General features: G+C 46.3%; 1 protein-coding gene and 1 non-coding gene across 2 annotated transcripts; both read left to right on the top strand.

Annotated features, from left to right (window-relative positions):
- The first annotated feature begins 35,111 nt into the window (after positions 1-35,111).
- LOC126012870 (U6 spliceosomal RNA) lies at positions 35,112-35,218 on the top strand. The gene has a single exon (XR_007497219.1). It is a non-coding gene; the product is annotated as a U6 spliceosomal RNA (small nuclear RNA).
- Positions 35,219-40,861: 5,643 nt separating this feature from the next.
- On the top strand, positions 40,862-56,364 carry LIN28A (lin-28 homolog A). The gene is made up of 4 exons (XM_049775070.1): positions 40,862-40,892; positions 41,368-41,552; positions 54,659-54,843; positions 56,148-56,364. The coding sequence occupies exons 1-4, from the start codon at positions 40,862-40,864 to the stop codon at positions 56,362-56,364; spliced, it is 618 nt and encodes a 205-aa protein (XP_049631027.1).
- Positions 56,365-56,611: the final 247 nt, after the last annotated feature.

Below are 56,611 nucleotides of genomic sequence, written 5' to 3'. Positions count from 1 at the left end.
TCTCAAGATAATACATCTGAAACCCTTAGAGAATTGCCTTTCTCAAGTGAGACACTTGATGAATATGCACTACTAGCCTTGTCCAGCTTTGCCCAGTTAGTCACGTGTCTGCTCTGTAAAAGTGTTAAATGATGGTGGATGTTCCTGGCTTATGTTGGGAGAGCAGGATTTGAACAGACCACTTAAAAAAAGTTTAAAAAGTTTGCTTTAGAGGCCGGAGAGATAGCACAGGGGTAGGGCATTTGCCTTGCAAGCAGCTGACCCAGGATCAATGGTGGTTTAAATTCCAGCATCCCATATGATCCCCCGTGCCTGCCAGGAGTGATTTTTGGGCAGAGAGCCAGGAGCGTCACCGGGTGTGGCCCAAAAAACAACAACAACAAAAATGTTTGCTTTATTTATTAAACCCTGTCATAGAGCACTGCTCCCTCCAATGCAGTTGGTCCTGACCCAACTCCATAGGCCACAATAGTGATATTTATGGCACTTGAAGTTCTCATGTGCCTGGAACTTGCAAAGCCCTTAAACAGGCTTCATTTCAATCCATCGCCACAAAGACCCTCCAAAATGGATTCTGTGGTTCCCATTTTACAAGTATGACAACTGAAACTCAGAGAGGTCTCTGGAAGTCAGTCAGACAGATTCAGATGGGAGCTGCAACTCTCTGGAAGAAAAGGAGAACTCGAGGAAATTGGAACAACCAGGAAGAGTTGTGAGGGCCACACAGAGGCTATAGCAGAAAATGTGCCCTTCTCAGAGGCCAAAAATTTCCTGTCTGTCCCCTGAAAAGTCAAATGAACAAATGGCCCAACTAAGGATTGGGAAATGAATCATGGAATTAACATCCAGCACTCCCAAAGCCCCTCATTCATCTACTTATTCACTCCTTCACATAGTGACAGATCACCAACTTCCTCAGACACTGGGCTACCTACTGCTGTAAATCAGATCTCTGATTTATATCCCAGTTACAAGAAGGTGTGCTGAATGTTGCTGAAATAGAAATGTGCACTACTGGGGTGAATTATTACCAGGGCCAGGGTTTGGAAAGTCAGGCTGGCTGGTATAGTCAGAGCAATGCAACAACAGGCAGAAGTTCTGCTTCCTCCTTGTATCCCTCAAATATGTCTGCAATCCCTGACATTGGCTACTTCCAACCTTCAGAACAGCCCACTTCTCAAAAGGTTCCAGGACTGCTGGGTACATGAGGGAGAGATGAGGTTCGGCAGGCCTCTGTGTTCTGGACCATCTTGGGCTCAGAAGGTTAAGCAGTCATGTGGGATGTGACTCAGGACAGGGTCAATGCACTATGCTGTTCCTCCTCTGCTCTGTGGTTGGCACCTTCCTCCCTCTGCCTGACACCCCCTTATCTCAACTTTCAGGACAGCCCAGCTGTGAGTCTGTCAGGCAATGAGTTGTCCTTTGGTTTCACACCTTAGGTGTGATCTGAGATAGGGAGCCCAGCTCTCACATTTGCAGAGGGGCCTCAAGGCTTTTACATCTTCCTTGCAGCCTGGGACCTTCCAATCTTCCTGTGGAACAAACAAAACTGTCATGAAGCTATAGCATCTGGGATTATCCCTTCTCTTCTCTTACCTCAAGCATTCTAAGAAGACAGTAGGCAAAAAGGTCACTCAAGTTATAATGACAATACAGTGGATAGGGTGCTTGCCTTGCATGCTGCCAACCCAGGTTCAATCCCTGGCACTCCATATGGGCCCTTGAGCACTTCTAGGAATGATCCCTGAATTCAGAGCCAGGAGTAAACTCTGAACACCACCAAATGTAGCCCTCCCCTCACAGGTCACTCAGAGGATTCAAGTTTACTGGATCTTTTTTTTTGGGGGGGGGGCGGTTGGTCCACACCCATGGGACTCAAGGGTTACTCCTAACTCTGTTCAGAAATCACTCCTGGCAGGTTTGGGTGACTGTATCAGATGCTGGGGATTGAATCCAGGTTGGCCGTGTGCAAAGCAAATGCACTACTCACTATGCTATAGCCCTGGCCTCTGGACCTAATAAATTCTTACTCATACTGTATTACAGCCTGCTACATACATGGATATCTCTTTCAGCTTTATGCAAACGGGGAAAAATTGAAATGCACTGCTATGTTCAAAGGGATGCTACTGAGCATGTACATCAAACAGCAAGGTATGCAGTCCAAAAAAAGCAATTGGTATGTTTGTTTTATCATCTACCATGCCTCTTTACAACATTCTCATTTCATTCTCCTTAAAATCTTCCAAGGTGGGCCTGGAGAGCCGATCCAGGACCAAAGGTGGTTGATTCGAATCCTGGTGTCCCATGTGGTCCCCCGTGCCTGCCAGGAGCTATTTCTGAGCAGACAGCCAGGAGTAACCCCTGAGCACTGCTGGGTATGGCCCAAAAACCAAAAAAAAAAGGGCCCGGAGAGATAGCACAGCCGCGTTTGCCTTGCAAATGGCCAATCCAGGACCAAAGGTGGTTGGTTCGAATCCTGGTGTCCCATATGGTCCCCCGTGCCTGCCAGGAGCTATTTCTGAGCAGACAGCCAGGAGTAATCCCTGAGCAATGCCGGGTGTGACCCAAAAACCAAAAAAAAAAAAAAAAAAGAAAAGAAATGTAGAAAATCTTCCAAGGTAAGAATTGTCAATAGGGGCCTGAGCAGTGGCACAAGGGGTAAGGTGTCTGCCTTGCCTGTGCTAGCCTAGAATGGACCACAGTTCGATTCCCGGCATCCCATATGGTCTCCCAAGCCAGGAGCGATTTCTGAGTGCATAGCCAGGAGTAACCCCTGAGCATCACTGGGTAGTTCCCCACCCCCCAAAAAAAGAAAGAAAAAGAATGGTCAATAGCTGGTCCAGAAACACAGGATAAGACTCCTACTTTGCATGTGGTCAACACAGGTTCAATCCCTGTCACAGTATATGTGCTTTAAGCACTGCCCTGAGTGGAGGGGACTTAATTGCTGCTCTGCACTCAGGATTCACTCCTGTCAGTGCTCAGGCAACCATGTTGAACTCTGTCAGCTGCATGCAAGGCCAGATCCTAACCAAACTGTACTATGCTCGGTGTTCCATTTTATAGATGAGCAAACAGAGACTCAGGAAAGATAAACAAGATAACATTGATGTAAGTGCTTTATGTGACCTAGCAGTTAGCATAAATAATGCTATCTCTCTGGCCCTTTTATTTTTATTTTTATTTATTTATTTTTTTTTTGGTTTTTGGGTCACACCCGGCAGTGCTCAGGGGTTACTCCTCGCTGTTTGCTCAGAAATAACTCCTGGCAGGTAGGGGGGACTATATGACACACCGGGATTCGAACCAACCACCTTTGGTCCTGGATCGGCTGCTTGCAAGGCAAACGCCGCTGTGCTATCTCTCCAGGCCCATCTCTGGCCCTTTTAAATTTTTTTTTTTTTCAAAATAAAAAAATTTGGGCTGGAGAAATAACATGGAGGTAAGACATTTGCCTTGCATGCAGAAGGTCGGTGGTTCGAATCCCAGCATCCCATATGGTCCCCAAGCCTGCCAGGAGCGATTTCTGAGCATAGATCCAGGAGTAACCCCTGAGCGCTGCCGGGTATGACCCAAACACCAAAAAAATAAAATAAAATAATTTAAAATAAAATCTTTATTTAAGCACAATGATTACCAGCATGATTGTAATTGGGTTTCAGTCATAAACAGAACATCCCCCCTTCATCAGAGCAACATTCCCACCACCAATGCCCCTCCCAACATCTGCCTGTATTTGAGTCAGGCATTCTACTTCTCTCACTCATTAAGATAGTCATGACAGTTGTTAGTGTAGTTATTTCCCTAACTGCACTCACCACTTCTTTGTGGTGAGTGTCAGTCCTTCTGGATCTCATCTCTATTGTCTCTGGGCATTATTACAATAATGTCCTTAATTTTTCTTAAAACCCATAGATGAGTGAGACTATTCTGTGTGTCTCTCTCCCTCTGACTTATTTCACTCAGCATGTCCATCCATGTATAGGAAAATTTCATGACTTCATCTCTCCTGACAACTGCATAATATCCCATTCTGTATATGTACCACAGTTTCTTTAGCCGTTCATCTGTTGAAGGGCATTTTGGTTGTTTCCAGAGTCTGGCTATTGTAAATAGCGCTGCAATGAATATAGGTGTGAGGAAGGGATTTTTGAATTGTATTTTTGTGTTCCTATGGTATATCCCTAGGACTGGTATTGTTGGATCATATGGGAGCTCAATTTCCAGTTTTCTGAGGAATCTTCATATTGTTTTCCATAAAGGCTGGACTAGACAACATTCCCACCAGCAGTGAATGGGAGTTCCTTTCTCTCCACATCCCTGCCAGCACTGATTGTTCTTGTTCTTTATGATGTGTGCCAGTCTCTGTGGTGTGAGATGGTACCTCATAATTGTTTTGATTTGCATCTCCCTGATGATTAGTGATGTAGAGCATTTGCCCATTTGTATTTCTTCTTTGAGGAAATGTCTACTCATTTCTTCTCTCCATTTTTTATGGGGTTAGATTTTTTTTCTTGGTAAGTTCTGTCAGTACCTTGTATATTTTTCATGTTAGCCCTTATCTAATGGGTAAATAGTTTCTCCCATTCTGTGGGTGGCTTTTGTATCATATGCACTATTTCCTTTGAGGTGCAGAAGCTTCTCAGCTTAATATATTTCCATCTCTGCTTTCACTTATTTGGATAGTGCTGTTTCCTTGAAGATGCTCCTTGAAGATGCCTTTAGTCTCAATGTCATGAAGTATTTTATCTACATGTTGTTCTATATACCTTATGGTTTCAGGCCTGATATCAAGGTCATTAATTCATTTGGATTGATCTTTGTGCATGGTGTTATATGGGGGTCTGAGTTTGCTTTTTTGCAAGTGGCTAACCAGTTGTGCCAACACCACAACTTGTTGAAGAGACTTTCCTTGCTCCATTTTGAATTTCTTGCTCCTTTTCAAAGATTAGTTGATTGACAGGGCAAGAACAATAGTATAGCAGAAGGGCGTTTGCCTTTCATGCAGCTGATCCAGTATGGACCTTGGTTCGATCCCCGGAATCCCATATGGTCCCCCAAGCCAGGAACACTTTCTCTCAGACGCATAGTCTGAGCATCGCTGGGTGTGGCCCTAACCCCCCCCCCAAAAAAAAGATCAGTTGATTGTATGTCTGGGGAACATTCTCTGAATACTCAAATTTATTCTACTGATCTGAGGATCTGTCTTTATTCCAGGTGAACAGCACTGAGCATCACCAAGTGTGGCCAAAAATAAAAAAAATAGATTAATTAAATAAAAAGAGACCAGAAAGCTAGTACAGGGTTAATTAAGGTGCTTGCCTTGCATGCATCTAACCCCATCCAATGTCCAGCTCCCCATACGGGCTAAATACCACCATCAGGAATGGCCCTTGAGTGCAGAACTAAGAGGAAGTTCTGAGCACCATTTGGTATAACCCAAAGGAGTCCCTATCTGAAAAAAGAAAAAGAAAAAAATAGCCCAGGGGGATGGTCAAAGGATTAATTTCTGTACTGTATACCCAAAATGCATCTCTGTGCACTATTTTGAGAAACCTCTAACAATGAGTCAGTGGTAGCACCTGACTATCACCAGGATGACTTAAATAACAAAAGCAAAAACAAAAAAACCACACACAAGAAAATGAAATTAGGGGATTGAAACAGAACAAATAGAACACAGGAGTCAAGACACTTGCTTTGCACATAGCTGATTTCTGTTTTTGTATCCCTGGTAGGACCTCAGAGCACTGAGCTGAGTAGCCTCCAAGTACCACCAGGATTGATTGCAAACCCCTCACACACACACACACACACACACACACACACACACACACACACACACAAGGAAAAATAAAAAAGGAGAATTACAAGTCTTGTTAAATCTGAAAAGCTGAAACACTCAAATATATCTGTTGCTAGTGCAAAATAGTTCAGCTGCTGTGGAAATAAATATGGTGCTTCTCTGCATTAAACAAAGAAACACCAGATAGCCAGCAATTTCACTCTTAGGGATGTATCCAAAAGCATTGAAAAATGTCGGGCCCGGAGAGATAGCACAGCGGCATTTACCTTGCAAGCAGCCGATCCAGGACCAAAGGTTGGTTCGAATCCCAGCGTCCCATATGGTCCCCCGTGCCTGCCAGGAGCAATTTCTGAGCATGGAGCCAGGAGTAATCCCTGAGCACTGCCAGGTGTGACCCAAAAGCCACAAAAAAAAAAAAAAAAGAAAAAAGAAAAAAAGAAAAGAAAAATGTCATTGAAACAAATACATGTACAGACCTGTTAATAGCAGCTCTAGTCACAGAAATCAAAAGATAAAAACAGAGGGGGCTGGAGAGATAACATGGAGGTAGGGCATTTGCCTTGCATGCAGAAGGACAGCAGTTCGAATCCCAACATCCCATATGGTCCCTCATGCTTGCCAGGAGCGATTTCCAAGCTTAGAGCCAGGAGTAAGCCCTGAGCGATGCCAGTATGACCCCCCCTCAAAAAAAAAAAAGGTAAAAATAGTCCAAAGGTCATCAAAAGATGAATAAATAAAGCTTTTTTTGAGAGGGAGGGGTGGCCCACACTGGTAGCACTAAGGCTTGGGGGACTATATAGGACACCTGGGATCAAACCTAGGTTGATCGCCTGCAAGGCAAACCCTCTACTTGCTGTGCTATCACTCCAGCCCCTCAGCATTTTTTTTTTTTACATTTTTTTTTTTTTGGATTTTGGGCCACACCCGTTTGATGCTCAGGGGTTACTCCTGGCTATGAGCTCAGAAATCGCCCATGGCTTGGGGGGACCATATGGGACGCCGGGGGATCGAACCGCGGTTGGGTCCGACCTACGCTAGCGCTTGCAAGGCAGACACCTTACCTCTAGCGCCACCTTCCCGGCCCCATCAGCATTTTTTTAATCTATGCTATGGAGCAGTGTTTATGTATTATAAAGAAATGAGTATCAACATAAATGAATCCCCAAAACACTACGCTAAAGTGGAAAAAATAAAACACAAAAGGTTTATGAATTTTTTTTATTGTTTATTTTGTTTTGTTTTGGTTTGGTTTTTGGTTTTTTGGGCCACACCCGTTTGATGCTCAGGGGTTACTCCTGGCTACACGCCCAGAAATCGCCCCTGGCTTGGGGGGACCATATGGGACACGGGGGGGGGGGGAGATCGAACCACAGTCCTTTCTTGGCTTGCGAGGCAGACACCTTACCTCTAGCGCCACCTCACCGGCCACGTTTATGAATGTTTTAATGAATGTTCAGGATGGATGAATCCATATACATAATAAGACTGATCACTGCCTGGGATAAGGGGTCTAGGGAATGGTATTTAGCATGGAGTCTGATCTGGGGTTGAGATTCATGACTCATTTGTTCAAAAAATAAATGAATTAAAGCTTTAGAACACAGGGTTCCTGATTCATTCTTTGAAGAGATTTTCTCAGTTCATGTGTCCACACATCTATGTATGTGAGAGTGTGATGGGGGGGGGCAGGGAACTTGTGGGAGTAGCTAAAGAAGCAGAGAGATAGCCAGGGGTTAAGTTGTTTGCCTTGCACGTTTTCTACCACAATTTGATCCTCAGCTTCATATATGGTTCCCTAAGCACTGCCAGGATTAGCCCCTGAGCATCCCTAGATGTGATGTAAAGCAGCCTTGGAAGGAAGGAAGGAAGGAAGGAAGGAAGGAAGGAAGGAAGGAAGGAAGGAAGGAAGGAAGGAAGGAAGGAAGGAGAGGGAGGGAGGGAGGGAGGGAGGGAGGGAGGGAGGGAGGGAGGGAGGGAGGGAGGGAGGGAGGGAGGGAGGGAGGGAGGGAGGGAGGGAGGGCTGGGGCAGATAGGCATTTGCCTTGCACACAGCTGACCTGAGTTTGATCCCTGGCATCCCATATGGTCCCCTGAGCTGCCAGGAGTGACTTCTGAGTACAGAGCCAGGAGTAACCCCTGAGCACTACCAGGTGTGGTTCAAAAACTAAACAGAAACAGAAATAAAGAAATTGAACCTAGATGCTCAAGAGGTAGAATAAGTTCAGGCTCAGATCCTAGCCTCATAACCCTCTGAGTATGCCCTGGTAGTTCCAAGTACTGCACAACTGACCCAAGTATGTGGATATCCCTTCTCCGCATTGCTAGGGATGGTCCAAGGAATAATAATAACTTTACTATAATAAATTTATAATAATAAATTTAGATGGGTGGACTTATGGAGCACAGGCCTCTTACAAAGGTGAGATCCCCAGGTTTCAATCCCTAACCCTGTAGAATAAGAAACTGATCCCAGAAAGGCTGAATAATTTGTCTAAGTTTAGTCAAATGTCTAAGTTTAAACACATTTCTAAATTTGTTTTCCACAATACCTAGAGATGGGGCTGGAGAGATAGCACAGTGGTAGGGCATTTGCCTTGCTTGTAGCTGACTCAAACAAATGGTGGTTTGAATCCCTGGCATCCTATATGGTCCCCATGCCTGCCAGGAGCAACTTCTGAGTGCAGAGTCAGGAGTAACCCCTAAGCAACGCCAGATGTGATCCAAAAACAAAACCACAATACCTAGAGATTGCTAAAGGATCATGCAGTGCCAGGGAGAACCTGGGGCCTCCTGCTTGTAACGTATGAGCTCCAGCCCCTTGAATTCTCTCCTTAGCTCTGGTCGCTCTTGGGAGTGGCCACACTTGGCAGTGCTCAGGGTTTGCTCTTTGCTCTGCTCTCAGGGATCATTCATTGTGGTGCTAGGAATCCCTAAAGAGATGCTGGAGATAAAACTAGGGACAAGTGGGGGCTGGAGAGATAGTATGGAGGTAGGGCATTTGCCTTGCATGCAGAAGGATGGTGGTTTGAATCCCGGCATTCCATATGGTCCCCCAAGCCTGCCAGGAGTGATTTCCAAGAGTAGAGCCAGGAGTAACCCCTGGGTGTGACCCTCCCCCCCCCAAAAAAAAAAAACCACACTAGGGACAACTGCATGAAAGGCAATTGCCTACCTATCGTACTACCTCTTTGGCATTCAACTCTGGTAAATCATTTTTTGTTGTTTTTTGCTTTTTATTTTTGGGACACACTCTGGCTCTGCGCTGAGAAATGCCAGAGATCGAAGGAGATCGAACCCCAATCATCCACATGCAAGGCAAATGCCCTCCCTGCTGTGCTAGTTCTCCAGCCCCATTATGGTAACTCTAATAGTTTTGATCAAAAGGAGAACAAAGGCCTCATTACATGGTGGTTTAAAAATCTGAGGGCTGAAGCTGGGAAGAGAGTATAGTGGGTAGGGTGTAATTCCTCAGTACAGAACCGTAACTCCTGAGCACCTCCAGGTGTGATCCAAAAAAAAAAAAAAAAAATCTGAGAGTTTACACTGGGCAGATGGGCAGCAAGGGCTTCTTGAGGTTTGTTCCCTTAACATAGGCTGCTCAGGGCTGGGCAGGAGCGGCTAGACACAGGAACAGCAGTGGGGCATAGGAGAGTGGGCATAAGAGTTGGCAGATTGTGACTAGACCTTACACCAAGAGAAGAGTTTGGATCTAGCCCGTTTATACATTCAAAAAGCAGGATTCTTATACATTTACTTTAGCAAGTCATTCTTAATTAGTAAGAAGTGGATGATCAATAGTTTACATAGCAGGAAAACATGCGGCTTCTGTGAGGTATAGATAATCATCAAAACATTCTATAGAATTCATTGACATCCTCTTTAATACAATGATTACAATACTTATTGATCTTTTACCAGAGACCGCACTTATTTATGGCCTAGGATTTAACAATACCCTAATTTCCCAAAGTCTCCTAAGTCTGCTGAATCAGCTTTGTGTCTTGAATGCCCAGTTCCTGTTTTCCAGGGGATCATTTGTGTGGCTGTTTACTGCATGCCTAAATTGAGTTTTGTTTTGATGCCAAGATTATCTTTAGGGGCCAGAGCAATAGCACAGTGGTAGGGCATTTCCCTTACACATGGCTGTCCAGGATGGACCTGAGTTCAATCCCAGTGTCCCATATGGTCTCATGAACCTGCCAGAAGTGATTTCTGAGCACATAGCCAGAAGTAACGCCTGAGCATCACCAGGCATGCCCCTGCCCCCCAAAAATAAAGATTAACTTTAAAACCAATGGCCATGGCTCAGGGCCAGATGCTCTGACTCTTCAGTAATTTTCACATTCTTATCTCCTAAAGCATTCCTATACTGATCAGGAAGGCCTGGGATAACCAGGCCTCATCACATTTGGTAAATAGGAAACAGTTTTGATTTATTTCTATAAATAAATGGTGGTCTATAAATAAATTGGTGGTCTTTAGAGGGACTCAGAGAGATGTCCTTAGGATGCTAGTAAAACTATGACTCAAATGGGAGGGGCAAATTTATGCTATGACCTCTATTAATATCCTCTTTACCCTAAGCATCTCATGGCAATTGTGTGTACAGGCAACTAAAACCTTTTTTGAGCCTAGTGCTTAGCCATGGGTTCTAGGCAGGGCTTCTTATACAGAGGTCGTGACATTCCCTAAGGATTGTGGCAACACCATGAAGGGTTGCCGTGAAGGGTGCTGTCTACTTGCTGTTGCCCACTGTTGCATCAGGAGCTGAGAAGACCCACCAAGTTCAAGAGAAATTTGGTCAACTCTTCTGAAACTCATTTCCCAAGGAGCACTTATAAAATAAGAACATATGAGCTGAACACTACTAGAAAATCTTCACTTTTAGATTTTTAGATTAAAGGACACAGTTCAGCCTCCCAACAAAACATGACATATCACTAATTAACTGAAACAAGAATTAATCAAAGATTGAACATCTTTCCCCCTCTTCTATTCATTGTCATTGTTCTCAAGATGATCAAGAGTCACACACTCCAATGCTCGCTCTCTCTCACACACACATACACACACACACACACACACACACCCCATTCTCAAATGGGGCATGGAGGTTATTCCTGGCTTTGTTTTCAGAATATTTCTCTTTCAGGAGATCATATGGGATGCCAAAGATCAAGCCTGGGTCAGACGTGTCAAGACAGGCATCCTACTCACTGTTCTATCAATCCAGACCTTTAAATAATCTTGAGATTGTTAATTTACAGCTGCAGAACTGCTACAACTCATGTTTCAAGATGCCACTGCCACCTATCTCTTTATTTATATATATAAATTAAGTATGGATATGATATATATGAATTTATATATATAAATTAAGTATGGATATGACTATATCTATATTCCCCCAAAATGCTACTTTAGACTCTGCATTGGATAAGTCCAGGTTTTTTTTTTTAAGTATGCATCTTTTTTTGTTTGTTTAATTTTTTGGGGTCACATCTGGCTGCACTCAGGGGCCACTCCTGGCTCTATGCTCAGAAATTGGTCCTGGCAGGCTTGGGGGACCATATGGGATGCTGGGATTTGAACCACCGGCCTTCTGCATGCAAGGCCTTATCTCCATGCTATCTCTCCGGCCCCATTAAGTGTGTATCTTAATCTACCTCTCTGCTTCCCTCCACTTACTTCCCAATAAATGTTGTGATACTTCAAAAAAGAAAAGGTGCTGAAGTGGTGGTGCATTGGTAGGGCATTTGCCTTACATGTGCTGACCTAGGATAGACCACAGTTAGATCCCCAGGCGTCCCATATGGTCCCCCAAGCCAGGGGCAATCTCTAACCACATAGCCAAGAGTAACTCTGAGCGTTACTGAGTGTGATCCAAAACCAAAAACAAAACAAAAAAGAAGAAGAAAAGAAACACAGAAAAGGAAATCCTGAAACCTGATTAATTGATCAATTGGACTGGTCATAAAAGGCTCGGGTAGGTGGCAGTGGCATCTTGAAACACGAGTTGTAGCAGTTCTGCAGCTATAAATTAACAATTTCAAGGTTATTTAAAGGTCTGGATTGATAGAACAATGAGTAGGACACCTGTCTTGACACGTCTGACCCAGGCTTGATCTTTGGCATCCCATATGATCTCCTAAAAGAAAAATATTCTGAAAGCAAAGCCAGGAATAATTTTTCCATGCCCCCCCATCCAAGAGTGAGAAAAAGAGAGAGAGAGAAGAAAAATTTTAAATGGAGTACAGTCCCCTGGAGAGAGGGAGCCATATATTCTGGTATTCTTCTAATAAGTGTAGAGGCAGTATAATTAGAAAATCATCAGTAAGGAGGCCAGCGTGATAGCAAAGTGGTAGGGCATTTGCCTTGCACGCAGTTGACCCGGGAAGGACCTGGGTTTAGTCCCCGGCATTCCATATGGTTCCCCATGCCTGCAGGAACAATTTCTGAGTGTCCCTGCCAGGGACAACTCCTGAGGGCTGCTGAGTGTGATCCAAAACAAAAGCAAAGAAACAAAAAAAAGAAAATCATCATTTAGTAACCATCGAAAACCATTGATTGAGGCTGGAGCAAAAGCACAAGAAATAGGGCATTTGCCTAGCAGGTGGCTGACCCAGTTTGATCCTGTATCGCATATAGACTCCTGAGCCTTCCAGGAGTAATTTCTAAGCACAGAGACACAAATAACACCTGAGCACCACCAGGTGTGGTCCCAAAACAACCCCCCCCCAAAAAAAAAAACCAAAAAACCACATTGATTTAGGCAAGGATAAGTCAGTGGTTAATGAAGGTCTAAAGTAATAGAAGAAAGTTGATGAAATATATATATAAAGGGGGAAGAGAGATAAATAGTATAGGAGTTAATATACTTCTTGCCTTACAGCCAACCCTGGTTTGATTCCTGGCACTGCATATGGCTCCCCAAATACAAGCAGGGGTTACTCCTAAGCACAGAGCCTGAAGTAGCCTCTGAGCACCTTTGAGTATGGACCATCCCCCCAAATTAATAAATAAATAAAATTTTGGTGAAGGGGCCTGGAGAGATAGCACAGCGGCATTTGCCTTGCAAGCAGCCGATCCAGGACCAAAGGTGGTTTGGTTCGAATCCCGGTGTCCCATATGGTCCCCCGTGCCTGCCAGGAGCTATTTCTGAGCAGACAGCCAGGAGTAACCCCTGAGCATTGCCAGTGTGGCCAAAAAAAAAAAAAAAAAGTTTGGTGAAACAGAATATTTAACCAATATATATTTCCATACTAATCACATAAAGAAAAACAATAGGGGCCAGAGAGATGTACAGTGAGTGGGTAAGGTCCTTGCCTTGCATGCAACTAACCTGGGTTTGATCCTTGGTATCCCATATAGTCCCCTGAGTACAGCCAAGATTGGTTCCTGAGTTTCGAGCCAGAAGTAAACCCCTGAGCACTACTGGATCTGAGTCAAAAGCTAAAACAAACCAAAGAGGGGCCTTTCATGCAGAAGGACGGTGGTTCGAATCCTGGCATCCCATATGGTCCCATGTGCCTGCCAGGGCCGATTTCTGAGCATAGAGCCAGGAGTAACCCCTGAGTGCTGCTGGGTGTGACCCAAAAAACGAAAACAAAAACAAAAAAAACCCAAAGGGGCCGGAGAGATAGCATGGAGGTATGGCGTTTGCCTTTCATGCAGAAGGACGGTGGTTCGAATCCCGGCATCCCATATGGTCCCCTGTGCCTGCCAGGGGCGATTTCTGACCATAGAGCCAGGAGTAACCCCTGAGCGCGGCCGGGTGTGACCCAAAAACAAAAACAAACAAACAAAAAACAAAGAAAAAGAAAAACAGTAATTTCACAGAGAAGAAAAGGAACACCTCAGACATGATTCAATCTATAATGGAACAAATTAACACCAAGTACCCCTGATATGATGTACTAGGAAAGAGATTTCTTTCAGGCTATCTATTACTTCTTTTATATGTGTGTGTGTTTATATCTCCAGTGTGAGTGTGTAGATAGATAGATAGATAGATAGATAGATAGATAGATAGATAGATAGACAGATAGATAGGAGCAGGAATATTCTGGAAGAAATCTCTTTTCTTTCTTCCTTTATCTCTTCCCTTCATATATATATATACACTTATATATGAATATATAAATATAGATTTAATCTAATTAGAGGAAACTTCAGAAGAAACCTAAAACTTCAGAAAAACCCAAACAAGAGCCTGTAGAATGACAATCTGTCATTTTATAAAATATCAGGGCATGTAAGATGAAAACCAAAGTAAAAAAACAAATAAACAAACAAAAAATAAAAACCAAAGAATTATCCTTGATTAAAGAAAGAGACACAACCTGGAGAGATAGCACAGAGGCGTTTGCCTTGCAAGCAGCCGATCCAGGACCAAAGGTGGTTGGTTCGAATCCTGGTGTCCCATATGGTCCCCCGTGCCTGCCAGGATCTATTTCTGAGCAGACAGCCAGGAGTAACCCCTGAGCACCGCTGGGTGTGGCCCAAAAACCAAAATAAAATAAAATAAAGAAAGAGAAACATGACTTCACCCAAGGAGATGGAAGCACATTATAGAACTTTAATAAAATTGAGAAGCTGGGGTACTAGCTCTGTGTGTCTCTGCAGAAAGAGCTAAACACTGACCAAAGCTGAATCCAGCCTCAAAAAGCTTCTTTGCTTTTTTCCCCACATTTCCCTGCCTCAGGGTCTGTGCATATTGTTTTCTCTGTCAAAACACAAGGCCCAGGGGCCAGAGAGAGAGCATGGAGGTATAGAAAGTTTGCTTTGCATGCAGAAGGACGGTGGTTTGAATCCTGGCATCCCATATGGTCCCCTGTGCCTGCCAGGAGGAACACCTGGGCACTGCCGGGTGTGACCCAAAACAAAAAAACAAAAAAACACAAGGCCCATATATTACATACATGTACTCTCTCTCCCTGGGCACTGCCGGGTGTGACACAAAACAAATAAAATTTACACTTCTGGGGGCCAGAGTAATACCACAGTGAGTAGGTTGGTTGCCTTCCATTTGGCTCAGCCTGGATTCTATCCCCAGCATCCCATCTGGTCCCTGGAGCCTGCCAGAAGTGATTCCTGAGTGCAGAGCCAGGAGGAACCCTTGAGTGCCACTGGGTGTGGCCAAATACAAAAACAAAAACACTCAGACACACAAAAAAACTAAGACATCTGTCGGCTCAATTTAAACAATGAGTTTTAGGTCAGAGAGATAGGGCAGGGGTAAGTGATTGCACCACAGGTCTAAGGCCTTATTTGTTTGTGTTCCTATCTCCTTTCTTGTCTGTTTTTCCAGTTCATGGCACTGTGCCTGGCACACAGTGGCACTCAACTTCCAAAACAATGAATGAACAAAGGAATTTGTTCTGGTGTGAGGAAAGAAAACATGATGGTAGCGCGCCCCCTGCTGGACATTGTGGACACCAGGGACACAAGCACCTTCTCTGGAAACTGATTATCATGGGGTTCCCCAACCCTCTTCCAAGATTTCTACCGATTTGTACCTTCTCACGTTTTTCAGCGTTGTCACAATTCTCCCCCCAACACAAGGTCATAGTATGTCCCCGTTATTCCCCACTGGCAGACCACCTTAACCAAGGTCTATAAACCACAGCCTGATTCTTTCCACAATTAATATCCCTCCCTCCAGGACCTTTAATTTTGAATAAGAATATGCTCAGATTCCTCTATCCTTCTACCTCTCCCTCTCCTAATCAATCAGCGGTGATTGGGGAGGGCTTGGAATGGGATGTGGGGGGGGGGGGGGAAATGAAGGTTTGGAGAGTAGAAGTGGGTAGGGTGAGAGAGTTTCTGAAACAGGGACTTACTAACATTATGGCCAGGAGAGTGAATTTGTTTTCAGCGAAACTGGGAAGAAACCTGGGAGGGAGGAGATATTTAGAAACCTGTCAATGAAGCATCCTGTCTGCTGCTTTGGTGCTGAAAAAAATCAGATGTGTCCTGGTAACAGTTGAAGGGTTTGGGAAGAAGAAGGTCATCAGAAGACACTTGACCTGAAGAAATATGGGGCTCCATTGAAAGAAGAATGGGGCGCAGAAACAGCAGAAGAATTCCTGAAACTGAAACATTAGAGGTTCCTGGAAGAGACTGTCAATCTCTGGGTGTGGGAGGAAAAGCAGAACTAGGTACAAGCGGGGGGGGGGGGGGGGGGGGCAAGTCGATAGAGCACCAGGTAGGACATTTTTCTTGCACATGGCCAAACCGGGTTCGATCTCCGCATCTGGTTTCCTGAGCCTGTCAGGATTTCTGAGTGCAGAGCCAATGTGGCCCAAAACCCAAAACCAAAACAAACAAACAAACCAAAAAAAGTAGATGTAAAAGAGAGAAGAAGGTGGGGAGGCAGGAATAGAAAAGCAAACCACACCTGTGTCTCTGTTAGGGGTTCCTTTTCTGCAACACCCCAAGTGTGGCTGGAGTGACAGTTACTTAATGACCCCGAGTCCTCATCTATGAGCAGCCTGTGGTCACTAGAGGACTAAAGGGAGCCTGAGGCCAAGGTCCAGGGTTTTGATCTCTAGCCTCAAAGATCAGCTTCAGGGGCAAAGGGAGTATATTGTCACATGGGGACCCTTGAGGGACCCCCCCCCCCCAACAGGAGAATTGTGTGGTATATCCTAGCTTTGATGTCTGTGTCCTTGGCTTCCCATAATTCTACACAAACACGCACACATATAAACACACACAAATGCACATTCAGTCCTACAATATGCCTGTGAGGTATCTCAGACTAAACTCCTGCCCAGATACTTGAATAGTTGCAGAGAGGAAAGGCAGAACAGAGATGGAATGACTTACCTCTACTCTTAGCACCTAGATAAGGTCCCTGAACTTCAATAGTGGACTCAGCAGAAAGGCACTTACCTGGCCAGTTTTCTGTGTGACCTTATGCTGGTTGCGTAAGTTCTATGGTTCACAACTTTTTTCGAGAAGGTTACACCTGACTGTACTCAGGACTTACTCCTGGTCCTGCACTCGGAGATCACTAACTGGTGGGCTCAGAGAACCATATGAGGTGCTAGAGTTTGAACCTGGGTCAACGATGTGCTAGGCTTATCCACTGTACTATCACTCTGGCATCTATTGGTATGGGTCTTAACTTTTTGAGGGACCACACCTGGCAGCACTAAGGGATTCCTCCTGGCTCTACACTTAGAAATTACTTCTGGCAGGCATGAGGAACCATATGGGACCTGGGGATCAAATTCAGGTTAGCAGTGTGCAAGGCAAACACTATTCACTGTGCTATCGCTCTGGCCCTGGGTCTCAGCTTTTTTCTGTGGAATAAAGAAGGGGAATCAAAGGAGTTCTCAGATAAAGAAACTTAATGGGAACAGATGCCAGTGGTAGGAACTAGGAGCAGAATTTAGTTGGGCATTGCCTTATATGTGACCAACCCGCATTTAATCTCTGACATCTCATATGATTTCCCGAGTCTGCTAGGAGTAACCCCTAAACACCAACGAGTGCAGTCCAAAAACAAACAAACAAACAAAAGATTTGGATTCTAAAATTTTGCTTAAGAACCACTCCTGGCTGGAGAGATAGCATAAAGGTAAGGCATTTGCCTTGCATGCACAAGGGCGGTGGTTCGAATTCCATCCCATGTGGTTCCCCATGCCTGCCAGAATTGATTTCTGAGCATAGAGCCAGGATTAACCCCTGAGCACTGCCGGGTGTGACCCAAAAAGCAAATAAATAAATAAATAAATAAATAAATAAATAAATAAATAAATAAATAAATAAATAAATAAATAAAAGAACTACTCCTGGCAGAACTCTGCCTCTAAAGTCAGGGGTGCTCTCTTGCTCCAAATGAAAGTACGTAGTGGCCACTAGAGCTGTTATACTTGACAGTACTCAGGGTTTGGGGGTGTGACCATGAGGTTCTGGGGCTCAGACTCAGGGTCTTACATATGTTATTCAATGTGCTCCACCACTTGAGCCATACTCCTGGCCCTTGGATTATAAATTGAGTCTGTTCCTAACAGGAATTTGGAGGTAATCATGTGTTCACTTCATAACATTTAACAAGCAATAACTTTAGGTTTTGTGCTGTGTATTAAGAAGACAATGAATAAGACATAGATTCTGTCTTGTGGGGAAGAGAGACAAAGAGACATATCAAAGAGAGGCCAGCACTCCCAGCTAACACCATGTACGAAGATAAAATCCAAATAGATTAAAGACCTTGATATCAGATCTGAAACCATAGGTATATAGAACAGCACGTAGGTAAAAACACTCCATGACATTGAGAATAAAGGCATCTTTAAGAAGGAAACAGCACTCTCCAAACAAGTGGAAGCAGATATAAACAGATGGGACTATATTAAGCTAAGAAGCTTCTGCACCTCAAAGGAAATAGTGTCCAGAACACAAGAGCCACCCACTGAATGGGAGAAACTATTCACCCAATATCCATCAGATAAGGGGCTAATATCCAAAATATACAAGGCACTGACGGAACTTTACAAGAAAAAAAACATCTAATCCCATCAAAAAATGGGAAGAGGAAATGAACAGACACTTTGTGAAAGAAGAATACAAATGGCCAAAAGGCCCATAAAAAAATGTTCCATATCCCTAATCATAAGGGAGATGCAAATCAAAACAACTATGAGGTACCATCTCAAGCCACAGAGATTGGCAAACATCATGAAGAATGAGAGCAGTGTTGGTGGGGATGTGAAGAGAAAGCAACTCTTTTTCACTGTTGGTGGGAATGCTGTCTAGTCCAACCTTTGTGGAAAGCCATATGAAGATTCCTACAAAACCTGGAAATTGAGCTCCCATACAATACAGCTATACCATTCCTAGGGATATACTCTAGAAACATAAAAATACAATTCAAAAATCCCTTCCTCACACCTATATTCATTGCTGCTCTGTTTACAATAGCCAGACTATGGAAACAACAAAGATGCCCTTCAACAGATGAATGGCTAAAGAAACTGTGGTACATATACACAATGGAATATTATGCAGCCATCAGGAGAAATTTTCCTATACATGGATGTATATAGATATACATATATATGTATATAGATATATATATGTATATAGATGAAATCTATTATGCTGAGTGAATAAGTCAGAGAGAGAGAGATAGACACATAATAGTCTCACTTATCTATGAGTTTTAAAAAAAATAAAAGACATTTTTGCAATAATCCTCAGAAACAAAGAGAGGAGGGCTGAAAGGTCCAGCTCACAACATGAATCTCACCACAAAGATGGTGAGTACAGTTAGAGAAATAACTACATTGAGAACTATCCTAACAATGTGAATGAATGAGGAAAGTAGAAAGCCTGTCTAGAGTACAGGTGGGGGTGGGGTAGGGAGGAGGGAGATTTGAGACATTGGTGATGGGAATTTGCACTGGTGAAGGGGGGTGTTCTTTACATGACTGAAATCCAACTACAATCATATTTGTAATCATGGTGTTTAAATAAAGAAATTGAAAAAAAAAAGGAGAGGCCAACAACCTGTCATAGAGGTGCAGAACACTAAGGGAGTACCGAAGGAGGGGGGAGGGGTGACAGGCGAGGGCACAGACAAGTCTGGGTGAAGTAATGTCTGTCTATGTTGAAACCTAAAGAATGAATTTTGATGGGTTGGAGAGATAGTGCAGCAAGTAAGGAGTTTGCAGCCAATCCAGGTTCACTTCTTAGCACCCCATATGGTCCTTCAAGCCCACCAAGAGTGATCCCTAAATGCAGAGCCAGGAATAATTCATGAACGTGACAGATTAAGGCTCCAAAACTAAAAAGTCAACAAAATTTTGAGGCTGGAGGAGAAATCTATCTTGTAAACATAGGCTACAATTCAAATTCCCAGTATAGCCTATAGATAGCAAGTGAGATGCAGCTACACTACAGTTTGAGATGCCCTACACTATTATTTTCACACCTGTCAGGTATATGTAAACACCATAAGTAAAGGGTATGCTCATGGGTAAACAAGGCAGCCAAAAAAGTTGTACAAGTGACCAGGGATCGGCTTAACCATAAAGTGCATGCCTTGTGGGTATGAGACCATGAGATCTATGTTCCAACTCTGGCACCAGGGGAAAAAAAAAGGATGAAAAGCACTATGGGGGCCGGAGAGATAGCATGGAGGTAAGGCGTTTGCCTTTCATGCAGGAGGTCATCGGTTCGAATCCCGGCGTCCCATATGGTCCCCGGTGCCTGCCAGGAACAATTTCTGAGCCTGGAGCCAGGAATAATCCCTGAGCACTGCCGGGTGTCACCCAAAAACCAAAAAAAAAAAAAAAAAAAAAAAAAAAAAAAAGCACTATGGCCAGGAATCAAGCCTCAGGGAGCACATATGTGAACATTGCATTGACCTCCAGCAATCACTAATCCAGAATGTGCGCAAAGACCACAGGTGAATGAATGAAACCTCTGTGAAGTGTGCAGGCAAGCACTGCAAGGTAGGTTCCACTTCATCAAATGTCACAACTAAATGTGTGCAACCTGGCATGAGCAACCCTGGTCATTGCAACAGCAACAGGGGAAAAGGAAGGAAGGGGGGAAAAATGTAAAAAAAAAAATTTAAATGGGGCCCGGAGAGATAGCACAGCGGTGTTTGCCTTGCAAGCAGCTGATCCAGGACCTAAGGTGGTTGGTTCAAATCCCGGTGTCCCATATGGTCCCCCGTGCCTGCCAGGAGCTATTTCTGAGCAGACAGCCAGGAGTAACCCCTGAGCACCGCTGGGTGTGGCCCAAAAACCCAAAAAAAAAAAAAAATTTAAATGTTACTTTTTAAAAAAGAATGCAAGTGCAAGAAGACCAGAGTGATAGTACAGAAGTAGGGTAGTTGCCTTGCATGTGGCTAACCCAGGTTTGAACCCTGGAACCCCAAATATTTCTTGGATCCCACCAGGAGTGATCCCTGAGTAAGCCCCTGAGCATTGCAGGTGTGCTCCACTTAAAAAAAATAATGTACTGTAATAAGCAAACCGAATTAAGAAAGTGCTGATGTTGGAACTGGGCCAGCTCCATAGACTCACTTTTTTCTTTCTTTTTTGGTTTTTTTTGGGCCACACTCAGGGGTTACTCCTGGCTATGCGCTCAGAAATCGCCCCTGGCTTGGGGGGACCATATGGGACGCCGGGGGATCGAACCACCGTCCTTCCTTGGCTAGAGCTTGCAAGGTAGACACCTTACCTCTAGCGCCAGCTTCCCAGCCCCTCACTTTTTTCTTTTCTTTTTTTTTTTTTTTTTGGTTTTTGGGCCACACCCGGCGGTGCTCAGGGGTTACTCCTGGCTGTCTGCTCAGAAATAGCTCCTGGCAGGCACGGGGGACCATATGGGACACCGGGATTCGAACCAACCACCTTTGGTCCTGGATCGGCTGCTTGCAAGGCAAACGCCGCTGCACTTTTTTCTTAAACCAAACCAAACCTTGAAAAACCATGGGTACACAGGCCCATGCAGCAGAAAACCGGCCATATCAGGAGGGAGGAAGGGCCAAGCCCCATCCTGCTGAAGCCACACCTGCTGCCTCTGCCACACAGAATCAGTTTTTTCCCCAATGGCCTTGCCTCATCCCCCTCTATGATTCCCTTCAGAAACATTAACCTGACCAAACTTCAGGTACTTCAGTCTTTGGATATTTGGAGTGAGGGCTTATCTTCCATTTTCCAGAAAGTCTGACAGCTCTATGCAAGCACCTGAAAATCACATTATCAGTAATAGTGCTTTGAATTTCTGGACAACTTCATTTTTGTTTGTTTATTTGTTTGTTTGGGTCACACCCAGCAGTGCTCAGGGGCTACTCCTAGTTCTATGCTCAGAAATCGCCCCTGGCAGGCACTGGGGACCAAATGGGATGCTGGGATTCGAACCACCATTCTTCTGCATACAAGGCAAATGCCCTACCTCCATGCTATCTCTCTGGCCCTGGACAACTTCATTTGTTTGATGCTGTCACCCTTATAGGAACACACCAATTTAACAGAATAAACAGCTAACAAGAGCACTGCCATTATATTAATGACTTCATTGGAGATACAATAATTTTTACAATGTTCTTGCTACTGTACATTTTTGGGGGGCCACACCTGGTGGCACTCAGGGGTTAATCCTGGCTCTGTGCTCAGAAATCACTCCAGGTGGGCTTGGGGGGGAAGATTTGGGATGCCCATGATCGAACCTGAGTCCGTCCCAGGTCAGCGGCATGCAAGGCAAATGCCCTACCACTGTGCTATCACTCCAGCCCGCTACTATATATTTTTTCTTTCTTTGTTAATATTTATTTCTTCTTCTTTTTTTGTTTTTGTTTAGCACATTTATTTTTTTTCAGGCCACACCCGTTTGATGTTCAGGGGTTACTCCTGGCTAAGCACTCAGAAATTGCCCCTGGCTTGGGGGGGACCATATGGGACACCGGGGGATTGAACCGCCGTCCTTCCTTGGCTAGCACTTGCAAGGCAGACACCTTACCTCTAGCACCACCTCGCTGGCCCCTTTATTTTTGTTTTTGTTTTTTTTGGGTCAAACCCAGCGGCACCCAGGGGTTACTCCTGCTCTGCGCTCAGAAATCGCTCCTGGCAGAGGCTGGAGAGATAGCATGGAGGTAAGGCATTTGCCTTGCATGCAAAAGAACGGTGGTTCGAATCCCAGCATCCCATATGGTCCCCCGAGCCTGCCAGGAGCAATTTCTGAGCATAGAGCCAGGAGTAACCCCTGAGTGCTGCTGGGTGTGACCAAAAATCAAAAACAAAAAAAAAAAAAGAAAAATAAAAAGAAAGAAAAAAAAGGAAAAGAAATTGCTCCTGGCAGGCTCGGGGGACCATATGGAATGCTGGGAATTGAACCACCATCCCCTGGGTTATTGCTCCAGTCCCCTACTTTATTTCTCTTTTTTGGGGGGGGAGGGGCCACACCCGGTGACGCTCAGGGGTTACTCCTGGCTATGCGCTCAGAAGTCGCTCCTGGCTTGGGGGACCATATGGGACGCCGGGGGATCGAACCGCGGTCCGTCCTAGGCTAGCGCAGGCAAGGCAGGCACCTTACCTCTAGCGCCACCGCCCAGCCCCTAATTTCTGCTTTAACTTTTTTTTTTTCTTTTCTATTTTACTTAATAACTTTTTCCACCTATCTGAAAACAAAAGTATTATGGTCAACTATATCAACCATATGATGCATTTTCTTTAAATAAAAAAACGTGCTTTAGGGAAAAGGTGCATAGTACAGTTAGGTAAAGTACTTGCATGAGGCTGACTTCATGCAAGTTGGTTGAGCCCCAGAACCCTATAAGGTCCTCTGAGCCCTGCCAAGAATGATCTCTAAGGGGCTGAGGTGGTAGGACAATAGGGTGTTTGCCTTATAGAGATCGACCAGAGTTTGATCCCTGGCATCCCCAAATATCCCTTGAGCCCACCAAGTGTGATTTCTGAGCTAAGAGCCAGGAAATATCCCCCTTCCAAAAAAGGGAAAGATTCATGAGCACTTCCTGGTGTGATCCAAAAATCAAAAATAACACAAAAACAAACAAAAAAAATGTGCTTTAGGGGCCAGAGAGGTGGCGCTAGAGGTAAGGCGTCTTGCCTTGCAAGTGTTAGCCTAGGACAGACTGCAGTTCAATCCCCAGGCATCCCATATGGTCCCCCCAAGCCAGGAGCGATTTCTGAGCACATAGCCAGGAGTAACCCCTGATTGTCAACGGGTGTGCCCCCCCCCAAAAAAAAGTGTGTTTTAGTTAGAGGAGTAAGCCTGAGAAAACACTAAGGAAAGAGTGACAGTGGAGAATAGGGCAGCTTGGACATCAGCTGTGATGAGGGAAGTGTAAGACTGGAGGTACGGTTGACACTGGGACACAGACCCACCTTGTGTACACAACTGAGATGGGAGTCTTTCTCTGCAGCCTCTTTCCCAGGGTCACTGAAGTAATGCACAGAAAACACTAGAATTGAAAATCTTGGGGCCGGGTAGGTGGCGCTGGAGGTAAGGTGTCTGCCTTGCAAGCGCTAGCCAAGGAAGGACCTCGGTTCGATCCCCCGGCGTCCCATATGGTCCACCCAAGCCAGGGGCGATTTCTGAGCACATAGCCAGGAGTAACCCCTGAGCGTCAAACGGGTGTGGCCCAAAAACCAAAAAAAAAAAAAAAAAAAAAAAAAAAAAAGAAAATCTTTGTACATGGGCTAGAGTTCGATCTCCAGCATTCCCACAAGTCCGCCAGGATTGATTTCTGAGTTCAGAGCAAGCAGTAACCCCTGAGCACTAGGTGTGAGCCTCAAAAGCAAACAAATCTTTGTACAAAGGTTAAAACACTTTACCTTGCATGAGGCTGGAGCCATGACAGTGAATTGAATCCCATCAAATCTCAGCACTGCAGGTGTGGCCCCTGAACACCACTGGTGTGGCGTCACACTTCCAAATAAGACAGAAAAAAAAATGCTTTGTATAAATTAATACACAGACAAGGGAAACAGCACAGATCCTCGAGGCACATGTTAGGCTAACCTAGCTTTAAGCTTACTTCTAGAGGCAAAGTTGAGACATTGATCCTCTAAAAAAAAACTGTCCAGAGATTGCGCAGGAGTTAAAAGCACTTGCCTTGTCTGCTACTGACACCTATTTGATCTTAAGGTTCCCTAAAGACAGAGGAGAAAACCCTGAACACTACTAGGTATTGGAAAGAGAAGGAAGGAAAGAAGGAAGGGAGGGAAGGTGGGAGGAAGGAGGATGGAGACTAGCTTCAGTTAAAGAATCTTCTAACAAACATCCAGTAGTTGTTAGCTAGTAGCAAGGTAGCCAGTAGAGGAGAAAGGGAGACTAAAGCCTTTTAGAGCAAGTAACAGGGGCAGTAGAGGTATCATGGAGGTAGGGTGTTTGTTTGCCTTGCATGCAGAAGGACAGTGGTTCGAATCCCGGCATCCTATATGGTTCCCTGAGCCTGCCGGGGCAATTTCTGAGCGTAGAGCCAGGAGTAGTCCCTGAGCGCTGCCGGGTGTGACCCAAAAACTCCAACCCCCCCCCCAAAGAAAAAGCCTTTTAGAATAACAGTTTTGTGTTCTACAGACCTGAGTTCCACCCCCAGCTCCACATGGTGCCTTGAGCACAGCAGGAAGCAATCCCTGAGCTGAGTTGGAGTGAGTAGTCTTTGAGTACCACAGATGCTCACAACCAAAAATAACAAACAGGATATCTTGGAGTCTGATGCTAGTTTCTTTTTCTTTTCCTTTTTTGTTTTTGTTGTGCCACGTGGTGGCACTCAGGGGTTACTCCTGGCTATGCTCTCAGAAATCGCTCTGGCTTGGGGGACCATTAGGGATGCTGGGGGATCGAACTGCGGTCCATTCTAGGCTAGCGCATGCAAGGCAGACACCCTACCACTTGCGCCACAGCTCTGGCTTTTTTCCTTCCTAGCTTGCTTGCTTCCTTCCTTCCTTCCTTTACAGAGTTTTTTTTTAATTTGTACATTATTATTATTATTATTATTATTATTATTATTATTATTTGCTTTGGACCATATCCAATGATGCTCAGGGGTTACTCCTGGCTCTGCACTCTGGAGTGACTTGACTCCTAGTAGCGCTTGGGGAATATATTGGATGCTGGGGATCAAACTCAGGTTGGTTACAGGCAAGGCAAGTAAATGCCTTATGTGCTTTGCTATCTCTCTGGCCCAATTACAAGATTTCTTTTTAGTAGGTTATATGGTATCTCACTGACAACATCTGAGATGGTAGATGACAAGTCAAGGCCTCTAGATGACAAGGGACTGTCCTTTTTATTTTATCACCACAGACCACTGTGTCCCTTATCATAAGGAAGAAGAACAAGGGAAGACAGACCCACAGAAGCTTCCTCTTTTCCAGACCTTCCTGAAACAAACAACACCCTGAGGCTGTGAGATGTTTCACCACTTTTCTATTGAAGGAGATGAATGGAGGTTTGAAAACAGAGACCTAGGACCCTTGATTGAACATCTCAGGGCCAAAAAACACCTCGTAGGTCAGTTGATTTCTTCCCAGATTCCACACCTGATATAAGTCATTTTCATTTTGTTTTTTTGTTTTGGGACCTCACAGGTTTTAATCTTGGTTTTGCATTCAGGCATTACTCCTGTTGGGCTTGGGTGACCATATGGGATGCCTAGAGTTGAACCCAGGTCGGCTGTATACAAGACATGCTCCCTACCTGTTATACTTTCCCTTTGAAAGGGGTCTCAAACTCGCTTGCGACCCTGCGTACATTTTGTGGCCCTGCCCTAGAGGAATCTTTTTTTGTTTTGTTTTGTTTTGTTTTAGTTGTTTGGGTCACAGCCCCCAATGTCAAGGCTTACTACTGACTTTGCACTGAAGGATCACCCTGACTTTGCCTTCTGTGGCCCCAGGTAAATTGAGTTTGAGACCCCTGCTTGAGTTTAGCCCCTCTAACAGGGCACTTGAGGGAAAGCCCCAGGACAGCCAGAATGGAAATTCTAAGAAAAAGATTGGGCAAAGTGAGAGTCTAATAGAAAAGATAAGAATACGGGGCTGGAGAGATAGCATGGAGGTAAGGCGTTTGCCTTTCATGCAAGAGGTCATCGGTTCGAATCCCAGCGTCCCATATGGTCCCCCGTGCCTGCCAGGAGCAATTTCTGAGCATGGAGCCAGGAGTAACCCCTGAGCACTGCCGGGTGTGACCCAAAAACCACAAAAAAAAAAAAAAAAAAAAAGATAAGAATAGAACCTTTGAAATAACTGAAGATAGCTCAATGACAAATATTGTGGAAAAGAAAGGAAGGTGTTTGGGGCCTGAATGATAATACAGCAGGTAGGGTGCTTGCCTTGCATGGGGCTGTCTGAGTTCAATTCCCAACACCTATTTGGTTCCCTAAGCCTGCCCAAAGTGATCCCTGAACTCAGAGCCAGGAGCAAGCCCTGAACACTGCTGGGTGGACATTACCTCTTCCCCCCATAAAAAAAGAATCCCTGTGGGGCCAGAGTGAAAGCATAGTTGAGGAGGGTATTTGCCTTGCATATGGCTGACTCAGGTTTGATCTCCAGCTTTCCATATAGTCCCCGGAGCATGCCAGGAGTAATTTCTCAGTGCAGAGCCAGGAATAACCCCTGCAAATCACCAGGTATGGCCCAAAAACAAACAAACAAAAAAAGAATCCTTGAGAAATAAATGGCAGTGAAAGAATAGAAATTCCGTGCAATGAATGCCAATGCAGTGGGCATTTCTACAGTTGTGGCTAGGGAAACACTAGTTATCAATTTAGTTATAAATAGTGAGTTAGCAGGGGCTGGAGTGGTAGCATAGTGGTAGGGCATTTGCCTTGCATGCAGCTGACCCAGGACGAATGCAGGCTCGATTTCTGGCATCCCATAAGGTCCCCCAAGCTGGGAGTGATTCTAAGTGTAGAGCCAGGAGTAACCCCTGTGTGCCGCCAGGTGTGGCCTAAAACAAAACAAAATAAAATAAAAATAGTGAGGAGGGACCAGAATGATAGCACTGTGGGTAGGGCATTTGCCTTGAATGCAGCCAACCTGGGTTTGATCCCTGGCTATCCCATATAATTCCCCAAGCCTGCAAGGAGTGAAGCCTGCAAGGAGTGATTTCTGAGCGCAGAGCCAGCAGTAACCTCTGAGCTGCCAGGTGTGGCTAGAAACAACCAAGAAAATAGTGATTTAATGGTGCTGAAACAATAGCACAGGGGAGAGTGTTTGCCTTGTACACAGTACCAGAGTTCAATCCTTGGCCTCCCATATGGTCCCAAGCCTGCCAGAAGTAATCCCTGAGTCCACCAGGTGTGGTACAAAAACAAACAAGCAAGAAAAGAAAATAGTGATTTAATTGTATGATACCAAGAAAAGAGAAAAGGGAAAGGGAGAGTTAGGTCTTGCAAAAAAGGTAGGACCTCATCTATAGTAACAGAAAATCAATAGATAATATCTAAAATTGATCAATCAAGTAACAGAGGTACATGCATATTATTTACTGACATGAAAACATCAGGCAGGCAATAGAAATTACCTCATGAGGAGGCGGCCTCCTGGGAGGCCGGGGGTGGGGTGGCCAGGGCCTGCTGTTTTTCATTATAATTCTTTCAATACAAATTGATTTTTTTTAACCGCATGCATTAATTACTTTAACTTATGTGTCGGGAGTTTTTTTAAAGGGAAGAAATTAGAAAAAGAGACTTCCAGCCCACTGGATTTGGGATGCATCCTCTGCAACTTGTGAGACAGGCAAGTCCCCTCATGCATGGTCAGGAATCCAGCTTTCATCTCCTGTAAGATGCTATCAGAAGGGCAGGTCACTGCACTCAAAGCACTTAGCACAGGCCTGGTAAAGAACTAGCTCTCAGTAAACAGTAACTACAGAGTAAGGAAAAGCAGGTGAAAAGACTGTGCTAAGGGAACATTTGGGAAATGACCCATTTGGTTAGACTCCCTCGTGTCTTCTGCATCAGTGGCCCTTAATATCATTGGACAAGTCCAAATGGACTCCAGGTGAATGACTGCAGAGTAAATGGTGAACCAGGCCAGCACGGTAGATCTCTGGCAAGACGGGCAGTTCTGAGGGAAATGCCACTTGGATGCCCCACATGGTTCACTGCAGGCCCCCTGGTGAGTTACAGTCTAGGATATGGGCTGTAGCGGGCTCATCATTTCCTCCTCTGGTCTGTACCTTGTGGGGGATGTGTCAGAAGGAAAAGATTTAGAGGCTGTCAGGGTGAGGGTCAGAGGTCAGCTGGGGTCAGGAAGTCTATTTCACTGAGGTCACTCTCGTCTCCTTTCAATGTAATGAAGCCATTATTGGTGAAAGCAAGTGCCTGGCGTCTTGCTCTGTGAAGCAAGGCCCGCATGGGGAGCAGCACTGAAAGAAGGAAGGGAACTCCCCTGGCTCATCCTCCTCCTGCCAATTCAACAGGCCTGAGAGGTGAGAGGTGCACGATCCTGCTTGATGTAGGAAGCCCTAGTCTCTGGAGGAGGATGAAGACGACAGCATGGGGTGAAAACAGAAAACAGATTGTTGTGCAGTGTAATTAGGAATGTGGCCTCCCTCTAGCCTTACACTTAGACACACACGCGCGCACACACACACACATACACACACACACACACACACACACACACACACACACACACACATCAGAATACTTCAGGACAGCTGAACTGAAAGAACAGTTAGCCTAACAACAAATGCAATTTCTTCATCTTACCCTGAAAGGGAAAAACTTGGCACCTTGTTTGAGATTGCAAAGCGAAGAGGCTAAAACTATATACACATTTGACTTAATCATCTGCTAACAGTCTGTCCTCTCCTCTAGAAGGTAAGCCCGATGAGGACAGTAATTTCATCTGTGTTGCATTGCTCATGTGTTGTCAGGTGGTATTATATAAAACCCTAATTGGACCACCTGACACAATAGATGCTCAAAATATATTTGTGAGGTAAGAAAGCAAGTGAAGGAACTGATGGGTGAGAGGGACCACTGCTCATTGCATGTTCCTTCCTGGCTGTTTACAGTGCAGGAACCAGAATAATGGTTCTAAAAACTCTAGTCCAGGAACCTAACCAACAGATAGACCATTTTCCAAATAACTCCACTCTAAGAACATACACTTTTTGTGTGGGTATGCATGCACAGTGCCAGAGTTTGAACCCATAGTTTCACACATGCAAATCATGTGCATATATCTCTGGGCCCAAGAACTTTGTTAAAATGGCAAGAGACCCAGGGACATGCCTTCCTAAGCTCTCCAGGAGTGATCCCTGGGCACAGAGTCAAGAGTAAGTCCTGGGGGCAGAGCAATAGCACAGTGGTAGGGCATTTGCCTTGTACACAGTGATCCGGGATGACCCAGTTTCAATCCTGGGCATCCCATAAGGTCCCTCTGAGATTGCCAGGAGTGATTTTGGAATGCAGAGCCAGGAGTAACCCCTGAGCACCACCAGGTGTGGTCCCAAAACAAACAAAAATAAAGAAAGTCAAAAAAGGGGGTCAGAGAGATAGCACAGTGGTAGGGTGTTTGCTTTGCATGTGGCTAACCCAAGATGGATGGTGGTTCGATTCCTGGCATTCCCTATGGTCCCCCCTCCCCAGCCTTCCAGGAGCGATTTTTGAGCACAGAACCAGGAGTGCAGGTGGGTGTGACCCAAAAACAAAATGGAAGGAAGGAAGGAAGGAAGGAAGGAAGGAAGGAAGGAAGGAAGGAAGGAAGGAAGGAAGGAAGGAAGGAAGGAAGGAAGGAAGGAAGGTGTGACCCAAAAACAAAATGGAAGGAAGGAAGGAAGGAAGGAAGGAAGGAAGGAAGGAAGGAAGGAAGGAAGGAAGGAAGGAAGGAAGGGATGGAGGGAGGGAGGGAGGGAGGGAGGAAAGAAATAGGAAGTAAGGGGCCAGAGAGATGGCATGGAGGTAAGGCATTTGCCTTGCATGCATAAGAACCCTGGTTCAAATCCCAGCATCCCATATGGTCCCCTAAGCTTGCCAGGATCGATTTCTGAGTGTAGAGCCAGGAGTAACTCCTGAGTGCTGTCGGGTGTGACCCAAAAACCAAAAAAGAAGAAAAAAGAAATAGGAAGGAAAAAAGGATGGAAGGAAGAAAAATAAAATTGTATGTTTTTCCCCACCATTCCCCCTATTATTACAATGATCAAATTGCAAACAAGCTTGCCTGATTCTTCCACAACAGATTGTAGAGTTCACACACCAGAGTTCTACAGGTCACACTCCTTTCAGTTCACTAGTCCACGGAGATATTTGCACACCCACTCACTATAGGCTGCACTCATTCATCATGGTGTCTGTCTGCCTGCTGATTATAGCACTCATGAGGGGCTGCTGTGGGGTTCACACACAACTTGTGAGAGGTTACATTCCTGGTCTCAGTGCTCACACATCTTTTTTTTTGTTTTTTGTTTTTTTTTGTTTTTGGGCCACACCTGGCGGTGCTCCTGGCTGTCTGCTCAGAAATAGCTCCTGGCAGGCACGGGGGACCATATGGGACACCGGGATTCGAACCAACCACCTTTGGTCCTGGATCGGCTGCTTGCAAGGCAAACACCGCTGTGCTATCTCTCCGGGCCCCACATTTTTTTTTTTTTGAAGTAGTACTCCCTAAGGTTGCAACTTATTTTTTTTTTTTTTTTGGTCACGCCCGGTGGTGCTCAGGGGTTACTCCTAGCTCTGGGCTCAAAAATCGCTCCTGGCAGACTCAGGGTGACCATATGGGACGCCGGGATTCAAACTGTGGTCTGTCCTGTATTGGCCGCATGCAAGATAAATGCCTTACCGCTGGCTGTGCTATTGCTCCAGCCCACCTTTTCCTAAAGATGCTCATACAAACCTGGCTGTGGCATGGCCAGAAATAATTTAGAGTGGGGCCAGAGTGATAGCCCATATGATCCCCAAATCTGCCAGTAGTGATCCTTGGGTGGAGACCAGTAAGAAGCCCTGAGTACAAGCCCTTCGCACCACTAGATTTGACCCAGAAAACAAACAAAACAAAACAAAAAACAAAAAAAGAACCAATTTGCTGTGCCAGGAGATCACAGACAACCGAGCTGCCAGGATCAGAGCTGATGCAGGTGGCAGCACTGGGGAATACATTCACAACCATATGCTGCAAGGTAAGCGCTTTAGCCATGGAGCCACCCCAATCCCCTTTTGATATATTATGCTATTATTACTATTTATCAGAATAGAAACTCCACAAAAGCTGGATTTCTGTTTGTATTATTTACTACTTCAGATGAAGGATTCAAAAAATATGTTCAATATTGAATGAGTGATTAGTTTACTGAGATTTCTTTTCTTTTCTTTTCTTTTCTTTTTGTTTTTTTTTTTTTTTGTTTTTTGGGCCACACCCAGCGTTGCTCAGGGGTTACTCCTGGCTGTTTGCTCAGAAATAGCTCCTGGCAGGCACGGGGGACCATATGGGACACCGGGATTCAAACCAACCACCTTAGGTCCTGGATCGGCTGCTTGTAAGGCAAACGCTGCTGTGCTATCTCTCCGGGCCCGAGATTTCTTTTCAGTTTTTACTCTTACACACAAAAAAAGCTACACACAAGAAATTTTGCAAAATACACATATGGGGGGGCCAGAGAGATAGCATGGAGGTAAGGTGTTTGCCTTGCATGCAGGTCAGTGGTTCAAATCCCAGCATCCCATATGGTCCCCTGAGCCTGCCAGGAGCGATTTTTGAGTGTAGAGGCAGGAGTAACCCCTGAGCGCTGCCGAGTGTGACCCCCCCTCAAAAAATACACATATATGAGGCCAGAGAGATAGCATGGAGGTAAGGCGTTTGCCTTTCATGCAGGAGGTCATCGGTTTGAATCCCAGCGTCCCATATGGTCCCCATGCCTGCCAGGAGCAATTTCTGAGCCTGGAGCCAGGAATAACCCCTGAGCACTGCCGGTTGTGACCCAAAAACCACACACACACACACACACACACACACACACACACACACATATGGGGCATGCACCATTTCATAGAGACACAATCCTAAAATGCCCTACAAAAAAATTTTTTTTGTTTTGTTTTTGGGCCACATTCAACAGTGGTCAGGGCTTAATCCTGGCTCTATCCACCTAGATAGTTTGCAACATTTATTTATTTATTTATTTATTTATTTTTGTGGTTTTTGGGTCACACCCGGCAGTGCTCAGGGGTTACTCCTGGCTCCATGCTCAGAAATTGCTCCTGGCAGGCACAGGGGACCATATGGGACGCTGGGATTCGAACCGATGACCTCTTGCATGAAAGGCAAACGCTTTACCTCCATGCTATCTCTCCAGCCCCTATTTATTTATTTATTTTGGGTTTTGGGCCATACTCGGCGGTGCTCAAGGGCTACTCCTGGCTGTCTGCTCAGAAATAGCTCCTGGCAGGCACGGGGGACCATATGGGACACCGGGATTCGAACCAAGCACCTTAGGTCCTGGATCGGCTGCTTGCAAGGCAAACACCTCTGTGCTATCTCTCCGGGCCCAGTTTGCAACATTTTTAAACATTAAAAAAATGATCTTCCAGGCCCAGAGAGATAGCACAGCGGCATTTGCCTTGCAAGAGGCTGATCCAGGACCAAAGGTAGTTGGTTCGAATCCCGGTGTCCCATATGGTCCCCCGTGCCTGCCAGGAGCTATTTCTAAGCAGACAGCCAGGAGTAACCCCTGAGCAACACCTGGTGTGGCCCAAAAACCAAAAAAAAAAAAAAAAAATGATCTTCCTATATTTTAGGGTGGCTATTTTTGGTCATAATACTGCTTTTGGAGTGCAGTTTGTTCCACTACCAAATTTATAAGGTAGCATAATGACTACCATGATAGATAGATATTTAATAATCTTTCATTGATATAGAGAACCAAGAAAGAAGGAAGGAATTTTGTGAACCCTTGTAGCCAAGAGCTCCCATTTTCCACATGGAAACTGCCCATTGGTAATGGAAAAATCAATGAAAGGGAACTATGTATTCCTTTCTTTTTTTTTTTTTTTTTTTTGTTTTTGGTTCACACCCGGCGTGCTCAGGGGTTACTCCTGGCTGTGCTCAGAAATAGCTCCTGGCAGGTACGGGGGACCATATGGGACACCGGGATTCGAACCAACCACCTTTGGTCCTGGATCGGCTGCTTGCAAGGCAAACACCCCTGTGCTATCTCTCCGGGCCCTATGTATTCCTTTCTAAAGCATCCTCTGCCTCCACCTATATAACTAAGCGAGATCCTGGCTATTTCCTGAATTTGTACTGTTTAGAATTAAGAGAAACAAATTATAGGCCTGGTGGAATAGCACAGTGATTTAGAGTACCTGCCTTCCATGCTATGGTAATGAATCAAGTTCCTGGTGTCCTACATGTATAAAGCACAATCCTAATCCTCAGGAGCACAAATGACTTCTAGCCACATGGCAGCTGGGTGTCTGTAAATACCACAACTAAAGAGGTGTAAATCTCAGTGAGCACTACGGTTGAGTATGCAAGCACTGCAACATGGTGCACCGTACATCAAGCACTATAGCTAAAAAGGTGTAAATAAAAAGGGGGGGGTGGAGAGATAGCATGGAGGTAAGGTGTTTGTCTTGCATGCAGAAGGACGGTTTTTCGAATCCCGGCATCCCATATGGTTCCCCAAGCCTTCAAGGAGCGATTTCTGAGTGTAGAGCCAGGAGGAACCCCTGAGCGCTGCCAGGTGTGACCCCCCCCCCAAAAAAAAAGAAGGTATGAGCACCACATTAAACAAGAGAGTCTAGGAGAGTAGATAAGACTTTTTTTGTTTTTTGTTTTTTGGGTCACACCCGCCCCACCTTAACTCCATGCTGTCTCTCCAGCCCCAAGACTTTTTTTTTAAATAACATTTTTTTTTGTTTTGTTTTTGGGCCACACCCAGCGGTGCTCAGGGGTTACTCCTGGCTGTCTGCTCAGAAGTAGCTCCTGGCAGGCATGGGGGACCATATGGGACACCGGGATTCGAACCAACCACCTAAAATAACATTTTTTTCAATCAGACCTACTCAGTAAACATTTTTGAAGGGGATCACATCCAATAATGCTCAGGGGTTACTCCAATTTCTGTACTCAGGAATTATTCCTGGTGGTGCAATGGGATGCAGGTTGGTCATGTGCAAAGCAAATGTACCCCACCCCCACATTCAGTAAATTCTTGCATGTTTTCAGTGAACTAGGCACTGAAAACTAGACCCTGGTAAGAATCTAATAGATAAAAAAAATAGGGGTTGGAGAAATAGCACAGTGATAGGGTGTTTGCCTTGCACGCAGCCAACCCAGTATCCCAATTGGTCAATTCCCAGTATCCCAATTGGTCCCCCGAGCCTGCCAGGAGGGATTTCTGAACACAGAGCCAGGAGTAAACCCTGAGTACTAGTGGGTGTGACCCCGCCCCCCCCAAAAAAAAGAAGATCAAAAATAAGTAGTCCCAGTTCTTGGGGGAGATACTGAAACAATTTTAGATAATTGAAGTAAGTATATGCACAATAATTATACTAGCAGTAAGAACTAAATAAATGACAGGCTTTTTTGTTTGTTTGTTTTGTTTTTTTGTTTTTTTGGGTCACACCAGGCAGTGCTCAGGGGTTACTCCTGGCTCTATGCTCAGAAATCGCTCCTGGCAGGCTTGGGGACCATATGGGATGCCAGGATTTGAACCACCAACCTTCTGCATGCAAGGCAAATGCCTTACCTCCATGCTATCTTCCGGCCCCATTAACAGGCATTTTTATATGTGCTGTAGTAGTGTAGCTTTACTACATTATTTAACTTTATCATAACACTTCTGATATTCTGATATTAAGTATTCTTAAGTGCTCGCTTCGGCAGCACATATACTAAAATTGGAATGATACAGAGAAGATTAGCATGGCCCCTGTGCAAGGATGACACACAAATTCGTGAAGCATTCCATATTTTTAGGCATTACTTTCCCCAATTTTAAGCTGTATTACAAAGCAATACTGGGGCCGGAGAGATAGCATGGAGGTAAGGCGTTTGCCTTTCATGCAGGAGGTCATCGGTTCGAATCCCGGCGCCCCATATGGTCCCCCGTGCCTGCCAGGAGCAATTTCTGAGCCTGGAGCCAGGAATAACCCCTGAGCGCTGCCGGGTGTGACCCAAAATCCAAAAAAAAAAAACAAAAACAAAAACAACAAAAAAAAAAAAAACAAAGCAATAGTTATAAAAACAGCATGGTATTGGAATAAAGACAGACCCTCAGATCAGTGGAATAGGCTTGAGTACTCAGAGAAGGTTCCTCAGACATATAACCAACTAGTTTTTGATAAAGGAGCAAGAAATCCTAAATGGAGCAAGGAAAGCCTATTCAACAAGTGGTGTTGGCACAACGGTTAGCCACTTGCAAAAAAGCGAACTCAGACCCCCAGCTAACACCATGTACAAAGGTAAAATCCAAATGGATTAAAGACCTTGATATCAGATCTGAAACTATAAGGTATATAGAACAACATGTAGGTGAAACACTCCAGGACATTGAGACTAAAGGCATCTTTAAGAAGGAGACAGCACTTTCCAAACAAGTGGAAGCAGAGATAAACAAATGGGACTATATTAGCTGAGAAGCTTCTGCAACTCAAAGGAAATAGTGCCCAGAATACAAAGGCCACCCACTGAGTGGGAGAAATTATTCACCCAATACTCATCAGATAAAGGACTAATATCCAAAATTTACAAGGTACTGACAGAACTATACAAGAAAAAAACAACTAACCCCATCAAAAAATGGGGAGAAGAAATGAACAGACACTTTGAAAAAGAAGAAAGGCAAATGGCCAAAAGGCACATGAAAAAATTCTCAACATCACTAATCGTCAGGGAGATGCAAATCAAAACTACTATGAGGTACCACCTAACGTCACTGAGATTGGCACACATCACAAAAAAGAAAAACAAGCAGTGCTGGCAGGAACGTGGAGAGAAAGGAACTCTTTTTCACTGCTGGTGGGAATGTCGTCTAGTACAACCTTTATGGAAAGCAATATGGAGATTCCTTCACAAACTGGAAATTGAGCTTCCATACGATACAGCTATACCACTCCTAGGAATATACCTGAGGAACACAAAAATACAATACAAAAATTCCTTTCTTACTTCTATATTCATTGCAGCACTATTTACAATAGCCAGACTCTGGAAACAACCAAGATGCCCTTCAACAGATGAGTGGCTAAAGAAACTGTGGTACATATACACAATGGAATACTATGCAGCCGTCAGGAGAGATGAAGTCATGAAATTTTCCTATACATGGATGTACATGGAATCTATTATGCTGAGTGAAGTAAGCCAGAGGGAGAGAGAAAGACACAAAATGGTTTCACTCATCTATGGGCTTTAAGAAAAATGAAAGGGGCCGGCGAGGTGGCGCTAGAGGTAAGGCATCTGCCTTGCAAGCGCTAGCCAAGGAAGGACCGCGGTTCGATCCCCAGGAGTCCCATATGGCCCCCCCAAGCCAGGGGCAATTTCTGAGCGCTTAGCCAGGAGTAACACCTGAGCATCAAATGGGTGTGGCCCGAAAAACCAAAAAAAAGAAAGAAAGACTTTTTTTTTTTTTTTTTTTTTTTTTTGGTTTTTGGGCCACACCCAGCGGTGCTCAGGGATTACTCCTGGCTGTCTGCTCAGAAATAGCTCCTGGCAGGCACGGGGGACCATATGGGACACCGGGATTCGAACCAACCACCTTAGGTTCTGGATTGGCTGCTTGCAAGGCAAGCACCACTGTGCTATGTCTCCGGGCCCAGAAAGACATTTTTAACAGTATCTCAGAGACAAGAGAGATGAGGGCTGGTAGGTGCAGCTCATGACATGAAGCTCATCACATAGAGTGATGAGTGCAGTTGGAGAGATGACTACACTAAAAACTATCATAACAATGTGAATGAATGAGGGAAGTAGAAAGCCTGTCTCGAGTACAGGTGTGGGGGGGTGGGGAGGAGGGAGATCTGGGAAATTAGTGGTGGGAATGTTGCACTGGTGAAGGGGGGTGTTCTTTACATGACTGTAATCATACAACTATAATCATATTTGTAATCACGGTGTTTAAATAAAGATAATTATAAAAAAAAGAAAATAGAATACTGTTCCACAGAATAAAATAGAGATGTTCTAACATAAGTTACGCTAGAACTTGTCATATACTAAATGTTATTGGTTAGTGAGAGGAAATATCAGAAAAATACTAACATGATAGTTGTTGTGTTCTTTCATTTTTAAAAATTTACCCTTGTGCAAAATATCCCTCCCCAATAAATGCATTTTCCGTTTTCTTTTATATCAAGTACCCCTCACTAAACTGATAAAATAGAGTGGAAATATTTTCTAGACAATGGACAAAACATTATCTAATAGCATCAGTCTTGTTAACCCAAGTCATGACTTTTGAGTGATTAAACTGCATCAAAATGAAGAACCTATGACAATGATAATGAGTGAGAGAAATAGAATGCTTGTTTCTAAAGCAGGCAGGGTGTTGGGGAGAAGGGAGATTGGAGGTATTGGTGGTGGGATTTTTGCACTGGTAAAGGGAGATGTCCGTTTTTATAACTGAAACCCAACTATGAACATGTTTGTAATCATAATGCTTAAATAAAGATATTAATTTAAAAAAGTATTCTTTTTTTCTTTTTCTTTTTTTTTTTTTTTTTGGTTTTTGGGTCTCACCCGGCAGTGCTCAGGAGTTACTCCTGGCTCCATGCTCAGAAGTCGCTCCTGGCGAGCACGGGGGACCATATGGGACGCCGGGATTCGAACCGATGACCTTTTGCATGAGAGGCAAACGCCTTACCTCCATGCTATCTCTCCGGCCCCTAAAAAAGTATTCTTATTATCTCCATTAGACAGGTGAAACTGCAGAATAAACAGGTTAAATAAGTTGTCCCAGATCACAAAACTATAGATAATAGCGTTGATATTCAAACATTGGCAAGTTCATTCCAATGCTTGTGCTCTAATGGAAAGTACTAATAATTTAGGAAATATGATTTTGGGCCACACCCGGCAACTCCTGGCTCTGTGCTCAGAAATCGCAACTGGCAGGCTCAGGGGACCATATGGGATGCCGGGATTCGAACCACTATCCTTCTGCATCCAAGGCAAACACCCTACTTTCATGCTATCTCTCTGGCCCCTCAACATCCACTTTCTGAAAGAGAGCTTGAGATAGTCTTACTGTTCTCATAGAATAAAGTTTTTCTGGGAAAAACGTTATTTTTTTTAGCATTCTAGAAAGTCTCCAAGACTTCTCAATTGTGTAAGTGTCTGAAGGGGTGTAGATAAATATCAGGTTTTCTGGGTATGATTCTAAGGTGAGAACAGCAGAAAGCTTTCTCTGGGATTCCAGAGAGCGAAGCTGTGTTCAGCACCGTGGACAGAGCCTCAGATCGCTCAGGACCCTGGACAGAGAAACGAGTATCGCCTGCAAGGCGAACACATTTCTCTGGAGAGCAGTGAAGCGGAAGAAACAACCGCTAAATTCCCTTTTCCCCTCTTTTCTCCCGCCAGATTTTGGTCACCAGCTCCCGAATTTAGGATCAGAGGTGCAGAAAATCTATATACTTTAAAGGCACTAATAACACGTAATATAAAATTCTTACCAAGGGAAAAGTAGATATATAAAAATATCTTGGCTGATAGGCTTTTAGAATAATGGAGAGCTCTAAATTAGGACCCTCTGTTTGGGAGCATCGGTAAGGGTATTTGATAATGATAAGTATGCATGTCTATATGCATACACATACGCTAAATACCAACAGGCCACAGTTGTCCTTTTTTTGTTTTAATCATCCAAAAGTACATTCTCATCCCTTACACTCAAGTATTAGTCTCTTGGAAGCAGGATATGTAGGAAAAAGAGTATCTTTCCATTTTCCCCATCTTTACCCTCACTCACTCATCCCCCTTCTCTCTTTCTCAAATGCACACTCGTGGGTTTTTGGGCACACATGCACACGGGTGTAAGGAAAGAAGCAGAAGGAATCTGCCCACTAGGTGAAGACTGAATTCGGCGCAGGCAGAAAGCAGCCTCTGTCCCTTTAAATTGGTTGTTGCCGTGGGGGAGGGGAACTGGCCTGAGCTGGCATTGTCCAGTTTAAACTGAGCACCGGAAGTGAAGGGGCAGGGCCAGGACCGTGCTCTGAGCCCCGGGCCATTGTCCATCTTCGACCAGGGCACTAGCCATTCCCTTGGCCAAGCCTCTTTCTTTAGCTCCTAGAATGGGAGGCTGCCTAGTCCAAGAAGCCTCCTCCACTTTGGTCCCCCCAGCAAGCAGTCCAGCTCTGGTGTGTTTAGGATGGTGGTGCTTGGAGGCCCATAGAGGGAACGCCTCCAGCCATTTACCCACCTAGTCCCTCTCCAAGCAGTGTCTAGGGACAGGATCGGGTGGGTGGTGGGTGGAAGAAGACACCCCAGGACTGGAGAAAGAGAGAGAGAGGGACACATTTCAACCCTCCTTGGGTTCTCCCGCTGCCCCAGCAATCTCCCCCAGCCCGCTCCAGCGAGGCCCATGCTAGATTGCAAGTAAAGCAGCATAGACTCTTTCCACACTTTGCACCAAGTCAGTGCGGATCGGATCGCGTGGAGGAATCCGGGAAAACTCCGTCCGAAACTCAGGGAGGCAGGCAGGGGACGCAGAGTTAATCAGAGACTAACTCTGCGAGCAGCAGCGGCGCCCAGGTCAGGCCTGCGGGTCAAGCAAGCCCTGCCTGGGCTCCAGCTAGCCAGGCCCCCCCACCCCCTCCTGCTGCGTCCCCGGCCCGGGCTCGCTCGAGTCCCGCTGAACTCCAGGTCCGGCCCCGCACTCGGGGTGGAGGGAGGGGGCCGCGGGCGGGTCAGCGCCCAGCAGCCGGGTCAGCACGGAGGCCTGGAGGGGCGGGGGCGGGCGGGGGAGGGGGAGGGCTCATCCATTTCCCCCTTGACAGGTGGTTAGTGTCTCTGATTGGCCGGCGCTGCCGGCTCACACCTCCCTCCCCCAACTCTCTGGAATGTATAATCATCTGCGCGGGGGGTGGGGGTGGTGTGCGAGCGTGGATGGCAGCCTTCACGTGCTTCGAAAGCGAGCCCCCTCCGAGCCCCCCACCTGTAGGCTACTTCGGGGACCCCCCCATCTCGGTCCCTTCAAGAGCCTTTAAAGGACCCCAGGTTCCGGGGTTCCCCAAGACTTTTTCTTTATTTTTAGGCGCAGGGCCCCCCACCCCAATCTCCATCCAGATGTGTGCGCGAGGGGAGGGGGTGCCACCCCTCCAGGCTGAGAAGGGACACCCCAGAGGTGTCAGAGACGGCCGCGCTGGGGGAGGGCCGGAGCTGGCGCAGGAGGGAAAGGGAGGGGAAAGCGGGCGGGGAGGGCAGGGGAGGGGGCTGCCCGCGGGGGGTTGGGTCATTGTCTTTTAGAATTTGGGAGCCTTTGAAAAGCCGTGGGCCCTCCCACCGCTATTGTGCTGGGGAAGATGTAGCTGCCTCTTCCCCGAGCCTCCCCTTTGCCGCTGGACTTCTCTGGGGCCAGCAGCCGCCGACCTGGGGCCCGGGGCCGCGGGCTCAGCCGTCGACCATGGGCTCTGTGTCCAACCAGCAGTTCGCAGGTTCGGGCTCGGGACGTAGCGGGACACCTCGAGGCTGCGGGGGCGCCCCGGAGCCGCCGAAGAGGGAGGCGGGGGAGTGTGGCCCAGGTGGGCCGCGGGACCCCCTGAGCCTGCGACCTCCCGCGCCAGGGCACCGTCTCTGGAGCTGGGGAACCCCGGGACCCCAGCGGCGTCCGCGGCCGGGCTCCGGTGGGGGCGGTGTAGAGAGGAGGGGCCTGCCCCACCGTCTGTCACGGGGCAGCGTGTGGTGTGGGCAGAGGAGCAAAACTTTCGGGGCACCGGCAGCCTCGGCGTGAACTCGGGGAGCGCGGGCGAGGGCTTTTCTCTCCCTGCCCCAGCCAGCACAAGTCGTTCCTCGCTCGCCCGGGGTGTCCAGGTCGGACACTCGGCTCTCGGGGCCGGGCGTCGGAGGGGGCGCTCGGACTCCGTGCCCCCTCGGGTGGAGCCCCTAACTGAGCGCCCTCCCTGTCTCCAGGTAGCTGCGCCAAGGCGCCGGAGGAGGCGCGGGAGGACTCGGCGCGGGCGGCCGAGGAGCCGCAGCTGCTGCACGGGGCCGGCATCTGTAAGTGGTTCAACGTGCGCATGGGGTTCGGCTTCCTGTCCATGACCGCCCGCGCCGGGGTCGCGCTCGACCCCCCGGTGGACGTCTTTGTGCATCAGGTGAGTCCGATTCCGGTAACTTGGCCGCCGGAGCGGGGAAGGCGGCGCGCGGGGCCAGGTGGGCGGACCGACTCGCAACGTGCGCAGGCATCCGTCTGGCGGGAGGGCACCCCGACTCCGACGGGACGTGAGAGGGGTGATCGGCGCCGGTTATCAGCAACCCCCAGCCCCTTCCGGGAACCCCTCTGGCTCACCACGTGTCTGTTACCTCTTTCCTCTGAGAAAGGGGCAGGGGGCAGAGAGGTGACCCCATGTGGCAGAAACTAAGGTTGTATTGTGCTGGCCGGTGGGGGGAGGGAGGGCGAGCTGGCCGGCCCGGGAAGCACATGCTGGGCCCGAGCTGGGCCCCCAACGCTTACGGCTTTCACCCTGATAGAGTAGCTTTAGGTCCCTTGAAGAGGAGGGAAGCTGCCCGGGACCCAAAGCGGATGGACGGTGGTGTGTCGCTTTTGGGAAGTCAGTGATGACTCCAGACTCGTGGCCAGTATCTCCGGCTGGCTCAGAAGTTCTGAACACATGTTGGGTCTGGCAGCTCTCGGAAAGGTGTTGGGAGTGTTGGTGGCCGGGGATACAGGGTCTGCTCCAGTTGCCCCACTGGGCTCTTGGTGCCCTCCTACTGCGAGGGAAGGGAAAGTTGAGGACCCAAGGTCTGAGATCCAAGCACTAGGCTGCCAGGGAATCAGATAGCAACCCCAAGTTCTCAGTTACAGCAGGGTAGCCCATTGGGGGTGAAATTCAGTGTCTTGGGCAGGGGGTGGAGGGAGACTGGCTTCTAGCCAGCCCTTTTCAGCCTGGCATTTATGGCCCCAGACAGCCATTGATTGTCCTCCTCACATTCCGACCTCAGACAAGGAGCCAGGGGCCTCAGTGCTCTCCTTCCTCTCACCATTCCGGTGGTCCGAGCACGCCCGCCACCCCTAACAACCGTCCAAAGGAAATGGTCCCCTGTGTCCCCAGCACCTTAAGACTCCTGTAGCCCGGACCTGGAAAGAAGAAATGGCTAATCCCGGCCCTGGGTTGACACCGTCACCGGGCAGGGAGGGGTTACTCCGGGGAGGTTGGCTTTAGGAGCTGTGGGGGAGGGGAAGGAGGATGTGGGGATTAAGGGTTGAAGCCTGAGGGATGGCATTCTGGAGGGGGAGGGGTGGCCGGGCCCTAGAAGCTGGGTGGACTGGTTGGGGGCTGTAGGCCACTGGAAGTCTGCTGCACCCTGGGAAGAGGTTGAGTGGGGTGCCTGAGAGATGTGCCGGACACTCAGTTCACTTGGAAACTTGGAAGTCACTGGGCCACTGGAACATTGGAACATCTGCCAAGAAGACGCTTTGCTACCCCCTTGCTGTGCGTCTCTTCTCTCCCACCCACCCCATATCCCTCTTTGACTTCCAGTTCTGGCTGGTGGCAAAGGCCCTCCTCCCTGTCTCATTTACATATGTGAATGATAACCCACAGGAAGTAATTGTGGGAGAAAGAAGGGAATTGGCCTCTTTAGATCTATTAAATCACTTTATTACAGGAACCAGCTTTGAATGGCCCTCCTCAGCGGGGTGGCCATCTCCCCTACTCTTCCATTTATCTGATCACAAAGAGATTAAAATCTCTTCTGGTCTGGAGATGACTGGACAGCTTCCCCAATTTTGGGAGGTTTGTAATAAAAGAGTCAAACCCAACATTCTCTCCCTAAGGCTGCTCATGCAGAAGGGGCCTAGGGAGATATATCCCCTTATCATTAAAGGGTCCTGGGTGATATTTAAAGTCCAGGAAGGTTTTTCTGTGCCTCAGATTTCCATAGGGTGAGAAACAAGACTAAACTACTGAATGGCAAGGAGAGAAAGCTGGGAGACTCAGATTTGGGAAGTGAGACCTTGAAAAGGACATTTCAGATGGGTAGGCTGAGGAACTGAAGCTGAAGAACTTCAGGATCTTGGAATGTTCTGGGACATTCTGCAGTTAGTTTAGTTATACAGAGTTCAGTGGGATAAGAAATGAAGTATTTTTTCTCTCTAACATAGGTGACAGTGACTTGTAAATTCACTGAGATACCAACATTGAACATTGCTAAGTTCAGTTCACATTCTACCTAAGCAGTAAGTTAACTAGTGACTCCTCTAGTCTCCATGTTTGGAGAAATCTGGGAGATCCCTCTGGAAATCTATGATGTAGGTAGGTGCAGGAATGCCTCTTACAGTTGCTCTGATGGTGTTCCCAAAGTGCAGAAGAATGGTAAGATATCTCTAACAAGAAACTACTGTTTGCTACTGATTGGGGGTGGGGGGTGTAGACTGGTGGTGCAGAAGGACACTAGGGAGCCCCTTTTTAAAAAAATTTTGTTTATTGGTTACACCCAGCAGCACTCAGCTGTCTCTGCTTTTGGAAATCACTCCTGGCAGAATTGGGGGACCGTATGGGATACTGGGAATGGAACCCGTGTCTGCGGCTTGCTAGGCAAATGCCTTCCTGCTATACTATTGATCCAGCCCCCTTTTTCTTATTTTCTTGTTGTTTTTGGGCCATGCCCATTGTGCTCTGGGATAACTCCCAGAGACCTGGGAAAGGGGCATTCATTTTCAGTGGTGCTGGAGAATTGGACCTTTATATTCAAGGCCAGCACCTTAAATCACTTCAGCCTCAATATTTTCTAAGGGTGGAGTTATTTGGTTCATTATAGCCCCTTTAAATTTACTTTCAAAACACTTTTCCAGGAGTGGGAAAGAAAATCTTTCATTCTCATGTCTAAAAATATCTTATGGGGTGGAGGCAATAAGTACAGCAGTTTGGGAGTTTGACTTGCATGCAGCCCACCCAGATTTGATATCCAGAATCCCATATGGTCCCTGAGCAAGTCCAGGAGTAGTTTCTGAGTACAGAATCAGAAGTAACCCCTGAGAATTGCTGACTATGGTACATAAAAGCAAAAAAAAAAAAGGCCCAGAGAGATAGCACAAGCGGAGTTTGCCTTGCAAGCAGCCGATCCAGGACCAAAGGTGGTTGGTTCGAATCCCGGTGTCCCATATAGTCCCCCGTGCCTGCCAGGAGCTATTTCTGAGCAGACAGCCAGGCGTAACCCCTGAGCACCGCCGGGTGTGGCCCAAAAAACAAAAAAAAGGGCAAAGCAAAAATCCAACAAACTTTCTCAAATTAAAAGAACTTATCTTTAAGCTCTCGGATATGTCTTTAGGTGTTCTTATGATTGGAGGAAGTTAGGAATCATAATAATGGTGAGCCCTAAAGTTAGGATTTCTCCAACTTTGCACTGTAGGTATATTTTGATAGAACAATTCTCTGTTGTGACAACCAAAATTGCTCCATGATAGTGCCCTGAAACACTGATTAAGACAGTTAATGCAGAGTAAACAGGAACAAAAGACATCTCAGTAGTCTGTTTAGTTTGGGGGGGCACACATATCATTGCTCAGGGATTATTATTCCTGGCTGTGTGCTCAGAGATCACTCCTGGTAGGCTTGGGGACCATCTGAGATACTAGGAATTGAGCTGGGCTAGCTATGAACAAGGCAAGCACCCTTCTCACTGTATTCTCTCTGGCTCAAGTAGTCTTTTTTCTTTTCTTTATTTTTTTTTGGGGGGGGTCACACCCGGCAGTGCTCAGGGGACTCTTGGCTCCACGCTCAGAAATCGCTCCTGGCAGGCACCGGGGACCATATGGGATGCCTGATGACCTTCTGCATGAAAGGCAAATGCTTTACCTCCATGCTATCTCTCCAGCCCCGTAGTCTTTTTTTTTTCTTTTCCCCTGACCTCATAAATCTTCATGGGCAGGCTGAGGGCCCAGGATGTAGTGCAGTAGTAGGACACTTCCCTTGCATGTGTGAACCCTATGTTTGATCCTTAGTGCTTCCTCCACCCTTTATTTAGTTAGCTATTTGGTTTTAGACCCACACTGGCTGAACTCAGATCACTTCTGCTCTTGGCAGGGTCAGGGAACTCTGTTGCTAGGGATTGAACCCAGATCAGCTGTGCAAATCCTTTACCTAACCTCCTGTGCTATTTTTCTTAGTGGGAGGGGGGTAGGTCATACCTGGCAGCATTCAGAGGTTATTTCTGCCAGGCTCTGGGAACCATATTGGATGCCAAGATAGAACCCAGGTCTGCCACGTGCAAGGCCTTACCCCCTGTGCTATGGGTTCAGTACCTCCTGACTATTTCTCTAGTTGTGTGTGTGTGTGTGTGTGTGTTTCCTCCTATTGCTATATCCAATGGTCCTTAGGGCTCTGCACTATTCAAGGCAGGCACCTTTTCTGCTGTACTATCTGCCCTCGCTCCCTCCACAGAGCTTCTTATTTAATTTTTCTAGTGGTTCCACTCTCCAAACCCCAAAATCGTAGCAATTTAAAAATAAAAAAAATGATTCCCATGTTTGTGCCTACAAGTCCTTGGATATCAAGTGTACTTAAATATAGCTTTCTGGCTAAAATGCTGTATATATTCATGGACTTAGAAAAAAAGAAAATCACCTTAGTTTTTGGTTTTTGGTTTTTGGGTCACATCCGGCAGTGCTCAGAGGCTACTCCTGGCTCTATGCTCAGAAATCACCCCCAGCAGGCTCGGGGAACCATATGGAATGCTGGGGTTCAAACCACCGTCCTTCTGCATGCAAGGCAAACACCCTACCACTGTGCTATCTCTCCGGCCCCTAAAGGATATTTAAAAAAATATATCGAAAACCTTGAAACTTGCTGTAGTCATATGTGGCCTTCCTTTTCTGCTCAGGATAGTTGGGGGAGGCGCCCCACTCAGGTAGGTTAAGTTAGCTAGGGCAAGTAAGGGAGAAAGCAAAAGGTTTATCATCTAGTTCCATCTAGACTCTTGTTTTGGGGCCATATCTGGTGATGCTCAGTTATTACTCCTGGCAGTGCTTGATGGGATCCCAAATGGGATGCCAATTGAACCAATGCCAGGCAAATACGCTGCAGCTTTAATATTGCTCTGGCCCCAAGGCTTATTTTCTAGTTTTTTTTTGTTTGGTATTTTGTTTTGTTTTGGGGCCACACCCAGTGACGCTCAGGGGTCACTCCTGGCTTTGCACTCAGAAATAGTTTCTGGCTTGGGGAACCATATGGGACTCCAGGGGATTGAAAACTGCCTTACCCCTTGTGCCACCACTCCAGCCCCTATTTTCTAGTTTTTGTTTTGTTTTTGGGTCACACCTGACCGGCGCTCAGGGGTTACTCCTGGCTCTATGCTCAGAAATCATTCCTGGCAGGCTCAGGGGACCATATAGGATGCCAGGATTTGAACCACTGTCCTTCTGCATGGCAGGCAAACGCCTTATCTCCATGCTATCTCTCTGGCCCCTATTTTCTAGTTTTTAACCTAACCTGGACAACCTCTGTTTCCTTGCCTCATCTAGTGATTTACTTGTCATTGCCTTCCCAAATAAAATAACATGTGTTCTTGTGAAGAGAATGTGTAGCTGTTTCTGCTGATTAATGCTTGGTTAATACAGATAATACACAGAAAGACTGAGAAAAACTAAGGGCTCCAGTCCTGATCAGGAATAGCTAATTCTCTAAAAGGGCTGGAAAGGGAAAGTTACCTGTACTGCTGGATTGGTGCCTGGGGGGTAGAATTTGAAGAAACCTCTGGGAAAATCTGAATGCCAACAAAAACTTCTATTTAGTAACTTTAAATTGTAACTTTAAGGCCTGCCTAGAAGTGATTATCAGTGACATTCCCCAGGGCAAGGTTTCTTGAATATTGCTAATCAAATTATACTCCACCCTTCTGAATTCCTTTTTTTTTTTTTTTTTTAAAGGAAGCTGCTGGAGGCTAAATCTATTCTTCCTCTGGCATAATTAGCCATTTTGCTGAATCTGGGAGGTCTAAGGGGGTTGATGGAGAAAAGTTTATAATAGATTATTAGTGCAGACTTCTTTGGAATCAGAATTCTGATTCTAAGGAAAGTAAATGGCTTTTTGTTTTGTTTTTGGGTCTACGCTCAGAAATTGCTCCTGGTAGGCTCTGGGGAAGGCAAACGCCCCACCTCCGTGTTATCTCTCTGGCCCCAGTAAATGGCTTTTGTAAAGAACTATGAGAAGGATAGATTATCTGGTGGCTGAAGAGATAGGTAAGATAGTACTTGCTGGGTAAAGAGCTTGCAAGTCGGGACTTGGGTTCCAATTCTGGAATCAATTGTGCATTGCTGCCTCTGACCCAAAAACAAAAATAAGGGAGAGAGGGGGGTTATCCGACTTCAGACTCCAAGACCCTTTTGTGAGTGGGTACAACCTGACAAGAAATACTCTATTCTTTTAGAACCCACCAGGAGGTGGCTTCTCATAAGAGTTTGGTCCCCTGAAATTTCACCTTTTAGGAGACAAGGGAGAAGACCCTGTCCTAAGGATCTCAGATAAATATAGATCATCTCTGGGAGATACCTGAATGGATTTGGGCTATACAGTTCAGAATCTGGCAACTACTACTACTTGCTCCAGACTCCTGCTTGTGCAGATAGGCTGATGAGCAGTGCCATCTGGTGGAATGTCCAGGCAGGAGCCACTTGTCTTTGCTGTGTCTGAGCTAAGGTGTGGACATAGCTCACTAGTTCTGGATATTGTTCTCACCCTTCCTGAAATATACCCAGCAAATACGCTTTGAGAAGATTGCTTTTCTCCCGCCTACCAAACCCTTTCAGGAATTAAACTCATTGGACTATGAGGACACTTTGGAAGTTTTTTGTTTTGTTTTGCTTTTTTGTAAGGCCACCCAGCGGTGCTCAGAACTAATTCCTTGCTCTGCTCAAGGATCTCTCCTGGTGGGCTCAGGGGACCATATGGTATACCAGGGATCCCTGGCATGTAAAGCAAGCACCATACCCACTGTGCTATTGCTCTGGTCCTGGAATCAAGTTATTATAATGACTTCCATCTGTTTTCTCTTTTACTGGCAGATAGAGATGATTTTGGGGCCACAGCCTGTGGACTGGGGACACCATGTACGCAGCAGATTTTACTCTATTGGTTGTTGGAGAGGATGAAACAATAGCACAGTAAATAGGGCATTTGCCTTGCACAAGGCCAACCTGGGTTCGATCCTATATGGTATGAGCCTGCCAGGAGTGATCACAGCCTTTGAGCTGGGGACACCATGTACGCAGCAGTTACTATCTCATGCAATAGTGGCACAAGCTTTTACTCTGTTGGCTGTTGGAGAGGATGAAACAACACAATAAATAGGGCGTTGGCCTTGCACAAGGCTGACCTGGGTTCGATCCCTGGCACGCCAGAAGTAGCCCCTGATTGCTGCTGGGTATAGCCCAAAACACTCCCCCACTTCCAAATTTAGCTATTGGAAAGTTTGTCAGTGCCTATAAATTTGCATAATATAATGCTGAGTCAGATTTCTATTAGCACAGTTGTGTCTCACTGTGCTTCACCTTTCCAATTCTAGCTGCTGCATCAGAGTCCTATGGAACTTACCTCCTCACAAGCTTGGTATGAGGGTTAAATTCATTATAGTTTGGGTGGGGCATTTGCTTTGCTTGCGGTTGACCCAGTATTGGAAGCTAAGCATCCTATATGGCCCCCCTGAAACAAAAAAACTTGTAGTTGGAATGATAGTACTGTGAGTAAGGAGCTTGCCTTGTGTGTGGCCGACTCAGGTTCAATTCTTGGCATCCCATATGCCCCCCCCCCAACACTGCTTGGAGAAGAATTAAGACTTGTAAAGTGCTAAGATCACTGAGTTAGCCTAGAATGCACTCACTAGTGCTAGTAGTTTTGGACAGTAGAGGACTTAAGTTTATTCCCCAAATGCTTATGTGCTGTTAGACACCTGGGAACAGTGGCAGGAAAGCCAGGAAACATTGATTATTGACCTCTGAGACCAAAGCAGGCAGCAGCTCACTTCTTGCAGCTGCCCCCACCTTACCTACTGACACGTGCAGCAGGGCTCCAGCAGGAACCTACTACCGCAGTGCCTGAAGGAGGCCCCTAGCTCTCTTCTAACTGTCAACAAAGACCTACATGCAATGCAGTATATGTATGGGAAAGGTGTTGGACAGTGGAGAGGCTGTTTATCTGGTCTTCTTTTCTTTCTTGCCCCAGATACACACACCTGGGGAAAACTTGCTCATCTGCTGCTCTTGAGATTCAATTCCTCTGGTAGCTCTCTTTTCACATAATTTATCTAATAGTCACCAATTCAGGTTCCTGCCTAGGAACTTGAAGTACTTAAAGGGATGGGGGTCTGTTTCCTTTACCTACCCACCCCCCAGGGTAGGACAGCCAGGGCTGAGTAGGAAAGATGGCTGCTGGTGGTGACTTTGGAAGTCCCTGCAAGCGTAAGGGAGGAAGAAAGGTGTCTATCTATTTCTCTCACCATGACCATAAAACCCAAACTTGGAGAGGAAGGAACTGATGAATGTTGTGAATGTGTGTGAGTGGGGGCAGGGGGTGGTGGTGTCAGAATCTGCAGTCTCTGGAACTCCAGGAATCTGACCACCAGAACCAACCAGTGTCAACTCTTTGTTTCCTGGGGCTGGACTCTACAGGGGGAGCTCAAGCCTCGCCCCTCCCCCCAGGCCTTTTCTCTTTTGGAGGGGACTGGGCGAGGGGCGAGGGGCGGGCTGGCTTTGTGTGTGGCTGGGGGTGGGGTGGGGTGGCAGCAGGAATTTCTGGATCCTTTCTGCTGCAGGCCCTGTGAGGCTAGCTGCACGCTGATTACCTAGCTGATAAGAGAGGAATTCCAACTATGTGTGGAGGGGGTGGGTGGAGGGCAGGCCACCTCCCCTGGAGACCACCAGTGGAAGTCGTGACCTGTTTTGGCCAAGTAACTACAGTTTGGTAGTTGCTGGGTTGCCTTTTTTTTTTAAGGTCTCTGAAAGTTAAGCAGACCTCCAGTGGTGGACTGTGTGACCTGAAAGGATCCATCCATTTACAATCCTTCCCGTTTTGATTATCCTTGTACATGGCAGAGAGCCTTATGTACCATAAATTGGAACTTGAGGCATTTCCACAGCTGACCATTGATAAAAGCCAGAGTTAAAATGTCCACTTCTCTGACACTCATTCTCACCAGTCACCCTGCCCTGCTCCAGGCTGAAGTGCTTGGTAATTGCCACTCGCTGAGGAGTTATGTGTGACAGGAATGTGTTAACTACTTTTCATACATAAAACCTTACTGCGCCTCCATAAAATTAGTTTCTACTCTATTTTCTTGGTGAACACAGAAATCAGGGTCAGGCTCTATTCAAACCCTTGTTTGCTGGATCACAGATGCAACCCTAAGGCAGCTGGAGAGGCTGGGCTGCCACATCAGGCTCTGGTCAGCTTCCTTCACACCTGCCTCTGGCCTCTCCTGTCTCCCTGTTTTCACAGTAAGCAATGAGTCAAAATTGAGTCAGTAGTTTCTGTGCAAAAGGGTTTGGGGAACATTTCCCCTCTTTACAGTGTCTTTCTTTGTTTTTTATGCTCTAACACTTTTCCCACATAAAGGTGGAGGTGCGGGAATGTTATTACAGATAGGTTGTTCCCAGGGAAATGAAAAGTTAGGAGATCCCTTGACTTTACAATATTTATCTGATAGCTTTGAGGGCAAAATCTACAAATAGTAGTATATAAATTCTTTTTTTTTTTTGGTGGTTTTGGGGTCACACCCGGCAGTGCTCAGGGGTAATTCCTGGCTCCAGGCTCAGAAATTGCTCCAGGCAGGCACGGGTACCATATGGGACGCTGGGATTCGAACAGATGACCTCCTGCATGAAAGGCAAACGCCTTACCTCCATGCTATCTCTCCAGCCCCATAAATTCTTTTTGTTTTGGGGCCACATGTGCTGGTATGCTGAGGATCACTCCTGACCGGCTGGGGACCAAATGTGGTGTAGGAGATTGAAAGTGGGTTAGCCAAATGCAAGGCAAATGCCCTATAAAATCGTTATTTTTTTTTAAAGGTTCCATTTTTATTTATCCATTTCTTGGGAGGGGTTTGTGCTACACTTAGTAGCTCTCAGGGGTTACTCCTGGCTCTGTGCTCAGAAATTGCTCCTGGCAGACTTGGGGGACCATATGGGATGCTGGAATCTAACCTGGGTCTGTCCCAGGTCAGCTGCATGCAAGGCAAATGCTCTACCTCTGTGCTATTACTCCGGCCCCAGTCATAAAATTTTTTGTTTCTTGTTTTGTTTTTGCCCAGGGGTTACTCCTGGCTATATGCTCAGAAATAGCTCCTGGCAGGCACGAGGGACCATATGGGATGCCGGGATTCAAACCAACCACCTTAGGTCCTGGGTCGGCTTCTTGCAAAGCAAACGCCGCTGTGCTATCTCTCCTGCCCCATCCAGTCATAAAATTCTTTTTTTTTTTTTTGGTTTTTGGGCCACACCCTGTGACGCTCAGGGGTTACTCCTGGCTATGCGCTCAGAAGTTGCTCCTGGCTTCTTGGGGGACCATATGGGACGCCGGGGGATCGAACCGTGGTCCGTCCTAGGCTAGCGCAGGCAAGGCAGGCACCTTACCTCCAGCGCCACCGCCCGGCCCCATAACATTCTTGATATTTATTTGCTCACATAATTTTTTTGGGGGGTTCACACCCGGCAGCGCTCAGGGGTTACTCCTGGCTCTACACTCAGAAATTGCTCCTGGCAGGCTCCGGGGACCATATGGGATGCCGGGATTCGAACCACCATCCTTCTGCATGAAAGGCAAATGCCCTACCTTCATGCTATTTCTCCGGCTTTCTCACATAATAATTAATTTAAGGTGTTGTCCCATTCTCTGAGAGGTTCTAGGCCCCTAGGTGAAGTCATGCAGCCAGAAATTTGTAGAACCAGTACTTCAGATGTGGGTTTCTTTGGTTGTCTTTCTTCCCTCCCTCCTTTCCTTCCTTTCTTCCTTCCTTCCTTCCTTCCTTCCTTCCTTCCTTCCTTCCTTCCTTCCTTCCTTCCTTCCTTCCTTCCTTCCTTCCTTCCTTCCTTCCTTCCTTCCTTCCTTCCTTCCTTCCTTCCTTCTTTCCTTCCTTCTTTCCTTCCTTCCTTCCTTCCTTCCGTTCTTGGATCACTTGAGGTGCATAGTTTCTAGAGGTACCTGGGAGAACCTTACGCCACTTTAGGGATCCAGCCAGAAGTGGCTCTACTATTTCTCTTATTGGGGTGTTGTTTCTTTGAGGTAGGGCATTCTTTCTGGAGGAGGATGGGAATTGTATAGGGCTACACCCATTGGAGATCAAGGGCTGTTCTCAGCTCTGCTCTGTTTGGAGTGAAGAACAATACGCAATGCCATGGTAAAGCAAGTATCTTAATCCCTTGATTTCTCTCACCCTCTTAACATCTGAACCTGTACTAAACCAATTCCATCTAAGTTGAAATGATAAGGGGATTGGGTAGCTCATCATGCTTCACCTGAGTTCCAGTCAGGTGAATAAAATAAAATACTGATGCTTTGTCATGTTTATGTACCTTGTGTCAGGTCTGAATACACATTGATTGTTCTTGCTTAGGCCTTTTCTCTATATTGAGTACACTTTGTTGACATTTGACTTATTTTTTTTCTTTTGGGGCCACACCTGGTGACACTCAAGGGTTATTCCAGGCTGGATATGCGCTCAGAAATCACTTCCAGCTTGAGGGACCACATGGGATGCTGGGGGACCGAACTGCGGTCCTTGCTAGGTTAGCACATGCAAGGCAAATGTGCTACCACTTGCACCACTGTTCCAGCCCCAATATTTGACTTTTTTTTTTTTTGGTTTTTGGGGCCACACTCCACTCGTTTGATGCTCAGAGGTTAATCCTAGCTAAGCGCTCAGAAATTGCCCCTGGCTTGGGGGGACCATATGGGACACCGGGGGATCGAACCATGGTCCTTCCTTGGCTAGCGCTTGCAGGTCAGATACCTTACCTCTAGCACCACCTCACCGGCCCCGATATTTGACTTTTTTATGGATCATACCAATGGTGCTCCTAGTTCTATGCCCAGGAGTCATTCCTAGCAGTGCTTGGTGCTCTGAGGACTCTTGGGTCTGTACTCAGAAATTGATCCTGGCAGGCTTGGGGGACCATATGGGATGCCAGGAACCAACCCGGGTTGGCTACGTTCAAGGCAAACACTATCCACTGTGCTATTGCTCTGGAAAAGTGGAATCAAACCCAGTCCTCACCTTGCCCATGCAAAGTATACAGTCTCTTAAGCTACCTACCTTTCTGGCCCTAATTCTTTTTTCTTTGTTTTGTTTTATTTTCTGGATCACACCCGGCAGCACTCAGGAATTACTCCTGGCTCTGCTCAGAAATCGCTCCTGGCAGGCTTGGGGGACCATATGGAATATCAGGATTCGAACCACTGACCTGCATGCCAGGCAAAGGCCCTACCTTCATGCTATCTCTCCAGCCCTAAAATCTTTTTTTGTTTTGTTTTGTTTTTGGGTCATACCCGGTGACGCTAAGGGGTTTACTCTGGCTCTGTGCTCAGAAATTGTTCCTGGCAGGTATGGGGAACCATATGGGATGCCGGGATTCAAACCAACATCGGTCCTGGATCGATTGCTTGCAAGGGTAAAGGCCCTACCTCCATGCTATCTCTCTCTCTTTCTCTGGCCCCAATTTTTTTGTTGTTGTTGTTGTTTTTTGTTTTTTAGGTCACACCTGGCAGTGCTCCTGGCAGGCTCTGGGGACCATATGGGATACCAGGATACTTGGGTTCAATCTCAGTACACCATATGGTTTTCCGAGCCAGCCAGTACCAGTAATGCTCCAGTGTAGAGCCAGGAGTAAACCCTGAGCACCTTCTGATATGGTGCAAAAACAAACCCAAACCAAACAAAACAAAAATGCAGGGGCCTTGCTGCTGTACTGTCTAGTCCTAATTATATATGTTTATGAGCCACACCTAGTAGTGCTAAGAGATCACTCCTGGCAAGCTTAGGAAGTCTTATGTTTGGGTGCTAGAAATCAAATCTGGATTGACAATATTCAAGGAAAGCACCCTACAACCCACTGTATTATCAGTCTTATTGTATTATGCCACCCCCCTTATAATTGTTTTACTGATTAAAATGGGAATATCCCTCTCTCCTTGCCTAATTGGCCATGTTGAGCTTTTATTTGATTATGACAATGAAGTTGATGTTGGAATTTACCATGTTTCCCCCCCCTCAGAGTAAACTGCACATGGAAGGTTTCCGGAGCCTGAAGGAGGGGGAGGCAGTGGAATTCACCTTTAAGAAGTCTGCCAAGGGCCTGGAATCTATTCGAGTCACCGGTCCTGGTGGGGTGTTCTGTATTGGGAGTGAGAGGCGGCCCAAAGGGAAGAACATGCAGAAGCGGAGATCTAAGGGAGACAGGTAAGGAAGGATCAGAAGGCAGTTACTGTAAGCTAGTAGGAAGAACCACCCATTCAGGTCTTGGGCCCTGACAGCATATGGCTGGTGACTTCCTGCCTGAGTAGGGCAGATGACAACCGATTAATTTCTCTCTTAATTTTACTTTTTTGAGGTCTAGCTCAGTTACAGAGTGGGACTAGAGAAGCTAAGTAGACAATTATTTCAGCTCTAATAGAAAAGAAGCCATATATGTGGATAAGTAGCTGGGACAATATGGTGTTCCCTCAAATACTGTTGGATTCAGTAATGAGTCTGAATCCTTTCATTTGTTTTGTTTGTTTTTATCAACCATATCCAGCTGTGCACCGGACTTATTCCTGGCAGGATTGGGGGACTATATGGGGTGCTAAGAATTGAGCCTGCAAGGTATATGCAAGCGGTATGCAAGGCAGTTGCTCTACCCACTGTACTAAATCTTTAGCTCCCAGATAAATTTTTTTGTGGGGGAAGGGCACACCGAGCTGTGCTCAGGTGTTTATTCCTGGCTCAGCACTCAGGAATTACTCTTGGCAGCTCAGGGATCATATGGGATGCTGGGGATCAAACACCCTACCTGCTGTACTATTGCTCTGGCGAGCAAATACAGTTTTTAATGATCATGGTAAAGTCTTCATTCTCAAAACCAAAGTTCCCAAATGGGGTCTTTGGCTTCTACTTTTGATTTATTTTTTCCAGTGGGTTATTCTCAGATTGTACTTAGGATGTACCTGGCAGTACACAAGGTATCATACTCTGCTGGTAATCAAATTTGGGGCCAGACATGTGTTTTAGCCCTGATATTGGAGGGTTTTTGTGGGGAGAAGTGGACCATACCCATAGTGACCAAAGCTACTCTGGCTCTAGCAGTCATTCCTCATGATACCCTAGTATCATGCAGTACTGGGCCATTGATCCAGCATTAGCCCCTGTAAAATATCTCTGGCCCCAGTATTTTGCTAATTTTTGTTAATGAAAGAGATCATCTAGCCAATGTTTCCCAATCAGAGGCCACAGAGGAGAATTGCTTGAATTGGAGTTATGTGTAACATACTTACCCAACATGAAAGTAGGGTAGTTGGTAGGATGGGGGTCACAGGAAGGAAACATGGTGGGGGGAGGGTCACAAAAAAAGATTGAGAAGCACTGTTCTAGACAATAGATTTAGAGATTTAGAGGAGGAACTCTTTTTAATAATCTGGGAAGTCTCCAGGAAGGGAAATGAGTCTAGTAACTGATTCTCACACAGCCTTTGATTGCTTTTCTGCACCATCTTTTCTTTGCCATAGGTGCTACAACTGTGGCGGTCTAGACCATCATGCCAAAGAATGCAAACTGCCACCCCAGCCCAAGAAGTGCCACTTCTGCCAGAGTATCAGCCATATGGTGGCCTCCTGTCCACTGAAGGCCCAGCAGGCCCCCAGCTCCCAGGGGAAGCCTGCCTACTTCAGGGAGGAAGAAGAGGAGATCCATTCCCCTGCCCTGCTGCCTGAGGCCCAGAATTGAGCCAGTGGGAGTAGGGCTATCCTTTGCGATCAACAAATTTCAAGGAGCAGGCATCAATTGGCAGAGAGGAGAAAGTGGGGGTAGGGCGGGAAGGGGGCAGCTGGCACTGCCATGTATGTATCTCAGGCTGGGGTCCAGAGCTTCACTCTCTCTTCTTGGTGAGGGGAGGAGGGGGTGAGGCAGAGGAACTCCAACCACTCTTGTCTAAATGCACCTGAGGGCTTTGAGGGCAGTCCTCTCTGCATGC

The sequence above is a fragment of the Suncus etruscus genome, chromosome 6 (assembly GCF_024139225.1).
Source record: "Suncus etruscus isolate mSunEtr1 chromosome 6, mSunEtr1.pri.cur, whole genome shotgun sequence".
Classification (NCBI taxonomy): Eukaryota; Metazoa; Chordata; class Mammalia; order Eulipotyphla; family Soricidae; genus Suncus; species Suncus etruscus.
The sequence above is the reverse complement of the archived record's forward strand: the minus strand, read 5'-3'. Positions and strand labels throughout refer to the sequence as shown.

Excerpts from the sequence above, each read along its gene's own strand:
- LIN28A (XM_049775070.1), top strand. The coding sequence starts at position 40,862 with ATGGGCTCTGTGTCCAACCAGCAGTTCGCAG. Across the intron at positions 40,893-41,367 it reads GTCCAACCAGCAGTTCGCAG|GTAGCTGCGCCAAGGCGCCG; the intron begins GTTCGGGCTCGG and ends CCCTGTCTCCAG. Across the intron at positions 41,553-54,658 it reads TGGACGTCTTTGTGCATCAG|AGTAAACTGCACATGGAAGG; the intron begins GTGAGTCCGATT and ends CCCCCCCCTCAG.